The following is a 72,089-nucleotide window of genomic DNA, read 5'->3' on the forward strand; positions in this document are numbered from 1 at the left end:
ACAATGTCCAGTACATCGGGTAGTCCATTTACTCTTGGTATGTAGGTCGGTATATCAGGTCCTATCACAACTGCATTAAGTTTTTCAGCATAAATCTTCAGTCTTCTCCCATTGGTATTTTCCACCCTACTGTTCCATTCCTGCGATTTGCAGTTAAGATCACCAATTATGATTTTCGGGTGTCTTCCTACTAGTAGCATTTTTAGATCCTCTTCCAGCATGTCCTTATCCGGTGATTTATAAGTCGAAATAATCTTCACTTGTCCTCGATTGGTATTCACAATAATCGATATTGCTTCTACTTCTTGACCATTGAATATTTGGTCGAAATGGTGATCCATATTCCTTCTAGCCAGTATAGCAACGCCACCTGTGCTGTTAGGTCTATCATTTCTGTAGATATCGTAATTGGGAAATGCTATCCGAACGTTGGGGTTAAGTCTTGTTTCTTGGAGAGCTATGACATCCGGTTTCTTCTCTTCAATCAGTTCTTCGAATTCTGGTCTGCGGGCTCTCAATCCTTCGACGTTCCAAGAGACGATTATGAGATTGTTCTTTATCGTCGTATCAGCCATTAAATATTCTTAATAATTTGCTGCATCTTCTTTTCAATCTCTTTCTCCAGATTCTGCATCATCGTGCTGAGGAGGTTTTTCGTGAACTTATCCAGTTCCTCAGTGATTCCAGAAATTCCTTTTCTGGTTTCGGCTTTTTTGACGGTTTTTGCCTTTTCCGTCTTTTTCTCTGGTTTCTTCGTCTCTTTGACTGCTTTGGTTGCAGTTTCCTGGGGTTTCTTCACTTCCGAAGAGTTTTGGGATGGCCTCGGTGTATTTTGTGTTGGCCTCGAGCTGGTCTGGTTCGATCTTGGCGATCTCTTGGTCTTTTTAGTGACCAATTTCCATTCGCTACATCCCTTGTAGCTGGCTGGATGTCCTTGCTCTCCGCAGAGAACACAAGAGGCATTTCGCTCCTCGTTCTCCCTGGTAAGCGTACACTCCTTGGAGCTGTGATTACCGGAGCATTTCACGCACCTCCATGGAAAAGTGCACTTACTTTGGGCATGTCCATATCGCTGACAGCGGTAACATTGTCCAGGCCCAATCGTCCTTCTCTTAGGTTCAACAACACAGTTCATGTTGTAGAGCCTTTTCACCTCGAAGATATCCTTATTCTGGGTTTTAACCAGCAATAAGGGCATCGGCTGTTTTGTTTTATTTGAGGTCATCCTTATGACCTCAGCATCGACGATCCCTTGATCCTTGAGGTCGTCAAGGATCGTCGGGATATCTGCATCCAGCGGTAGGTATCTCACTACCGCGTATATTTTCTTTTCTTCCTCCCGTTGAAGAGTGTAAAACTCCCTATTTATTTTATGAAGGAAATCCGTCATCCTTCTATGATCATCGGCGCTTTGTGGGACGATTCTTATACCGTCCTTTACTGTCGTCGCTCTTTGGTATTTAATACCGTTTCGCATTAACGCGTTCGAAATTGAAGTCCATTCGGACGTACCTCTCAGGGTCACAGGGGGGATTTTTTCTTTTCTCTCCACTGGAGTGGTTTTCTTTTGGTCTGGGGTTTCCAAGACTCTTTTCTTGTTTGTATCTTCATTTGACGAGGAGCTATCCTTTCTCACTCTTTTGGCGGGTGGGGAAATTTTGGTTTGAGGGGTTTTGACCACCTCCATCTTCTGTTTTTGAACCGGTAAGTTCACTTCTTGGACATTTTTCAAAATAATGTTCTTCTTGAGTGCTTTGGAGTAACTTTCCTTATTTCCCTCCTGCAACTCGAGCCTCTCCCTGAGATTTTTAATCTCAGCAACTAAGCTAGATACGCATCTATCTAACTCATTCACCCTCGCTTTCAAACTTGCGTTCTCCTCTCTCAAAATATCGTGTTCGGACACGACATTAGCGATTTCTGGCGCGTCTTCTTCCATTACGGAATCGCAGTCCGAATGGTCAGACATTTTAGAATCTAATTAATAATTACTTTGCTACTCAAAGAAATTGGAAATAAAATTTTTCAAGACAAAAGAAAAATGGCTAAGTTATATATTTTCTATACTATGAGAAAAATAAATCGACTCACCAGTGATATCCGTGGAACCAGCGATCTTGGAGGTGATCTGGACTCTACACTGAACACACTGAATTTGTGTCACATAGGAATACATTCGTGCATAATATTCATGCTATTTTCATTCCGCCAATTAGCGGGCGCCATCAGATAGACGCTCTAGAAGGGGCGTGTTCCTCTATATTGTCGAGTAGCATCCATTCATACTCTTACCCTAGAAATTTTATGATACTTAATCGAACCGACCGCTGAAATCTTCATTTTACAAGAGATGTAGATGCTGGAGTACCCCAAGGATCAGTACTTGCTCCTTGGGCCACTGTTCAACATAGGCTGACCACATTATCCAATGTTCAATGCGGACGCACCTGATCTATATATACAGGGCGAGTCTTTGAATCGTAAAAATATTTCAGCCGTGGATTCTTTAGATCCAAAGAAACACTTTTTTCCTGTACCATTTTTTCCGATTCAGCCCTGATAAGAAGATATAGACTTTTTAGGTTTTCATAATGAGCTGTGCCACCCCAGGAAAAGCAAAATTACCTTCAGAATAAGTAAATGAATCAGTGACCTCTGTGGATCTTTCAGAAAGAGTAGCATTCGGTCAAAAGTACCCAAGTTTTCGAATTTCACAAATATCTTTTATTTTTGAACTTCAAATTACTCGAAAACTATATTCCGAAATTCATTTCATTCGATAAAACCGTTTGTGAGAACTAGAAATAACATTTTTTCATATTTTTCAACGACCTGTACCTTTTGAACCGAGCCGATTCGGCAAAAACGGTAAAGGAAAAAAGTGTTTCTTTTGACCTCAAGAATCTACTGTGAAATATTTGTACGAGTCTAAGACTCACTCTGTATATGATTCCAGCTACACAGTTTCCTACAACGTATGGCGATAAAAAAAATCTATTTATTGAAAATAGAGGAATAATTGAAGTTCATTACAACACAAAAACGAAAATTTAATAATATCAATATAATGGCTGTGCATTACACTGTGGAATGAGAAGAGGGCTTCAGGCGTTGCTAGAGAAGCTTCTTCATTCCCAAAATTTGAATGTCTCAAATATTTGGTCAGGGAGCTGCTGCATTAAACAATTTTTTATGTTCGTAGCTAGAAATATGCCGTACAATATTTTTCTTCCTCCAAATGCAATCTGAATTGACCCAAACACTTCGTACAGTGGACTGCAGAATCAAATTTTGGGTTTTAAAAATGGAAATTCTTTCGATCTCCCATAAATTTGCACTTTCTTTTTTTTTAATATCCATCTCAAATAATCTTGGGGTTTCGCGGCATAGAGCCATATCAAAAGAATTCAGACCACTGAAAACAAGCTGCTACCATGTGCAATAGATGCACCTTGGTTTAGGGAAGGCTGATCCAAACAATTTCATGGATCAGTTCCGACCTGATCCGGTCCAGAAAAATAACTAGTCCAAAGATCAGTTCCAGTCCAGTTTCTAGTCCGGACATATTCGATAACACCGATAACACACGGTGCCACGATAGAATAATTTGCTTTTTAGTATCGTGACTCGGTGTTGTTGAGGTCTTCTTCCACACCTTTCTGTGGAAACTTGCCATTGGCGTTGCCATTCGTACGATAATTATCGTTTTGATTTTATTTTGATAATTATTTACCCAGTACCTACCATTATTAGATTTCAATTAAGCTTGAATGTCCGTAGATACTGAAATTTCAATGAATCTGTTTAATTATCGTCGTGCTTGTAGACACCCTTTTTCACAAATTAATGTTTCATTCTGTAACACAGATACCATAAAACTAAAATCTACAACTTTGTCGGCATTCTTTATAACAGTTACGGTTCTTTTTATGGGACGGCTTCTTTGGAAAGAGCAAAACGCAGATATCCCACAAGCTAGGGTGAGAAAAAAAAATCTCCTCCAAAAACTCGTTAAGTATGAACGAACGGACTGATGAGAAAAACGAGGGCTTTCGATCGAAACCATTATCGGAAAGATCCGTTGAGGTGCCATGCTAGTGTAATATTTTTAACTTTTGATTATCTAATCTCGGTAACGGTAAGTAATAGAGAAAAACTAATTGTAGAATTGAAGAGAGCAAAACGCAGATATCCCACAAGCTAAGGTAAGAAATAATTTTTTCTTCTCTCAAAACTCGTAAAGTGTAAATGAACAAAACGAGAGCTTTAGGATGACACCAATATTGGAAAGATCCGTTGAGGTGCCCTGCTGGTGTAATATTACACCAGCAGGGCACTTTGAATTGTCTATTGATCATTGTATATAGTTGAGCAAAATAAACTAAGTGCTGAGCAAAACGAGGGCATAAAAATCGTTAAAGTTCTTTGAGGTGCTCTGCTAGTTTAATGCCGCACAGCGAGCTGACTCTGGGGGTCGCGATCCGAACCGAAGGGACTGGTACTCGTACCTGATTAACCCTTTTTTTAGATTCGATCGTAACCCGTGCGGGAGTGATCGAGTCGCCGATCTCGAAATGACCCAATCATTTCGATCATTCGGTCATATTCGAGTTCGACCCGCCTCCGTCTTCTGGATACGAACATTACTACAGAATTCGACTGACTGACAACATTAAATGTCTATTTTCTCAATAGATTGTTTATTTGACAAAAGATGGCAACTTTCATTTTCGCCCTATAGATGGATTGGTTGTTTTGGCATTGGTTGTAGGGTGTATCGCGTATCGCTGGTTGTCTATTCAAGAATAGGTATTGTAGCCTGTCGTGTCGAGATCGAAAGATATCATTAAGCGGAATTGAAGAGAAACTTTTCGAAAGAAATAAAATTCTACTAATTTAATGATAACAGAAACCTCTTGATGTAGGACGACGCAATTTTTGGCTACATTCAGTCTGAAAATGCTGGACCATTTTAACGATCGATTTCTTTTGTTCGATTTCAAATATGAACTCGGTTGGATTTCTTCAACAGTCAAAACTCAGATTCTGTGTCTGTTTCGTATTAAAGCTTGACACAGGATATGAGATGAAAATTCCGTAGTTGTTATATCTTACATCTAGCTCGAAACTTTGACGATATTTCTTCATTTCGGTTTCTTTTATGCGTGACCAATCTGTTTAAATATGATAAACAATAGATATCTTAGATTATGTATATAACACACATGATAGCAAAAAAAATTTCATGTGATTAGAAAATTTATATACTCACTAAAAATGAAATGATATTACCAAAAAGGGATAATAATAATACGTTATAATATTGAAGATTCATTCAAATCGTCATTGAATATCGAATGCATTCACATCATAATTGAACAAGTAACATTGTACGGAGCAACTGAAATTCAATTTTCAAGAATTCCAATGCAATATCTATGAACGAAAACGTGTCTGACAGAAAAAGGCAGCCACCTTCATGGCACACTAATCTAACAAAAAAATGCAATTTTTAAATTCAGAGAAAAAATTCGTATTTTGAAAATTGCCAGAATGGAGGTAAGCATCGGAATACCTGCGAAAAATATTCTAACTCTAAGTGCCTCATTATGAAGAAAGCACATGCCGACAAGATCCTTATTAATCTTATTGGCTAATTTTGGATAATTTATCACCTGCAATACAAACCAGACTAGGTAGGTGAAAGCACACAGGCACAAGCTGTACCTGCACGGACAAACCCTCTTGAGCTCATTATTAAGTGTCAATGATGATAATCTTTGTATTCAACATTTTACTTTAAGACGCATTTTGACAATGAAAATCTGTAACTACTGAGAACCCATTCATTCTATTCTCAACGATTTATTTAGATGCTCGGCCAGAATCACGATAAATTGAATGAATGAAAAAAAATTTCATGTCTACCATTATGAATAAGCTTCAAGACAAAATTTTTCTTTACGTTAATAATTCTTAATATATATGAAAATAGCCCAAGAAACTCGAAATATACATGTCACATTTGCCGATAGTAAACCTCGCCACTAAACCATTATAGATAGAATTTATAATTTCAAAGATTCAAAATTCCCAAAAATATTCCAGCCGGTTCAAAATATTTTTTAGGTTTCATAAAAATGTACCTATAGCTATAGCTATAGGTACATTAAGACCATTTCTTACACAACTACTCTGAAAATAAATCTCAAACATCTGGCAAAATAGAAAAATATTGCCACTGAGCGGGTTTGTAAAAACCCAAACGAAGTTTCAGCACCATCCCTTTTTTATGATTTTTGCCGAACATTCCAGTTGACGAATTTTGGCACCATCTGGAAGACATTTTGGGAAAAAAATTTTCGGTCCTTGCATCACAGATACAGATGAAGATCAGTTGCATCGTTATCTTCGACCTGTGAACTGATCTTCCGAGCCCTATTTTTTGGTTCGACGTTTTTGAAGTGATTTTTTTTTATTCTCGCTCTACTGAACCGTGCTTGTGTCATTGGAACTATATTGACTGTTAATATTTACACTGACATTCTGGTAGTGATAAGTTTGGAAGTGGTGGACAAATTATTTATTAATTTTTTTTTCTGCAAAAATTTCTCCTCCAAAAACTCGTAAAGTATAAATGAGCAAAACGAACGGGCTGATGAGCAAAACTTTCGATCGAAACCAATATCGGAAAGATCCGTTAAGGTGCCATGCTAGTGTAATATTACACCAGCAGGGCACGTAACGGTAAGTGGTAGAGAAAAACTAATTGCAGAATTGAGAGGAGCAAAACGCAGATATCCCACAAGCTGAGGTAAGAAAAAAAAATTTTTTTCTTCTCTGAAAACTCGTAAGGTGTAAATGAACAAAACGAACGGACTGGTGAGCAAAACGATAAACTAAGTTCTGAGCAAAACGAGGGCATAAAAATCGTAATATGTAGTTCTTTGAGGTGCTCTGCTAGTGTAATGCCGCTCAGCGAGCTGACTCTGGGGGTCGCGATCCGATTATTTAACCCTCAACTCCGGTCAAAATGGATCGTATCGTAACTATCGTATCGTATGTTTCTCTGTTTTCGCGGGACGAAGTAGTCTTCTTATTTCCGCCGTCTTGTATAGTCTCTCTTTGTTTGTATCGCTTTACTTCTGTTCATTCCATTATTTCTCTCATAATCAGTGGATTATTGTGTATTTTCATTTTTTCTTCCAGTTTTTCGTTCATTTTTTGTAGGTGCTCTTTGATTGTGGGATATTCTATATCTTTGTGGAGTTGTTCATTCGTGTGATACCACGGTGCGTTTAGTGTCAGCCTTATCGATATGTTTTGAACTCTCCGAAGTGTTCTCATGTTCCTTTCTGTTGTGTTCTTCCAGCTTGTGGCTGCGTATGTCATCGGTCGAAGTATCTAATATATAAAATTCTCGTGTCATAGTTTCCGTTACCATACTCCTCCGAAACGGCTTGACCGATTTTGATGAAATTTTTTGTGCTTATCCGGTATCTATGAGAATCGGCCAACATCTATTTTTCATCCCCCTAAATTTTTTATTTCATTTTTTGGACAAAATTTTTAATCTCTATTTTTTTATGATACAACATACAAAAATACATACAATCCTCAATTTTCACCCTTCTACGATCAACCCTTATTTTTTAATAGCCATTTTAGTAATTTAATAATTTTTTTTTAGAAATTACTAGGAAATTATTTATATGGCAAAACAACGTTTGCCGGGTCAGCTAGTTGTATTATATATCTTAGGCTGACCTAAGTTCAATGACGGACGGACCTGGTTAATGTGTATATATTTATATAAAGGGCGAGTCATTGAATCGTAAAAATATTTTACAGTAGATTATTGAGGTCAAAACATGTACCATTTTTCCGATTTAGCCTTGATAAAAAGATTGACATCGGGTTTCATAAAACTTTGATTGTCCGATCAACGATTTGATAGTCACTCGATCACTCAACCGAAATCACTGAGACCTTTCATTTCTTAATATAGCAATTGAGAATAATTAAATGGATGTATGAACATCATAATTCGATGCGGGAATAATATTCTGATGATAATCATGACTGAATTATCGATAGAAAACAAATTGACGTCTATTCGTTCATCAAGCGTTGATTCCCTGATCAAGCTTTATGAAACCCGGGGATAGATTTTAAAAGAGTTGCATGCGGTCAAAGTAGGTACCCAATTTTTCGAATTTCATAGATAATTTTTATTTATGAACGCCAAATTACTCGAAATTCATTTCATTCGGTAAAACCGTTTGTGAGAACTGAAAATAATATTTTTTCATGTTTTTCAACAACCTCACCCTGTATATGCCTCCAGCTACTCAGCTTTCTACCCCGTATAGTGTTAAATAAAAATGATTTATTGGAAACAGAAGAATAATACAAGTGTATCACAACACAAAAACGAAAATATAATAATCTTAATACAATGGTTGTGCATTACACTGTGGAATGAGAACAGGTCTTCAGGCTTTGCTAGAGAAGTTTCTTCACCCCCAAAATTTGAATGTCTGAAATATTTGGTCAGGGAGGAAGACGCTGCTGCATTAATCATATTTTTATGTTTGTAACTTGAAACATGCCGTATAATATACCTTCTTTCTCCAAATACAATGCCGAATTGAACCTTCGTACATTGGACCATTGGATCAAGTTTTGTTTTTTTAAGGAATGGAAATTCTTTTGAAAGATTTTTGCACTTAATTTCTTTATTATCCATCTCAAATTAATGATCTTGAGAAAAATACTGAATTAAATTCAAGATTTTGACGGACGTTTTCCAGTGACGGACTTCTTGGACGATTGACGGACTGTCCATCACAATGACGGACGTCTGGTCACCCTAATATATCTTCATTTTGTTTGTTTTATCTAGTTTGCTCTTTCTGTTCAGTAATGGGTACATGAAACCTTTGATTGTTCTTGCTTTAACTTCGACGTTCCTGACGTGTTTGTTGAAATTCAATTTTTCGTCTAGGGTTATTCCTAGGTAGTTCACGCTTCTGGTCCATGGAATTGGTACATTGTTTATTTTTACGTTATTCGAGGGTCCTCTTGTAGTAGAAAATGATTCCGGATTTGCTCTGATTTTCCATTTGCTCATCCATTCCTCTATCCTGTGGCAATGTTTCTGCAGTTCCTTCTCTATTTTAGAGGTTACTCTTGAGCTAGTCAATATAGCCGTGTCATCTGCGTATGATGTAATGATTGCGTTCTCGAATTGAGACGTTTTTGTTTAATGTCAGATAGTGTTAGACCGAAGGAAATCAACTTACATACAGCGGAGCATTTTCCCGACCAAATCTAAGGAAAATAGCAACAGACCAGTTACTAATTATCAGGATGTACTAATTAGTGGTTCTGAAAAGAACCTATTGGGTTAGAACGTATGTGGTGTTCCACCTCATTTTGAACTAGTGTACTTGGTGACTGCTTTGGTACCTTCGCTGACTGCGTGCTTAGCCAGCTCGCCAGGTAAGAGAAGCCGTACCGCAGTCTGAATTTCCCTGCTGGTAATCGTAGAACGTTTATTGTAGTGAGCCAGTCTGCTCGCTTCAGCAGCGATACGTTCGAAGATATCATTCACGAAACTGTTCATGATACTCATAGCTTTGCTAGAAATACCGGTATCGGGATGCACTTGTTTCAATACCTTGTAAATGTAGATGGCGTAACTTTCCTTCCTCTTCCGTTTCTTCTTCTTATCAGTCTTGGAAATATTTTTCTGGGCCTTGCCCGCCTTTTTAGACGCTTTTCCGCTAGTTTTCGGAGGCATCGTAATGTGGAAAAATTATATCGAAAATATGGTCCTCTTACCGACACAAAATATGAGATAGGAAAATCTCACATTTTTGGCTCCGCCCATGAGTTATATACATTTTTTATATTTGATAATTTTTTATTCAGTACCTACCATTTGAAAATTCGAGTAACCTAAAATGTCCGTAAATATTAAAATTTTAATGAATCTTTTTTAAAATGATATTCAATTAACAGATTTCTGCAGAATACAGAGTATTTTCTGAGAATTCAGTAATAACAGTACCTAATATAAACTGGACCTGTACTTAATTACCCTCGTGCTTATAGGCACCCTTTTCACAAATGTTTCATTCTGTAACAGAGATGCCATAAATCTAAAATATACAACTTTGTCGGCATTCTCTATAAGTTACGTTTCTTTTTATGGGGCGGCTTCTTTCAGAGCGGTCAATCTTTGCTTCTTTCAAGCCCCCTGCCGAATATCTGGAATATAGTTGGGGTTTATTGATTCTTAACACATGATAATTGTTATTTTTCATATTCAGTTTCTTCATAACTAAACAAACAGAAATTATGAATAAGTTGAAATTTCCAAAATGACCTTCATAAATATCAAAATGCAATTAAAATTAGCTTAACCCAAATGTTTTGTCCTGTCATTTGTAAACATGCTTCGGAGTTGGTTTATAGTACCACGGTCTCTAGAAATTTTATGAATGCAAAAATCCGGAAACCACCCCAGTTCAATATTCCAACAATTTTGGCTTTTCCAAACTAGTTGGTTTATAAGTACCAAGGTTTCTAGAAATCTTATAAAAGCAAAAAGTTTCATTTTTGGTTTCATTTGTAAGTTGAGACTCAACGATTAGTGTATGTGTTACTTCACAGTAAAGGTGCTTGAAATTTTTTTACTTTTTTTCATAACTTCGCCAGTTCAATAGTTCCAGTAGAGTTGAGTCGATACGTGAAACAGGTACCTTGTACCGTGAACAATGCTATCAGGATATACCTTCGAGCGCGTGTTTCGATCTTTCTGCTAAGATGTCGAATAAGAGAAGCCCGATACGGCTTTATTTTTCTATCGTAGACCTTGAAAAAATAATGTGTTCCTGCGACATCTGTAAACAACAACTGTCTTACAAACATTCAGTGTCCAATTTAAAAAACATTTCAAGCGAAAACCTGCCTTTGTGGATATTTTTCCCAGAAATTCAAGCGATGAAAATAATCCTTCTACCAGTGCTTCGAAACGTCCATTACCCAGTGATGAGGATAATGAGAAAAATAAGGATACTTCCGAAGAACCTAGTTCTAAAATAACTAAATTGGACGGTGTTGTGATTGTAAATACCTAGTGATAATAATTAACCGAAAAAAAAAGTTCAAGATGAAATCGTCACTTTTCTACATGAAAAAATTACAGGACAAGAAGCAGTTAAGGGTTTTTAGTGGGTCTCGAGCTCAAGAGAGTGAGAATCCCCAGAGGGTGGTTCGTCTGACTTGCAGATTTTCCCCCTGCTACACAAAAAAAAAGAATTCCGTGCATTTGCCTATAAACCTTTCATCTTTTAGTCTGTTTTCTTCTCACACACTATATTGCTGGGATTTATGTGTTTATCCTCTATTGGATATCACTTTATTCGATTTTCAATAAGTTTCTGTTAGTATATTAAAATCTTTTTAATTGATCTCTTGGTCTCCTTCGGTAAATTCGCATTCTCCTTTTGTCTTCATTTGGGTCGTAGTTCACTAGTCTGCTGAGTTCTTGATTCGGATGGTTTTTCGCTGTTTCGAATAATTTCTCTGCTTTTTTGTTCATGAATTCCGTTATGGTTTCCCATTTTAGGTCCCTATAAATCTGTCTATTCATGACAAACCAAGGTGCATCTATTGCACATGGTAGCAGCTTGTTTTGATTTTAATGGTCAATTAGTCAAATAACGAGTTCAATTTCGAAAGAACTGAACTTAAACTCGTAATGAAACGTAGTTTTTCAATTGCGATGACTATGTTGAGTACCTCGGAAAAGATATTAAATTTCTGCCGTATATTAATTTTCATGATTTTTTGATCAAGATCGCTATCATTCGATAGCTAGAGTGAAATTCTGAATATTCTGCACCTGAAATTATTCGGCTAAATTCCTGACCGTCAAGTGATTTTCAGAATTCGGGACTTATGTGATAGCATTTTCAAAAATATTTACATTTTCCGAAAAAAATTACCTACCGTGTTCGATGGAAACATCTTTTCTGACATCGTTTCTCTAGCGAGTGAAAATCTATAAAAGTAATATTTGATAGAAAATTGTAGAGGCCCTGAAAAGGGCCGGTTTAAAATGTTTATCCTTCCAAAATTATATACGTTTTACTTTTTCTTTTTGGGAGACGTTACTTTCTTCGGAGCCGTTACTGATTTGACCGTTTTTGGTTTCGGTGCTTTGGGCTTCTTCGTCGGCGATTTGATTGCCTTCTTAGCTTTCGAGGGAGATTTCGTTAATTTTGGCTTCTTTTTTTCTGTAGCAATTGCCGCTCTCTTTTTCGACTTACTCACTGTAGTTGTAGACCTGGCAGGGGATTTGTTCTTCTTCTCGGCTGCCGTTGTAGATGACGCATTCTTATTTGCTCCATCGGCCGACTTGACCAATTTTTTCGTAACCTTCTTCGACGCGTTTGTTGTAGATCCGCCAGCGGCCAATTTGAAAGAACCAGACGCTCCTTATCCTTTGGTCTGAATCAGGGAACCGGACTGTACAGCGGACTTCAGATATTTTCTTATGAACGGTGCAAGTTTTTCAGAATCGACCTTGTAATTCGAACCGATGTATTTCTTGATAGCTTGCAACGAGGACCCGCTCCTTTCTTTCAATCCTTTGATGGCACTGTTAACCATATCGGAAGTTGGAGGATGGCTGGGTTTGACATGTTTAGACTTTGCTGAGGTTTTTTTCTCGGCTTTTTTAAGCGTCTTACCAACAGCACTAGCAGGCGTAGTTGCCTGTCGCACTTCAGACTCGGAGGTTGATAATGACATTGTGTTAAGCACTTCGGGTTTGGATTACTTCCGATAGTGGGATCCATATTACCGAAGTTGACGGAAATTTGACGGGCGATTGGCTCGTAAATTATTGCTAAGGACTTGAAATTGCAAGTTTACTGCGTAATCTCACGGAATTTAAAGCTTTTTATTTGTACCAATTATTGGGTTCATCATTGCATCGTATTTCGGACGAATGCGATATGGGAAATAGGCCGATATATCATTTTTGACGGACCGAAATGATTCTTCCCAGACTTGCCAAAGTCGCTCTTGTCATGGTTCCTGGATATTCTTATCATTAGTTATTATTTCGAAATTTGATTCTCCTTGATCGAACAGCTCATGATGAATAGAACTTATTCTTTTATTCATTGACCATCAGAATCGACCATCAAAATCCGCATTTTTACTGGAAGTAGCGAAATTTTCTAATACTTTGTCGAATCGACCACTGAAAACTGAATTTCTATCATAGTATCGACTGAAATTCAACGTATGTGTCTCAATTCCAAAACTTCGTATAGTTTCAAGATTTGGCTCGAATTGATCTAACAGTTCCTCGGAAATTGATCTCATACTTTGTCTAATCGGCCACTGAATTTCTATCGAGAGTATTGAACTGAATTCGAAAACTATAAATATGAGATTCTAGGATTGAACGCCCACACTAAACCTCTCCGAAACCAGCCCTAAACAAAACTTCAGGAAATTTCAACAAAAGATGCCAAAGAAATCAAGGTTGGAAAGAAGATATAAAAGGTGGAAACCATCAAGAGAATTTCATTAAAGGTGAATATTGGCACAAGGAACAAATCAAAACAACTATTCTCTCAGCGACGTTTCGGAAATTTTATTTCCTTCATCAGGCTACAACAAAAGGTAATCATTACATTCAGATGGACTCAAAAAACAAAGAAAAGGTTGTGAAAAAAGTGGTCAAAAATATATAAACTAATATATGAATATATATTTATATATATTTAGACTGATTCAAAAAAATCGACTTTCTTTTTTTTCGGCAAACACACCCCTTATTATCTTCAGGGCATCGAAAAAAAACGTCTGTGAAGATATTAGCCAAAAATCTTATTATTTAGAGGTCGCTCTTCGAGGATTTCTATTTTCCCTACTAATAGCAGGGGAAAATAATTTATTTCTAGTTAAAAAATTCCAGTTCGCAAACCAATGGACGGATACCATTGAGCGATATATTTTTATGTAGGGAGTTTAGTGGTCTACAAAAACTGCCCCATAAAATTTTTGCATAAAACGGCTTTTCGAAAAGTTATTAGAGCTTGAAATTAAATTTTTGTCGAAGTAGCTGTTTTTACTCGGATATCGGGAAGCAGTTATTGGAATTTACTTTGAAAATCAGGAAATCGTTCTCGAAAGTTACAATTGATATGATTTTATTCAGATTTAAATCATTCATGACATCCCCAAATTGTCAACCTCAACAATTGTTAGGGTGTTTCATACTCTTCAGAATCAAATTATTTAGCATCTCTTTTTTCTCATTCACTTGGGTCAGAAAGAATGATTGGTTTTGTGCTTGTGATTAGTGTTTGATCTTAAACTCGGTACTTGTCTTCAGTTTCATCCATAATACAATTTTGTGTATTCATTATTTTTGCAAACCCAAAATGGCCGCATTTGCAAAATTCTCGCTATATGATTTCATTGGAGAAGACATTACGTAGTGAAAGTAACATATAGATGATAGGATCTTTCTGTTGTTAACGATTTAACGGAGCGAGTTATTGGTTTAATTGAAGAATGTAATAACTACTAAAAGAAGAATGAAGAATTAACAGTTACAGTTTCTTTTACAATTGATCAACGAACATCGTCATCGTTTTCCGGATTGCAACAAAAAAAAATTGAAATTATCTGTTTAGAACATATTATCTATTATAGATGTTGAATATACCAACACCAATATTATTTCCCACAACCGAATGAATGCTTTCTATATGCGACTTATTTCTAATATCATTAAACCTACCAATTCCACAAATATCGAGATATTTGTTGAAAAATTGTTGAAGTTCACTCTTTTGTGACAGCGGCCATTTTGGGTTTATAAAAATAATGAATACAAAAAATTGTATTATGACTGAAACTGAAGTACCGGGTTTAAGAACAACACTAATCTGAAAGAGAGCATAAAACCATTCATTCTTTCTGACCCAAATGAATGAGAAATAAGAGATGCTGAATAATTTGATTCTGAAGAGTATAAATTTCTAACTCTCTAACAATTGTTGAGGTTGACTATTTGAGGATGTCATAAATTATTTGAATCTACATAGAATCATATTAATTGTATCTTTCCAGAACTATTTTCTGATTTTCAAAGTAAATTCCAATAATTTCTCCCCGATATCCGAGTAAAAACAGCTACTTCGATGTATGGGACAGTTTTTGTAGAGCACCTGATTCCCTACATAAAAATATATCGCTCAACGAAATCCGTCCATTGTTTTGCGAACTGGAATTTTTTAACTAGAAACAAATTTTTTTCCCCTGCTATTAGTAGGGAAAATAGAAATCCTCGATGAGCGACCTCTAAATATTTTCGGATAATATTTTCAAAAACGTCATTTTTCAATGTCCTGAAGATAATAAGGAGTGTGTTTCTCGAAAAAAAAGAATGTCGATTTTTTTGAATCAGTCTAAGACATATTTTATCTTTTGAATGTCAGCAATACATTTTTAGCTATCAAACAATATAGCATATGTACGAGTTTTAGCAAAGGTTAGTGCAACGGGGTACCATACAATTTGGAGTATGATACAAGAGCTTAGGGAAAAACCTCAGTAAAAAAACCCTGTCTCTCCGTGAGTAGTGTAGTGATGTCAAATATATGAATAAAATGTGAATAACCGAATGACTGAAAAGGAGGAATCAAAATTTTTTTTTGATAAATTATGTAAAAGCGAAACATCGAATAAAAACTGACATACATTCATTCGTCCTAAAAATATCATCTCTTCAATAGATCTTACAAGATTTTGTTCTCTACATAGCAGAGCATTATTTTCATAGTGCTGTAAAAGTGAAAGTAGAAGTGAAAGTGCCCACTAGCACAGCTGCTACGGAATTTTTGATTCCGTCTGTGAAGTTTGTGTAGATTCTATACGCGTATGTATTATCGGAATTTTAATTCGTTAAAATTTTCGAAGTTGCTGTTCATCTGCCAGTCCAGTCCAGGTCTAGTGAAATAGGCCAAGAGGTGAAACTACATTGTTTAAGTCTGATCAACTGGGTGAGATAAATACATTAAATGTGAGCTGACCAATAGTTATGATGCGAGTAGGAGCAGTGAATGAATCGTACAAGTTAAAATGAGAAAAGAATAGTATTATTAATATACATGATATTTATCATTGAGCAACATTTACAGAGACGAACTGCTTACAAGTGAGCACGATTAGAACGTCCATCGGAAAAACAGAAGATACAATTGATGAATTATGAGAAGTGCAAAACGAGAGTACTGCGATAACCACTAAACGTTGGTTTCAAGAGGTGCAGAAGGCTGAGAGCCAACATGTATATCGAGTAAGATGAATGAACGTGAGAATGTATCATGAGAGCACAAATTTATAGTGAGTAGATTGTCAGGAATAGACAGATTTATAGGGACCTAAAATGGGAAACCATTTCAACACGAATTGATCAAACAGTTGGTGGTTTTATAATTTGCCGAATCGGCAAACTACAATTCGGAAAATTTTTAAGAATTCGTCTGATGAAGGATTCTGATGTGACTACGCAACATTAAGAAATCTTACCAAAAATTCCCTTTTCCGTTCAGTGTCAGTTTCGTACCGAACTGTATAACCGTGGCGATCGAAGTATCGTACGAGTAAAAAAGTCATCTAGAATTTTGTGGTTCTGAAAAGAACCGATATGCAAGATTCCCGAATCGAAATTTAGGCACGTTCACCCCTGATACGTCTAGCAAGTTGAATGTCCTTCGGCATGATAGTTACTCTTTTGGCGTGGATCGCACACAAGTTTGTATCCTCGAAGAGTCCAACCAAATAAGCTTCGCTAGCTTCTTGAAGTGCCATTACGGCGGAACTTTGAAATCTGAGATCAGTTTTGAAATCCTGAGCGATCTCACGTACCAACCTCTGGAAAGGCAACTTACGGATCAACAACTCGGTACTCTTCTGATAACGTCGTATTTCACGTAAAGCAACGGTACCCGGACGGTAACGGTGAGGTTTCTTCACACCGCCTGTGGCTGGAGCACTTTTACGTGCAGCCTTGGTGGCTAATTGTTTTCGCGGAGCCTTACCCCCGGTCGACTTTCTAGCAGTCTGCTTAGTACGAGCCATAATGAATGTTAGTGAATTCCTCTACACGAACAGGTCCGCGACGCAATCTGAACAATTCTATCCGTCCCCACCACCGTCGGCCCATATTTATAGACTACGTTGCCGTTCCAATGCGTATCTGAAAATCTATTGGATGCTACGGAATTACTGTGGTGGGGCGGCTGTAGTTTATAAATACTGGTCAGAGACTACGTTGCTCTTATTCAAACATTCCGAGTCATTCACTTGACAGGAGAAGACGTGCTACAGTGCTCCTAGTGCTATAAAAGAGAAAGCGGACGAGAAAGTCGAAGTGTCACAGTGCCGTAAAAGAGAAAGCGGAGGTGAAAGTGCCCACTAACCAAGCTACGGAATATTTGATTCCGTCTGCGAAGTTTTTGTAGGTTCTATATTTGTTATCGGAATTTTAATTCGTTAAAATTCTCAAAGTTGGTGTTCATCCTAAGTGTCCAGAGAATTTCTCGTTGGTACTGCAGAAAACATCAGGTGAGCTTATTTTTCGTATCTCTTTTCTGATTTTTATCATAGCGTATAAAACATTCGACTTTATACCATAGTTTTATATTAGACTATTTTAGTGAAGATTTCTGAATATTTTATTATTTTGAGATTTTTGATTATAAAACCATGTCGGAAACCTCAGATAATGAGGGCTCCTACATGGAAGCGACCGATGCTGAAGAGTTCAGCGAAGGCGAACACGAGGAGCTTGTAAAGCTCAGAGAAGAAAATGGGCAGTTGAAAGCTCAAATAGTCAAACTGACTGAAACTGTGTCACAGTTGGTCGGTGGGATGCGCCTATTGAGGGAGGAAATGACCCGCAACAATATGACGAAACCTCCCACGTACGCCGCAATCACAAAGCCGGTACAGGGTTCCAAGAATAATTCCCTTATAGGAACTGATTCACAACCCGAAACAAGGAAAAATGATACAACCCAAGTCGCGAAGGCCCCAAACGCGCCCCCAACTAAACGCGCGCGAAAAGAAAGCTCCTCTTCTGATGAGGAGACTGTCAAGAAGGCAATGGAAGTGCCTAAAAAAGATAAAATTCCACCCATCACGATGATGGGCACCTCAGATTGGGTAGAGATATCTAAAGCTCTCTACACAAAAAGGATAAATTACAACCGTGCAACTACAGTTAAAGACGGTATAAAAATCATCGCGTCAACCGTAGATGATTTTAGAAAAATCACGAAATTCTTCGAGCAGCGTGGTAAAGAATTTTTTACCTACCAAATGGAGGAGGAGAAGAAGATATATGCCGTTATTAGGCATTTACCAATCGACGCTGATCTTGCGTTGATTAAGGACGACCTGATATTCCAGGGAATAACAGACGCTGAGGTGTCCAGAATGACATCGAACAAGACAAAGAAACAAATACCTCTCTACCTGGTTAAAACCCAGAAAAAGGAAATATTCGAAGTGAAGCGACTCTACAACCTCTGTATTGTGGTTGAGCATAAAAAGAGGTCTGAAGGTCCAAGCCAGTGCTTTAGGTGCCAAAGGTACGGGCATGCACAAAACAAATGCTCCTTCCCGTGGAGATGCGTAAAGTGCTCAGGAAGCCACAGCAGCAATGACTGCACACTCACCAGAAAAGGTGAAGAGAGAAATGCCACATGCGTCTTATGTGGAGAAGAGGGCCATCCAGCTAGCTACAAAGGATGTAGCGAGTTCAAGTTGGTGACCAGAAAGAAAAATTCCCGAAAATCAGTTGAACAGAAAAAGAAGGTAACAAAAACAACAACTTCTGAACAAAAAATTCAGGAAGTAGCGAAGACCCAACCTACAGAGCAGGAAAAGAAGAGGGAGACTCCGAAACCCGTCCAGAAAAAAGAAGGACAGAAAAAGCTTACAATGAAACAAGCTGTGAACAGTCAACAAGATAAGAAAAAGATATCTGAATCAGCCGATGATTTAGATATCTTCACAGAAAAAATTTTCAACAAGATAATGTTGAAAATTGAGAGGGAAATGGAGAAAAAACTCCAAGCATTATTCAGTAAACTGAATTAATGGACCTTACGGATATTAGGAAGAAATGCCTCAAGATAATCTCGTGGAACATAAACGGGATCAACACTCGGAAAGCCGAGATAGAACAAATAATATCAGAAAGACAACCTGATATTATAGCCCTACAGGAAACAAGAATAAACCGGAACAGAAGACTGAATTTCATGAATTATGAAACATATAGATGTGACAGAATTACAAACACCGGAGGAGGAGTAGCAATATTGGTGAGAACAGATCTGAAACACTACTTTAAAAGTAGATCCGACGAAACACAAGGAAAAACAGAAAAAGTGACGATTGTTGCCGAATTAAATCGGCAAAGAGTCGAAATAACCTCGGCGTATAAGCCACCACAAAACAATCTATTGGAAGAAGAGATAAACAACATGTTGGAAGGATCAAACCCGAAAATCTCCATCGGAGATTTCAACTGTAAATCCCCATTATGGAATAGCATAACAGAGAATAGAAATGGCAAAAAACTCAAGGATTTCGCCGAAAAACAAAATGCCATAGTTATTGGACCAGAGCTACCGACATATCTTGCTTTTGGAAGAGGAATACCAGATGTAATAGATATCGCGATATTGAAAAATATAAGTCAAGAATTCTCGATTGAAACTTTGGAAGATGGAACCTCAAACCACAATCCCGTGGAATTGACAATTGGAGAAGAACCAAGAGAAAAACTGTTGGAAATAAGAGAATATACCAATTGGACTAAATACAGCCATTTAATACAATCGGAAATAACAGAAATTCCAACAATAAACACTCCAGACGATCTGGAATGTGCGGTTGATAAACTGGAAGAGATTATATTGAAAGCTTACGAAAAAAGCACGAGAAGAGTGAAGAGACCAGCTCCAAGTCATCCGCATGGCGATACGCCTAAAGAAGTAAAAGATCTTATACAAGAAAATCGAAGACTAAGAAGAATATATAGGATGAACAAAAATGATCTGAATAGAAGGAACCTCAACCGACATAGCCAAGTTCTGAAAAATGCCCTGAAAGATCTAAGAACAAGTAGATGGAACAAAAGGGTGCAAGAACTGAATACAATCGATCATTCTGCATGGAGAATGCAAAAAAGCCTACGAGGAGAAAAGACTAAAATTCCACCCCTACACGGAGAAAGGGGAATGGCTTATACCAATACTGATAAGGCAGATGCATTGGCGGACTCGATCGAACGAGAATCGAGAATAAATTACAGGATAGACGACGATAATGAAGATTTGGAAGAACTGGTTGAAGAAAATGATGAAGAAATGGATGAATTACCAGCGACTGCTGAAATAGACAAGCCAACATCGCCAAATGAAATCAGGGAAATAATAAGAAGTTTGAAGAAGAGGAAAGCTCCCGGAAGCGATAAAATAACGAATGTTATGTTAAAGAAATTACCTAGAAAAGGTATAGCCGCTCTAACAAATATCGCGAATGGAATTATGAGGACAGAACACTACCCAGAAAAATGGAAAACAGCAGAAGTCATAGTATTCAATAAACCATTCAAAGAGAAGAAGTTTCCACAAAACTACAGACCGATAAGTCTACTGTCGGCTTTAGGAAAAGTAGTAGAAAGAATTATCGCCACGAGGCTAAATGAGGAAACCGAAAATCTGGAACTAATTCCACCAGAACAGTTCGGATTCAGAAGAGAGCATTCAACAGAACAACAATTATTGAGGCTCACAGAGTACATAACAGAGGGATTCCAAAATAAACAAGCTACAGGTCTTGTTTTACTAGACGTCGCCAGAGCATTCGACAGAGTATGGCATGAAGGATTAATATATAAGATGAGATGTGCTGGATATTCGATCAAAATATGCAAGTTGATACGGAATTATCTCAAAAATAGAAGATTTTACGTGAAAGTGGGAGGAGAATGCTCCTCAACAAGAGATATAGAGGCTGGAGTACCCCAAGGATCAGTACTTGGGCCACTTCTGTACAACATATACATCCACGATATTCCGAAAAATCCAAGAACCATGCTAACGTTATATGCTGACGACACAGGCATAGCAACTCGACACCGAAACCCTGAAATAATAGAACGAGTTCTACAAGAGTCGATTGACGAAACAAATGACTGGTGCATAAAGTGGAAAATCAAGCTCAATGGACAAAAGAGCCAAGCAATATTACTACAGAAGAGAAGACTGCGACCCACAACGAAACTGGATGTTGACGGCGAAGAAATCGACTGGAACAATGAGGCCAAATATTTAGGAATAACGCTTGACAAAGGACTTACTTGGAAAAGTCATATCAAACAAGCAATCGACAAAACGAAAGCAGCGATGAATAGACTCTATCCTCTGATAGGAAGAAGAAGCCACATGTCGAAAGAGACAAAATTGAAGATAATCAAAGCCGTTGCTAGGCCTCAACTGACTTATGGATCAGTTGCCTGGGGTTTCGCGGCAAAGAGCCATATCAAAAAAATTCAGGCCACTGAAAACAAGCTGCTACGATGTGCAATAGATGCACCTTGGTTTGTCAGGAATAGACAGATTTATAAGGACCTGAAATGGGAAACCATAACGGAATTCATGAACAGAAAAGCAGAGAAATTATTCGAAACAGCGAAAAACCATCCGAATCAAGAACTCAGGAGACTAGTGGACTACGACCCAGAGGAAGACAAAAGGAGAATGCGAATTTACCGAAGGAGACCAAGAGATCAATTAAAAAGAGATTAAAATAACAACAGAAACTTATTGAAAAATTCAATAAAGTGTTAATCCAATAGAGGATAAACACATAAATCCCAGCACGATAGTGTGCGAGAAGAAAACCGATCAAGAGATGAACGGTTTATAGGCAAATGCCCGGAACCAAAATTCAAGAAGCAGTAGGGTTTTTAGTGGGTCTCGAGCTCAGGAGAGTGAGAAACCCCACACTGTTCCCCCTCAGGAGATGAGGGTGGTTCGTCTGTCTTGCAGATTTTCCCCCTGCTACATCAAAAAAAAAAAAAAAAAAAAGTTGCTCTTATTCTGTTTTCGCTTACGTATCGACTTTCTACTTCGACCCTTTCTAACGTTCTACAGACATGACCGGACGAGGTAAAGGTGGTAAAGGTTTGGGCAAAGGTGGAGCCAAGCGTCATAGGAAAGTACTCCGAGATAATATCCAAGGTATCACCAAACCCGCTATCAGGAGATTGGCTAGGCGTGGAGGTGTCAAGCGTATTTCTGGTCTCATTTACGAAGAAACTCGTGGAGTGTTGAAGGTGTTCCTGGAAAATGTAATCAGGGACGCTGTCACATATACCGAACATGCAAAGAGAAAAACTGTTACCGCCATGGACGTTGTATATGCCCTCAAACGTCAAGGACGTACATTGTACGGTTTCGGCGGTTGAATGAGTCATTATTCAGGTTGTAGTATAAACGGTCCTTCTCAGGACCACAACCATTTAATGTTTGTTTTATCCAATATCAATGTCGATTGCTAATAAATACTTCGTACTAAATTCTTGAGGATATGTACGTATTATTTCACTATGATCACTAAGCCCGGATATAAAGAGAATCCTTCTTGGATTCTGTGGCCAAACCCTCCGTCCATCCTCAAGATGAAATTTTTTTAAGTAGTTCCGATCTGAGACTCGAGGACTTGAAACCTCGGTGACCGCCGAGGTAATCCTTTCCTGAGAAAAGGTGTTTGCCGGACGATTCCAAAGTGTGCTTGGACTCGCTCATTCATGTTCGGTGATAATAACCTCTATAGAAGATCTACAAATCCACAAAGTTCGTGTGCTGAATGATATTTAATACAAATAATATAGTGCAGAAAACCCTCATTTTTTTGGTTAATTGAATTATTTGGCGTGTGTCCAGCGCCTTCTTTAATGGTCCTTCGTGGCCGAATTAAAAATTCTATTTGATATCTCATTTGTGCGCTTTGTTCCACCACTAAAATATAGCATATATGAACCGAACAAATTCGTAAACGAGATTGTTACCTGCAGTGTCGAAGTTCATTTTCTGTAAGCGGTACTGAGCCAACCCTTATCTCAACAACCTTCTGCGAAAATAGTCGTTTTTCGCTATGAATTGTCTGTATATCAAAATGTATTTCCTCAATCTTCGCCTGCAGTTTATTTTCGGTTTCTAGGGACTAATTGCTCCGCTCCGCATAATTGGTTGGCAATCTTGAATTGTATACTATCGAAGGCTTTGAAGGTAGACTCCAGGGTTTTTGTTCGATCACTTTCTGCAATGATCGCCGCATTTAGAATGCACCCAATTCGTTCAATGTAAACCTTTCGTTGTTTTTTACTAAGCAAAAGTCGTTTCTCTTCACTACTCAGAGACATTTTAACTCAGTGAATGAATTCTGCGAAAGGTAGATATTGAAAAACGACTATTTTCGCCGAAGGTTGTTAAGATAAGGGTTGGCTCTTGGCTCAGTACCGCCTACAGAAAATGAACTTCGACACTTCAGGTAACAATCTCGTTTACGAATTTATTCGGTTCGAAAATAATATATGCTATATTTTAGTGGTGGAACGAAGCGCAAAAATGTGAGAGAATTATTAATAGACGAAAAAAATGAGGGTTTTCTGCACTATATTATTTGTATTAAATATCATTCAGCAGACGAACTTTGTGGATTTGTAGATCTTCTATAGAGGTTATTATCACCGAACATGAATGGGCGAGTCCAAGCACACTTTGGAATCGTCCGGCTAACACCTTTTCTCAGAAAAGGACTACCTCGGCGGGTACCGAGGTTTCAATTGTTTTATAGGTTTCTCGTCCTGGAGTCTCAGATCGGAACTATTTCAAAAAATTTTATCTTGAGGATGGACGAAGGGTTTGGCCACAGAATCCAAGAAGGATTCTCTTCTTAACCGGGCTTAGTGATCATAGTAAAATAATACGTACATATCCTCAAGAACTTAGTCCGAAGTATTTATTAGCAATCGACATTGATATTGGACAAAACGAACATTATATCGTTGTGGTCCTGAGAAGGACCGTTTATACTACAACCTGAATAATGACTCATTCAACCGCCGAAACCGTACAATGTACGTCCTTGACGTTTGAGGGCATATACAACGTCCATGGCGGTAACAGTTTTTCTCTTTGCATGTTCGGTATATGTGACAGCGTCCCTGATTACATTTTCCAGGAACACCTTCAACACTCCACGAGTTTCTTCGTAAATGAGACCAGAAATACGCTTGACACCTCCAGGCCTAGCCAATCTCCTGATAGCGGGTTTGGTGATACCTTGGATGTTGTCTCGTAGTACTTTCCTATGACGCTTGGCTCCACCTTTGCCGCCCAAACCTTTACCAACTTTACCTCGTTTTTTTTTTCTTTTTTTTTTGGTGTAGCAGGGGGAAAATCTGCAAGACAGTCGAACCACCCTCATCTCCTGAGGGGGAACAGTGTGGGGTTTCTCACTCTCCTGAGTTCGAGACCCACTAAAAACCCTCAACTGCTTCTTGAATTTTGGTTCCGGGCATTTGCCTATAAACCGTTCATCTCTTGATCGGTTTTCTTCTCGCACACTATCGTGCTGGGATTTATGTGTTTAACCTCTATTGGATTAACACTTTATTGAATTTTTCAATAAGTTTCTGTTGTTATTTTAATCTCTTTTTAATTGATCTCTTGGTCTCCTTCGGTAAATTCGCATTCTCCTTTTGTCTTCCTCTGGGTCGTAGTCCACTAGTCTCCTGAGTTCTTGATTCGGATGGTTTTTCGCTGTTTCGAATAATTTCTCTGCTTTTCTGTTCATGAATTCCGTTATGGTTTCCCATTTCAGGTCCTTATAAATCTGTCTATTCCTGACAAACCAAGGTGCATCTATTGCACATCGTAGCAGCTTGTTTTCAGTGGCCTGAATTCTTTTGATATGGCTCTTTGCCGCGAAACCCCAGGCAACTGATCCATAAGTCAGTTGAGGCCCAGCAACGGCTTTGATTATCTTCAATTTTGTCTCTTTCGACATGTGGCTTCTTCTTCCTATTAGAGGATAGAGTCTATTCATCGCTGCTTTCGTTTTGTCGATTGCTTGTTTGATATGACTATTCCAAGTAAGTCCTTTGTCAAGCGTTATTCCTAAATATTTGGCTTCATTTTTCCAGTCGATTTCTTCGCCGTCAACATTCAGTTTCGTTGTGGGTCGCAGTCTTCTCTTCTGTAGTAATATTGCTTGGCTCTTTTGTCCATTGAGCTTGATTTTCCACTTTATGCACCAGTCATTTGTTTCGTCAATCGTCTCTTGTAGAACTCGTTCTATTACTTCTGGGTTGCGGTGTCGAGTTGCTATGCCTGTGTCGTCAGCATATAACGTTAGCATGGTTCTTGGATTTTTCGGAATATCGTGGATGTATATGTTGTACAGAAGTGGACCAAGTACTGATCCTTGGGGTACTCCAGCCTCTATATCTCTTGTTGAGGAGCATTCTTATGCATATTTTGATCGAATATCCAGCACATCTCATCTTATATATTAATCCTTCATGCCATACAAGACCTGTAGCTTGTTTATTTTGGAATCCCTCTGTTATGTACTCTGTGAGCCTTAATAATTGTTGTTCAGTTGAATGCTCTCTTCTGAATCCGAACTGTTCTGGTGGTATTAGTTTCAGATTTTCGGTTTCCTCATTTAGCCTCGTGGCGATAATTCTTTCTACTACTTTTCCTAACGCCGACAGTAGACTTATCGGTCTGTAGTTTTGTGGAAACTTCTCCTCTTTGAATGGTTTACTGAATACTATGACTTCTGCTGTTTTCCATTTTTCTGGGTAGTGTTCTGTCCTCATAATTCCATTCGCGATATTTGTTAGAGCGGCTATACCTTTTCTAGGTAATTTCTTTAACATAACATTCGTTATTTTATCGCTTCCGGGAGCTTTCCTCTTCTTCAAACTTCTAATTATTTCCCTGATTTCATTTGGCGATGTTGGCTTGTCTATTTCAGCAGTCGCTGGTAATTCATCCATTTCTTCATCATTTTCTTCAACCAGTTCTTCCAAATCTTCATTATCGTCGTCTATCCTGTAATTTATTCTCGATTCTCGTTCGATCGAGTCCGCCAATGCATCTGCCTTATCAGTATTGGTATACTCCATTCCCCTTTCTCCGTGTAGGGGTGGAATTTTAGTGTTTTCTCCTCGTAGGCTTTTTTGCATTCTCCATGCAGAATGATCGATTGTATTCAGTTCTTGAACCCTTTTGTTCCATCTGCTTGTTCTTAGATCTTTCAGGGCATTTTTCAGAACTTGGCTATGTCGGTTGAGGTTCCTTCTATTCAGATCATTTTTATTCATCCTATATATTCTTCTGAGTTTTCGATTTTCTTGTATAAGATCTTTTACTTCTTTAGGCGTATCGCCATGCGGATGACTTGGTGCTGGTCTCTTCACTCTTCTCGTGCTTTTTTCGTAAGCTTTCAATATAATCTCTTCCAGTTTATCAACCGCACATTCCAGATCGTCTGGAGTGCTTATTGTTGGAATTTCTGTTATTTCCGATTGTATTTAATGGCTGTATTTAGCCCAATTGATGTATTCTCTTATTTCCATCAGTTTTTCTCTTTGTTCTTCTCCAATTGTCAATTCGACGGGATTGTGGTTTGAGGTTCCATCTTCCAAAGTTTCAATCGAGAATTCTTGAGTTATATTTTTCAATATCGCGATATCTATTACATATGGTATTCCTCTACCAAAAGCAAGATATGTCGGTAGCTCTGGTCCAATCACTATGGCATTTTGTTTTTCGGCGAAATCCTTGAGTTTTTTGCCATTTCTATTCTCTGTTATGCTGTTCCATAATGGGGATTTACAGTTGAAATCTCCGATGGAGATTTTCGGGTTTGATCCTTCCAACATGTTGTTATCTCTTCTTCCAATAGATTATTTTGTGGTGGCTTATACGCCGAGGTTATTTCGACTCTTTGCCGATTTAATTCGGCAACATTGGTCACTTTTTCTGTTTTTCCTTGTGTTTCGTCGGATCTACTTTTAAAGTAGTGTTTCAGATCTGTTCTCACCAATATTGCTACTCCTCTTCCGGTGTTTGTAATTCTGTCACATCTATATGTTTCATAATTCATGAAATTCAGTCGTCTGTTCCGGTTTATTCTTGTTTCCTGTAGGGCTATAATATCAGGTTGTCTTTCTGATATTATTTGTTCTATCTCGGCCTTCCGTGTGTTGATCCCGTTTATGTTCCACGAGATTATCTTGAGGGATTTCTTCCTAATATCAGGAGGTGAGGTCCATTAATTCAGTTTACTAAATAATGCTTGGAGTTTTTTCTCCATTTCCCTCTCAATTTTCAACATTATCTTGTTGAAAATTTTCTCCGTGAAGATATCTAAATCATCGGCTGATTCAGATATCTTTTTCTTCTCTTGTTGACTGTTCACAGCCTGTTTCATTGTAAGCTTCTTCTGTCCTTCTTTTTTCTGAACGGGTTTTGGAGTCTCCCTCTTCTTTTCCTGCTCTGTAGGTTGGGTCTTCGCTACTTCCTGAATTTTTTGTTCAGAAGTTGTTGTTTTTGTTACCTTCTTTTTCTGTTCAGCTGATTTTCGGGAATTCTTCTTTCTGGTCACCAACTTGAACTCGCTACATCCTTTGTAGCTAGCTGGATGGCCCTCTTCTCCACATAAGACACATGTGGCATTTCTCTCTTCACCTTTTCTGGTGAGTGTGCAGTCATTGCTGCTAGTGCTATGACTTCCTGAGCACTTCACGCATCTCCACGGGAAGGAGCATTTGTTCTGTGCATGTCCGTACGTTTGACACCTAAAGCACTGGCTTGGACTTTCAGGCCTCTTTTTGTGTTCAACCACAATACAGAGGTTGTAGAGTCGCTTCACTTCGAAGATTCCTTTTTTCTGGGTTTTAACCAGGTAGAGAGGTATGGGCTTCTTCGTCTTGTTCGATGTCATTCTGGACACCTCAGCGTCTGATATTCCCTGGAATATCAGGTCGTCCTTAATCAACGCAAGATCAGCGTCGATTGGTAAATGCCTAATGACGGCATATATCTTCTTCTCCTCCTCCATTCGGTAGGTAAAAAATTCTTTAACACGCTGCTCGCAGAATTTCGTAATTTTTCTAAAATCATCTACGGTTGACGCGAAGGTTTTTATACCGTCTTTAACTACAGTTGCGCGGTTGTAGTCTATCCTTTTTGTGTAGAGAGCTTTAGATGTCTCTACCCAATCTGAGGTGCCCATCATTGTGATGGGTGGAATTTTATCTCTTTTAGGCACTTCCGTTGCCTTCTTGCCAGTCTCCTCATCAGAAGATGAGCTTTCTTTTCGCGCGCGTTTAGTTGGGGGCGCGTTTGGGGCCTTCGCAACCTGCGTTGAATCATTTTTCCTTGTTTCGGGTTGTGAAACAATTCCTTTAAGGGAATTATTTTTGGAACCCGCTACCGGCTTTGTGATTGCGGCGTAAGTGGGAGATTTCGGCATATTATTGCGGGTCATTTCCTCCCTCGAGAGGCGCATCTCACCGACCAACTGTGACACAGTTTCAGTCAGTTTGACTATTTGAGCTTTCAACTGCTCATTTTCTTCTCTGAGCTTTACAAGCTCCTCGTGTTCGCCTTCGCTGAATTCTTCAGCATCGGTCGCTTCCATGTAGGAACCCTCATTATCTGAGGTTTCCGACATGGTTTTATACTCGAAAATCTCAAAATATCAAACAATTGGAAGAATAGCTGGCGTTTGAGATTAAACTCTTTTGTGAACTAAACCCGTTACAAAGTTGCCGTTCCAATGCGTATCTAAAAATCTATTGGATGCTACGGAATTACTGTGGGGGCGGCTGTAGTTTATAAATACTGGTCGGAGAGTAAGTTCCCGTCACCAGTGTCCAGAATTTGTTTTTCGTTGGTACTGCAGAAAACATCAGGTGAGCTTATTTTTCGTATCTTTTTTTTTCTGATTTTTCTCATAGCTTAGGAAACTGTTGGCTTTATACCATAGTTTTATATTAGACTATTTCATTGAAGATTCCTGAATATTTTATTATTTTCAAATTGCTTGATATTTTGAGAAATCTGAGTATAAAACCATGTCGGAAACCCCAGATAATGAGGGTTCCTATATGGAAGCGACCGATGCTGAAGAATTCAGCGACGGTGAACACGAAAGCAGTTGAAAGCTCAAATTGTCAAACTGACCGAAACTGTGTCACAGTTGGTCGGTGAGATGAGCCTCTTGAGAGAGGAAATGACCCGAAAGAATATGCCGAAATCCCCCACTTATACCACAATTACAAAACCGGTAGCGGGTTCCAAAAATAATTCCCTTAAAGGAATTGTTTCACAACAAGGAAATATGATACAATGTTGGATGCGAAGGCCCCAAGCGTGCCCCCAACTAAACGCGCGCGAGAAGAAAGCTCCTCTTCTGATGAGGAGACCGTCAAGTCTATTCCTGACAAACCAAGGTTCATCTATTGCACATGGAAGCAGCTTGTTTTCAGTGGCCTGAATTCGTTTGATATGGCTCTTTGCCGCGAAACCCCAGGCAACTGATCCATCAGTCAGTTGAGGCCTAGCAACGGCTTTGATTATTATCTTCAATTTTGTCTCGTTAGACATGTGGCTTCTTCCTATCAGAGGATAGAGTCTATTCATCGCTGCTTTCGTTTTGTCGATTGCTTGTTTGATATGACTTTTCCAAGTAAGTCCTTTGTCAAGCGTTATTCCTTAACATTTGGCTTCATTTTTCCAGTCGATTTCTTCGCCGTCAACTTCCAGTTTCGTTGTGGGTCGCAGTCTTCTCTTCTGTAGTAATATTGCTTGGCTCTTTTGTCCATTGAGCTTGATTTTCCACTTTATGCACCAGTCATTTGTTTCGTCAAAAAGAAGAACAGAAGAAGCCTCCAATAAAACGGGCTGTAAACAGTCAACAGGAGAAGAAAAAGATATCTGAATCAGCCGATGATTAAGATATCTTCACGGAGAAAATTTTCAACAAGATAATGTTGAAAATTGAGAGGAAAATGGAAAAGAAACTCCAAGCATTATTCAGTTAACTGAATTAATGGACATTACGGATATTAGGAAGAAATCCCTCGAGATAATCTCGTGGAACATAAACGGGATCAACACTCGGAAAACCGAGATAGAAGAAATAATATCAGAGAGACAACCTGTTATTATAGCCCTATAGGAAACAAGAATAAATCGGAACAGACGACTGAATTTCATGAATTATGAAACATATAGATGTGACAGAATTACAAACACCGGAGGAGGAGTAGCAATATTGGTGAGAACAGATCTGAAACACTACTTCAAAAGTAGATCCGACGAAACACAAGGAAAAACAGAAAAAGTGACGATTGTTGCCGAATTAAATCGTCAAAGAGTCGAAATTACCTCGGCATATAAGCCATCACAAAACAATTTATTGGAAGAAAAGATAAACAACATGTTGGAAGGAACAAACCCGGAAATCTGCATCGCAGATTTCAACTGTAAATTCCCATCATAACAGAGAATAGAAATGGCAAAAAACTCAAGGATTTCGCCGAAAAACAAAATGCCATAGTGAAATTGAAAACATTCATATTAAATTCTAAAAATTAACGAATTATATTTTTCTTCAAACCATATAGGGCCCAAAAGTATTCCCTGGACCCTCTGAGTTTTGAAGATATTACGAATATAAAATATTGAATACATAAATGAGGATTTTCTATAAATTTTTATCCTGTTACCCGGTGCCGAAACAATGCTTGAAAAATACCGAGTTACAGAACTTTTCAAATTGATAACTTATTTTGCACAAGCAATAAATAATATAATTGATTGATTCAGGAATGAACTCTGAACTTTTCGTTTCTTTTCGTACGAATACTGAATATTCATATGTAAATAAAATACTTCCTGAAGTCTTTCACACTCCACCCCGGAATCAACTTTCTGTATTCTGATTGGAGAATTGAAAATGAAAATAATTTCGGAAATGTGAATGAAGCCGCCCCAAAAACCCAACAGTAGTCGGCCATATTTATCAAAGCGAAGCCGAAAACTTCGATAAGTTATATTATAACATAAATAACTCTTAAAAGTGGCCACTACAGTGCGGACCGTATAGGCTGTCTGGGATATTTATGAGAAGAATGCGAATGCGGCACCTTTGATGGTTTTTTTATTACCCCTGCATATTGCGTTCACCAATGAGTCCGCGCCTAAATATATTTCTTGGTATTCCTGTTGTTGCTGACTGAACTGCATTTATTTTCATTCGGTACATAAGTTGATTTTTTTCATGTCTAAGCTCAAAATGCCGCCCCTAAATCCTAGCGCCTTAGGCGGCCGCCTACCCTGCCTACCCCCTAGCGACGGCCCTGCCAATTCGGCATCATTCGGATAGCTTCGGAAAAAACGATTCCTTCAACCAATCGTTGCATTTGGTTCATTGTTTTGGTTTTGATCAAAATATAAATGAAATATAATATAAGCTATCTTTTTTCGAGGACGTTTCCTCCATAGATTAAGGTGGTGTAGATAGGAAACTCTCACAATATTTTGAAACATTGTTCACCGCGACCTCTGGTGGACTGGGGTGAAGCTTGAGTAGATCTGGTTTCGAAAAAAAAGCTGTGTGTTGTCAAACAAAAAGAACGAGTATAATTTCTGTGTTTTCAGTATATTCTCCATACATTGCAGGAAATTCGAGTTGTCCATGTGAACGCAAGAAAACTACTTGACAATTTATTCGTATCAAATAATATAAACACCAATGTACTGGTATTTAGTTCAGATGAAATATCAGTAGTTCAGTATTTTTATGATACGAATAAATCACCGCAGTAGTATTCTTTCATTCGCATAATTTTCAAAGTAAAAAACCGATTAATGCAAAGGAAAAAATAAGGATAATATGGCATTCTTTATTGTATTATTTTATTAATTGCATGGATCAACAAGTAATAAAATATACTCTATAAAGGTTTATTTTTTCGTTTATACCAGGAGTCCAGTCTTAAATTTGAACCATTTTAGTAGGTATAGGAAAGTTTTTCATGATAAGCTATTTCACAGTCGCCACAATCGTAACTTTCACGTAGAATTACGCCTTCTCCAGCACGGGAATGAATTTTTCTTTCTAATCGGATATCCGGAAATGCAGTTTGATATTTTCCCTTTTGATATTTACTCTTTCCGATACCTTATATAATAGTTGAAAAATATTAAAATTGAGTCATTTCATAAGTGAGTAAAATTGGTAGTATCGTTCGTTGAACTTCAATGTATCGAATGTTCAACAAGTCCATTTGAAAATGCATAATTCAATAGGTAAAAATAAAACAGTTAACTAAAAATGTTCTTCGCATTACCTGAAGGGGATGAAAAAAACCTCACAAAATTATAGGAATAATAACTCGCTGCCTAAACTAGGATATATAAAGTATTTTCAAACATTTCAATTCAAAAAGATTAATCTTCAAAATTTCAAATGACAGAACACAAATCTCTCCTTGTCCTGTGAATGAAGTTGAAGGAAATCTACTTTTTTCCAGCGTCATCTATTAATTGTATTTTGAAAGAAACACCCATTAATTCACCCCAGCTTAAGAGAGGGCGCAAAAAAAAGGTTTCGTCTCGTAGTATGGAAGTTTCCAATCTACATAACTCTAATCTATGGTTTCCTCTCTCACTATGCTCTATCTTGGTGTGTAATATCTTTTGTTTCTAGTCGCTCCTGGTTAACTTGGCAGTGAAATCTGTCCCATTTTAAGGAATTCGTGCATCTCTCTCTCTTGTGTTATCTTCCCATAGACATAGAGACATGGACTGTGCCTTCCCTTTATATCTATGCATGAAATACGGTCAAAAAAAGTGACAGAGAGAAAAACACGTCGGGAATGCAGTTGTCTTTTTCTAGAATTTTGATTGGTCTACACTCACCTCTATGTGAACAAAAAAGAGAAAGGTATGTCCCGACGAGCTTTTCTCTCTTTCTAATAAATAGCCAATTTCATGCTGGCATTGCTCAGTCCATGTCTCTATGTCTATGTATCTTCCATAAGTCTCTCTTCGTTCAATTATGGGAAAGCATTTGTAGCAAAGATATTACACACCAAGATACAGCATAGTGAGAGAGAAAACGGTGTGTATTATCTTTGATTTGTAGAGCTCGCCCCAGTAGGAAACATTTCGTAGTTGTCACATGCGTCATTTGATAATTTTGACATGACATGTGTAAATTTGCATGATTTTCAATTCTTTTCTGTTTATTCCAAGTTTCGGGGTTGACTTAGTTATCTGTTAGTTAGTTCTGGAGTTATTTTGACAATTTGAAGACAATATTCCATGATAGCAAAATGCCAAGCTTGCTTTGTTTACTTTGTGGTGGTGATGAGACAAATGTTCAAAAATTGCATAATTATCCCCGTAATCTAGGAAGGTGAGTTAATATGTAATTATTGCTAAGGTTTCTATGTTTCTTAAATCAAAGAACTAATAATGTCGGAGTTCGGTGCGGAGAGCGGATCGGTGCGGACCTAACCAATTTCGATTCTTCCTGGTGGCGTGTTATTTCCCCTATTGCAAGGTGGTGAGATAGTTCAAAAACAGGTGTCGAATTATTACTTTTTGATTTAAGGTTTCATTGGGATACTTTAAGTTATTTTTCATTTGTTTTTGGGGTTTTTCTTGTATATTTTTTTCATTCTTATATACCTATTTAAAACTGTACGTGAAGTACACTTCTTTTTGAGAGTTGATGAAAAAGGAAAAAACATCAGTAGAAAGGGATAAAAATGGCAAATAATAGTCCGGGGATTTATCCCCGGATAAAAACGGCAATTACTCCGAAATCGATAAAAACATTGGAGAATATACAGGAAAATAGTGAGCAATTTTCTTTCGCAGATTTAATAATACTTAAAAATGAATTAGATGAACTGAAAAAACAGGCAATTTTGAACGAAGACAGCGAGTTGAATACTCAAGTCGACATATTATCACAATCTTTAACATTGAAAAAAGATGCGAACGAAAATAAACACATATTCAAATACGGAGTTAATGAAGGGACCATATGTTGTTTTTGTAGAAAGTAAGATTGGTAACGTGGGAAATCTAAACCCATTGACTAAAGGAAAAATTTTTTTCGAAAATAACAACTTTGAATTAAGAATAAATAAAATATCCAAAAAAGGTAGAAATAGAATAGGAATAGAGTTTTCCACGGCCGAAGATGCAAACAAGTTTGTATCAAATAATACTTTTCCAGCTTATAATGTATACATCCCTACAGTATATTTAACAGTCAGGGGTATCATTTCGGGAATAGATGTAGATATAGATGAACAAGAAATTATAGATTTTGGAAAATCCGATTACGAAATAATTAATGTTCGAAGACTAAAGAAAAGAATTATAATCGATGGCGAAGTACAATACAAAAAGACTAAATCTTGCGTAATTACGTTTAGAAGTACTACATTACCTAAATATATAACATTATACCATAATTTTTTAGAAGTCTCGCAATACGTGTATCCTGTTATACAATGCTTTAATTGCCTACGTTTCGGACATACGGCACATTTATGTAAAAGTAGTAGGAGATGCAGAAATTGTGGTGAGGATCATGAATATGTAAACTGCCCTAATGAAACAAAATGTATATTTTGTGGAGAAGGGCATACGGCGATGGAACGAACCTGCCCGGAATACGAACATCAAAAATTGATTAAAGAAGCTATGGCAGTATATAAATATACCTTTTATGAAGCGAACCTCATGCTTCGAAAACGAAAAAATTTCAATATAGGTACGAGTGCATGCAGGAAAATAACATCAAAACACTCCCGGTAACAGTTAACAGAATATCATATGCGGACGAAACAAAGGCATCAAAAAAACATTCAGATAATAAAACAAATGAACCCCACAGAATTACCACCTTTTCTCCTAGGAAAAGAATAGCTCCTCAAAAACCAGCATATGACAGAGATGAAATTAAAAAATGCCTGATCGAATATGAACCAAATTACAACATGAATAATAGAGAAAAAATTTATAATACCCAAAACTCAGAAATGGATATATCTATAAACTCAGATGATATTAATCCAACAAATGAAATAGAAACTCAATCGAACTATTCAAATTTCGAAGAGAATATTATAAATAATGAGAGAAAAATAATTATTCACGATGTACAAATACATAAACCTCCAGAGTATAAAATAGAAATAGATGATACATCTATGGATGAAATTGGAGAATATTAACCCTTCATTATATCATGCCCACCGACAAATATATGTGTATATGTAAACCGCTTTATTATTTTATTTACCTAACTAGTCTCAAATATATTCAATATGTTTATTATACAATGGAATATAAGATCAATAATAGCTAATTATAACGAACTTATGGGCAAGCTGACAATGTCTATGCCGGATATGATAGCCTTGACTGAAACCCTTCTTGATAAAGATAAAATAATTAAAATAAAAAATTATAAAATCATCAGAAATGACAGATATGACCGTTGGGGAGGAATAGCCCTCTTGATCAAGGAAAATATAAAGTTCAAAATTATAAACATAAATGTCCAAAATATGCCAAAAAAATTCCAATTTCAGATAGTAGAAGTAAACAAGGTCTGGTTTATTAACATATATAACCCACCAGATACCAAATTAGACAAGAAAATATTGATTAAAATAATAGATTCAAGCCCAGGTCCTTTTGTGATCATGGGAGACCTGAATGCGCAAAACTTCATGTGGGGGTCTGAGTCCATAAACCCCAATGGTAGGATTATTCAAGAGCTAACTGAAGATCGGGATATAATTATACTAAATGATGGATCTGCGACAAGACTGACGAAACCAAATGAAAAGAAAAGTGCACCAGACCTGACTATTGTACCGACTAATCTCGCCAACAAGTTTTCGTGGATGGTAAATCATGATACAGGACAAAGCGACCACTTCCCAATTCACATACATTTTTCAGAAGAACCAAATATAAAAACGACAAAATTTTATTCTACAAGAAAATTTAAAACTTCCAAAGCTGATTGGCCTAAATTCCAAACGAATATAAACAATTTCATGAGTGAGAATGAAATAAACAACTTAAGTGAATTCGATGATATGATTAAGATATGTGCGGAAAGAAGCATCCCCATCAAAATGGATAGAAAAACCAATAACCATAAGATTGCGATATGGTGGACTGATGAACTGACGAAGGCAATACTCCAGCGAAAAGATGCCTTTGCGGAATATATAAGAGAACCCAATTTGGAAAATTATATCAGAATAAAGGAATTGAAAGCCAGAACCAAACGTATGATCAAAACCGAAAAAAGGAATAGTTTCAGAAAATTTACTGAGAGTATAAATTTCAACAATAGCAAGAAAGCATGGAATACCATAAAAAAAAATTCAAAGGTAGTAAAGACGGACATACCTGCAATAACCAACCCGAGGTTGAAACCGTGGAAAAATTAATGATCAAACTAACAGAAAATAAATCACCCCTGATATCTTTTAACCTAGAGAACAACCTTTCCCCTATGATCACCCCATTGGAAATTCGTAAACTTATACCGGAAAAAGACTCTGCTCCTGGAATGAATTCGCTGACATATCCAATGTACAGAAATCTACCTATAATGGCTTGGGAAAAATTAGCGGAAATATTCAACAAGCTACTTGTAAATCCACAAACTATAAATACCTCAATGAAATTTTTGATACTCCCTTTCGGCAAACCAGATAAAGACGTCAACAATGTAGACAATTTACGACCCATCTCGTTGGCACCCTGCTCAGTGAAAATATTGGAGTCAATAGTAAAACACAGGATAGAAAAAATAACAGAGGAAAATATAGAAAAAAATAATCCCTACAGTTTCGGTTTTAGACGAGGAAAATCTATTTACGACAATCTCTTGGTGGCATGCTCCAGCATCTATGAATCCTTTATACGGAGAAAATTCACTATCATTATTTTGCTGGATATAAAAGCAGCTTATGATAATGTGAACCTACATATTCTTAAGGATGATTTATATGATATCGGCATACCAGTAGACATCGCAAATCTGATTATAGCTTTAATGAATTATCGGGAATTACATTTTCATGATAAAGATGCAGACAGCATAAAGGGACCCTGGATAGCGCATGAAGGATTAATACAGGGATCATTACTTAGCCCTACATTATTTAATGTATATCTCTTGAAAGTTGGGGTGTGCGCAGCGGGAAATGTTAAGATTTTTCAGTATGCTGATGATCTGTTTTTAGAATGTACAGGATGGGACATAGGAGAGATATGGGAAAATCTAGATAAAACCTTAAAAAATCTAGGAGAATGGCTGGGAAAGAGAAACCTCAAAATGTGTGCAGAAAAATGTGCTGCAATGTTATTTGCACGTAGACCCATACCTGAACAAATACCAAAGTTCTCCATCGAAGAAACAGAAATCCCCTGGAAACAAGAGATAAAATATCTAGGAGTAACATTAGATCAAAAACTCAATTGGACAAAACAAATAGATGAGGTCTGCGGTAAAGCAATGAAGAACTGTAACATACTGAGAACATTATGTGGAACCTGGTGGGGTGCCCAACCTGGAGTACTGTTGGGGATATATAAATCGCTGATCCGACCACAGTTGGATTTTGGGGCTCTATTGTATGGAACATGCTCTGTGACCTCTCTGAGGAAGTTAGACAGGGTACAATATCATGCACTAAGAATAAGCTTGGGACTTATGCGATCTACGCCAATAAACATTATCCTTTCAGAAAGTGGAGAAATGAAACTGGAAAAAAGAAGAATATTACTATCGTCAAAATATATACTAAAAAGAATGAGATGCAGAAATGACCCAATACTGCAAAACATTGAAGAATTAACACTTTTCAAAGGTTTTTGGAACAATAATAGAAAACCACCCTTTGTAGAAGCGTATGAAAGAGTAAAGCCCAGAATTAAACTCATGGAGAGATCACAAAAACTTCCAGTCTACAACTTAAATATTGATATGCACATCAGGGACCATGATATAGTGGTAGCTCCAATAGAAAAAAATAGCATCGACGCACCTTTGAAGTTCCAATCCTTTTGCGAGAGGCATATTAAATCCCCATATCAGGCTATTTATACCGATGCATCAAAACAGGACAATCCTCGGACCGTTGGAGCTGGAATATACTCTGAAAATATATCGGCATCTTTCAGATTACCAGATCATTGGGCTATATACACAGCAGAAATGTTCGCAATTGGATATGCCTTAGAGTGGTCCCTGAAGAACAACCCTAGAACAAATATCATCATTTTCACGGATTCACGAAGCGCAATTATGAAACTTGAAAACTGGAAAATAAAAACTGACATACATGCTATAGAAATTAGGGTTAAAACACTGCTAATAAGAGCAGAGGAGATGGGAATTAATGTTAAGTGTGTGTGGATCCCCAGCCATTCTGGCATAGCTGGGAACGAGGAGGTAGATAGGCTGGCTAACAGAGGGAGAGAAAAAGAGGTAACAAAATACGAGGGTAGCTACCAGGATGTTTACAACATGATTAGACAAGAAGTCAAGAATGGAAGGAAATGGGCAGAAGTAAGGGAAAAACCAAAACCTACGTCAATATGGTGGGAGTTAAGGATAACATTACGGGAAACAAGTTAATAGGAACAAATATTTCAAGAAAAACATTAACAACAATGATTAGATTGAGATCTGGACATGTGCTATCACCCCAACACCTATACAAAATAAAAATCAAAGATGAGGAAAAATGCCATTGTGGCGAACGCGGTGATATTGACACATATTTTTCGAATGCTCATTGAATCAGGAAAATTGTTCACTATTTTATACAAGATTAGAAGCATTCTCCTTTCAACACCCAATTAATCTGAATGAGGTCATTTTCAGCTCCTCTCCTGATTTTGCAAAACTCATATCTGAGTTCCTCAGGGCCTCAAACATCAAGCTGTAATTTCGATTTGACTCCTGTTAAAAGACCTAATAACATATCATGTTTGTTTGACAGTAACAAGTTGTTGTTTTCCTATGTCAGTGATGTCAACCTGTTCCTGTGTAAACACCGAACCCGAGACCGAACGTTTTGACACATGATACTGGGTGCATGTCCAATGGACGAGCCCAAGGTTTCCCAACGTGACAGCTTGGGAAACAAGGAAGAAGAAGAAGAAGAAGAACTAATAATGTCTTCCGTGAATGTTATAGAATGATATGTAAAATAGTCATAAGCACAGTCGATCTATGAATGGAATTAGCAATGTGCTAATATTGTTAAACTTTCAGATCTAAGGAATGGCAAGAAATACTAGGAATGGAATTCACGGGTGAATCTCTATATTCATTCAAGATCTGCAATAAGCATTTTTCACCAGATTCATATATGGATCTAAACAGATTTAAGCTTCACAGATCCGCAGTTCCTATTCCTCGGCAAACCTCTGCAAGAACTATTAAGACACATGAAGTAAATATGGAATTTCATCTGTAGAATCTGAAAAAGGTATTTGAAAATTGCGATTTTGTGCATACGCCCTTCTGGCACGAAACCCTTCATATGATAACACATAACATCTCAACTCATTTTGCAAAAGTTTTGTTTTTTGTAGTTGTTGAAAAATAGTTATAAATTGTTTCAGAAATTATGACTAAAGTGACTAAGGCAGCTTTGGATGATCCAAGCCCTAGCTCAAAAATCCCACATTTGGCCACACCGAATATCAAGGACGAAAATATTCAGAAATTTTGATGAACTTTCAATAATGGACAGTAGGTACACCAAGAAAAAAGCAATTGATGAAAATCATTCATAGAAGGGAGAATAATATGAGGAAGATTAAAACCTTATGTAGGGAAAATCCCAAGATTTAAAAGCTCTCACAAATGTATGTGAAACTAGTGTGGTATGTAAAATTATGAAATTAATGAAATTAGAAAAGGGAAAAGACAGTGAAAAGAAAAATAAATATAATTCAACATTGAAAAATTTCAAATTCATTAATTTCAATTTTTTTTTTCTCCAAGTTCCATTTATTTTGTATTTCATTTGTAAAATAAAATTTAGCTATTGTATATACATAAACCTATACTATACATACATATACATACATACCTATACCTATATTTGTTAATTATTGAATTGTTTCTTACTTAAATTGTGCTGGGACTTTTTTGGAGTTGAAATATAGCTATGAATCTTACTGATGTAGTTTTACATTTCCTATTTCCTCAGTGAATAAATGAGAAACTTTGCATTTTTGAAATCTGAAAATATTCCTTGATGAAAATTTGTCAATAAAGGCAATATTTATCAGATAGGACATTTTCCGTTCGTCAAAAATGCAAAATTTCTCATAAAACAATGTTGGCTCTTCGAACTGAATAAAATCGGCAATGCGCAGTTCAAATTTCCCGCGCTTTTGCGAGAAACTGCATGCAGCGCCTCTACAAATGCTTTCCGAAAAAATTAGGGAGATGGAGAACTAGGATCTGACTTCATTTTAGCAGGTAGTTGACCATCTCGTTTGTCTCTGGTCAAAATCAATTCAGTATATTTCTCAAGAATATTCGACTATTCGAGATGGATAATGAAAAAAGAAAGTGCAAATTTACGAAAGATCTTCCAAAAGAATTTCCATTCCTTATAAAACAAAACTTGATTCTGAAGTCCAATGTAAGAAGTGTTTGGGTCAATTAAGCACTGCATTTGGAGATAGAAGGGATATTGTAAGCTATGTTTCAAGTTACAAACGTAAAAAAAATGGTTAATGCAGCAGCGTTTTTCTCTCTGATCAAATATTTCAGACATTCAAATTTTGTTGGTTTATGAGTACCATGGTCTCTTGAAATCTCATAAAAGCAAAAAGTTTCATTTTTGCTTTTTTGAATAAGAGAAGCCCGATGATATGGCTTTATTTTTCAATCGTAGACGTTAAAAAAATAATGTGTTCCTGCGACACATTTCGGACGTCCCGAGAATTGTTCTAGAACTGCGCAAAACTGTTGCGCCCTAGTATCGAATACTCTGCGCAGTTCTAGAACCATTCTCGGACTGTCCGAAATTCGAACCCGAATACAGCTATTCTATTGATGAATAAATTGGTAATGGTAATACCATTGTATGAAGATAATTCTGGTGCAGTTGCCATTGCTAAATACGGCAACTCCACAAAAAACTCTAAACATACTGAAGTGTAGTATCATTTAATTAATGAGAATTATGAGAAGGGTGTGATTGATATTGTAAAGATGAAGTCTAAATTTAATTTAGCAGACATGTTGAATGAAAGTTTATATAAGAATTCCCAATTAGTATGAACCCAAAAATAAGAATAAGTTTTTAAAAAACAGAGTGGAGTTAGGATTGGTTTAATTTTCTTGAAATGTGTTTTAAAATTTCATGTAAAGGATCTATATTATAGATTTAAGGAGGCGTGTTGTAAGTGTCCGGATATGTATCTCATAAATACTATAATATTGACCTTATCAAAGTGTTTCGTGGCGCCACCAGTCATACTATATTCCAGTTTGGCAACTCTGTGTTTAAGTCATTTTGAGTGACACATGTGATGATATTGACATATTTATAGGAAAAATCAGTCAGCCAGCCAGTTTTTGTAAAACGTTCTTCGAATAGAGATTGCAGATTTGATATGAATCTATAATTCAGTTATGAGCAATTATGACCTATTTTCGAATAAGGAAATTGTTGACTGGAAATCGCATAACTGAAAAAAAATTGAAGAGAAATTCAAGGTTTTTTGATACCCTCTCAAAATTTGGAAATCGTCCGCAACTAAGCTTTTGCGTGCCTATTTTTATATGAAATTTTTTAAATAAAATTATTCAGGAAACATACTTAAAGTTTTGGACCTATCAAATTGTTCAACACCCCGTATATGGTCAACACTGTGTTTTGTACAATTAATTCAAGACAAAAAATCTTACTCCGAAGCAAATTAAGGTTATTTTCGTGACAAAAATTCTACGCTTTATTTACTAACAATATTCGAAATCACAATTATACTTTTTTCAGAGTGTTCATCAGAAATTTCAATTGATATCTATTTCAGGATCATAAGATAATTTCATTCGAAGCTTTGAGTATTCGATTAATACACTCAATGTTCAGAAGTACATATACTAAACTAAAGCTGTCTTTCTATATAGAATTTTTGTGTTCAAAGTTTCTCCGAAGAGAATGAGAACTATCGTATATTCCAACGGATTAAAAAACAATCATATAACCTTGAATATTGAATCACTTCATATAAGACATCAAGCAATTAAAACAGAATTATTCTTCACCTCTAACAAGAACAATCAAATAAGGCAACATCAAGATATCATCAGATCGATCGTTACCGGACCGTTTTGAACAGGGGGGGCCATAAAGTGTCATAAAACATAAAAGTTGAAAGTTTATTGCTTCTATTGTCGAGAAGGCCGTAATCACCATTCCAAATATTCTGTTACAAGAATAACGTGCCTGGCAAGTCTTGCTTTTTTGAACGAAACAATATCTTTGAGTATTCTCAATGATAATATGTATCGAAATTCTCCAGAAAAATTTTTCTTCGGAATACAAAAAATGAAGAATTATGAGAAAGAGAATTTTTGAATGATCTTCCTTACAAAATACTTATTGCAGAAAAATCACGTGGTGAATAAGAATATCGTTAATGGAGATGAGGGGTTGAAAAAAATATGCGAAAAACAACTACATAGTGCTTCACATTATGTACAGAGTTAAATCGTCAACACTTTCTAATAGTGTTTTGGAAGGGTGGCAATTTCGAAAAAATATTATATGATGTACCCTTAGTTATGTATTTTCATCGAAAAAGCGAGTCTGCCATTTATTCCCAGACGTACTTAAGAAGACTCTCGTTTTCTACAATTTGTCTTCTTTCCTTGGAATAATATGAATTTCTCAAGAAAATACAACAGAAATAAACCAGAATAGTCTGATTCAGAGTAGTTCGGAAATATTCACGTAAAATACATGTCATCAACTCTGTTGTTATGAAAGGCCTATTTTATGCAAATATTCTTCTAAAATTGTGCTTCGCCGGCCTTATTTGAGCCATATATAAAGCAATAAAAATTTCCGTTGTTCAATATAATTGAATTCTTGGAAATTATACCTACACCTATAAACCAGGAATTACACAGTTGTACTCCTTACCCTCTCAAAATTTCAGGTAATGATGATGAAAAAAGGGGGGTGTATTTAAATAAAAGGAGGATTCGATAAATACGAGTTTCATTTTGAACCCTACCGTTGAGTATTGTGTGTCTTGTGAAAAATTATCAAGAAATCTTCAGTATATCTATTTATTTGTGTTCTGTGATATCTATCGATAATAAGGTGAGTGAACATCAACATTAATTGTTTAAAACTTAAAAGCTCACTTCCTCTCAACCTCATGTAAGTGTACGTTTATGGGAATCAGGACGGTGAAAAAAATCAGCAAATCTTAGCTAATTCCAACGTTTCGCAACATATATTGTCGCTTCTTCAGGGCTAAAATATGTACCATCTATTTTTTGAAAGCATAATTTGACTTTGGTAAGTGTGTCTCAGTGCGTATCGTGACTCTGCAATTGTCTGTTTTATTATATTCATGTTGATTTGTTTTTTTTTCTGTGTGTGTTGTCGTTTTTCGTTTCTATTCACGATGATCTGTATTTTTTTCACCTTCCTAATTCCCATTAACGTACACTTAGATTAATTGTTTAACATGCTACACTTAATTGTTTAAATTGGTCCGGACATCCGGAAGAGTTGCCTACAAACTTTTTCACTAGTTCCGTACAATTAGTATAATTTTTCTCATTTCAAAAAACGAATGTGGAAATATGACTAGCTTGCGTGTTTATCCTGGATTTAGAAATTGGATTCTGCGAATTTAATTGTTTTTTTAGGGAAAATGTCTACAGTAATGTGCACATATGTTGGATGTTCTAAGAAAATATCCACCGAGAAATCCATCACATATTTCAGATTTCCAGTGAAAGATGAAGAACGTTGTCGAAAGTGGATTCAGCATTCTGGAAATACCGAGCTTTTAGGTAGGTAATCGTTTTATTCATAAACATTGTTTTCACTCCGGGTAATTACTGACGTGATAAACTTTTTGATTAATTTACTGCTGTCATATCGAATCAAAAACTAATATTCATCATATTTTCAGATATGGATGAAAAACAATTGATATACAGAAAAATTTGCGAAGGGCATTTCGAACAGAATGCCTTCACTAACCATCTCCGTCAAAGATTGGTGAAGACAGCTGTCGCTATACACTGAGGAGTTCCAGGATTTTTCGGTAAGTTTGCGATTGATATGTTTGGTGTCAGGCAAGGATTATTTTTAGTGAGGCATTTCGTGTGAATCAGTTATTTAATCAACTAGGCTATTAATGAAAGCGATTAATGATTGAGATATTTTAATTTTAATGTTCGAGATTATTCATCGCTCAATTAATGATCGAGTTGATTACAAGATTTTTCCGTCGACCACATTTTGAATTGAATGTGAATTCCTGATTGCAAAAATTTTCTATCGATACCTATCATAGAAATCATTTTATATATTATTACTCTAGAATGCAAATCCAGTAGTAAAAAATTCGGCGAAAAATTGACAGTGGTCGTTAATACGAATGCGCATAATTAGTTTATGCAAGAAGGGTGTGATTGATATTGTAAAGATGAAGTCTAAATTTAATTTAGCAGACATGTTGAATAAAAGTTTAGATAAGAATGAGCATAAGTAAAACTATTATCAGGTATTTGGATTATCCATTTCACCACTCCCTATTCATATGAACCCAAAAATAAGAATAAGTTTTTAAAAAACAGAGTGGAGTTAGGATTGGTTCAATTTTCTTGAAATGTGTTTTAAAATTTCATGTAAAGGATCAATATTATAGATTTAAGGAGGCGTGTTGTAAGTGTCCGGATATGTATCTCATAAATACTATAATATTGACCTTATCAAAGTGTTTCGTGGCGCCACCAGTCATACTATATTCCAGTTTGGCAACTCTGTGTTTAAGTCATTTTGAGTGACACATGTGATGATATTGACATATTTATAGGAAAAATCAGTCAGCCAGCCAGTTTTTGTAAAACGTTTTTCGAATAGAGTTTGCAGATTTGATATGAATCTATAATTCAGTTATGAGCAATTATGACCTATTTTCGAATAAGGAGAATTTTGACTGGAAATCGTATAACTGAAAAACAATTGAAGAGAAATTCAAGGTTTTTTGATACCCTCTCAAAATTTGGAAATCGTCCGCAACTAAGCTTTTGCGTGCCTATTTTTATATGAAAATTTTTAACTAAAATTATTCAGGAAATATACCCCTAAAAGTTCTGGACCTATCAAATTGTTCAACACCCCGTATATGTTCAACACTGTGTTTTGTACAATTAATTCAAGACAAAAAATCTTACTCTGAAGCAAATTAAGGTTATTTTCGTGACAAAAATTCTACTCTTTATTTCGAAATCACAATTATACTTTTTTCAGAGTGTTGATCAGAAATTTCAATTGATATCTATTTCAGGATCATAAGATAATTTCATTCGAAGCTTTGAGTATTCGATTAATACACTCAATGTTCAGAAGTACATATACTAAACTAAAGCTGTCTTTCTATATAGAATTTTTGTGTTCAAAGTTTCTCCGAAGAGAATGAGAACAATCGTAAATTCCAACGGATTAAAAAACAATCATATAACCTTTAATATTGAATCACTTCATATAAGACATCAAGCAATTAAAACAGAATTATTCTTCACCTCTAACAAGAACAAACAAATAAGGCAAAATCAAGATATTCCAATCTGCTCGATCGTTACCGGACCGTCTTGAACAGGGGGGGCCATAAAGTGTCATAAAACATAAAAGTTGAAAGTTTATTGCTTCTATTGTCGAGAAGGCCCTTATCACCATTCCAAATATTCTGTTACAAGAATAACGTCCCTGGCAACTCCTGCTTTTTTAAACGAAATAATATCTTTAAGTATTCTCAATGATAATATGTATCGAAATTTTCCTGAAAAAATTTTCTTCAGAATTAAAAAAATTAAGAATTATGAGAAAGAGAATTTTTGAAATATCTTCCTTACGAAAAATCACGTCGTGAATAAGAATATCGTTAATGGAGATGAGGGGTTCAAAAAATATGCGAAAAACAACTACATAGTGCTTCACATTATGTACAGAGTTAAATCGTCATCACTTTCTAATAGTGTTTTGGAAGGCTGGCGATTTCGAAAAAATATTATATGATGTACCATTAGTTATTTTCATCGAGGAAGCGAGTCTCAAAGTTTCTGCCATTTATTCACAGAAGTACTTTAAGAAGACTCTCGTCTTTTACAATTTGTTTCTTTCCTTCGAATAATATGAATTTCTCAAGAAAATACAACAGAAATAACCCAGAATAGTCTGGTTCAGAGTAGTTCGGAAATATTCAGGTAAAATACATGTCATCAACTCTGTCGTTATGAAAGGCCTATTTTATGCTAACATTCTTCTAAAATTGTGTTTCGCCGGCCTTATTTGAGCCATGTATAAAGCAATAAAAATTTCCGTTGTTCAATATAATTGAATTCTTGGAAATTATACCTACACCTATAAACCAGGAATTAGACAGTTGTACTCCTTACCCCCTCAAAATTTCAGGTAATGATGATGAAAAAAGAGGGGTGTATTTAAATAAAAGGAGAATTCGATAAAATATGAGTTTCATTTTGAACCCTATCGTTGAATAGTGTGTGTCTTGTGAAAAATTATCAAGAAATCTTCTGTATATCTATCATTTGTGTTCTGTGATATCTATCGAAAATGAGGTGAGTGAACATCAACATTAATTGTTTAAAACTTAAAAGCTCACTTCCTCTCAACCTCATGTAAGTGTACGTTTATGGGAATTAGGAAGATGAAAAAAATCAGCAAATCTTAGCTAATTCCAACGTTTCGCAACATATATTGTCGCTTCTTCAGGGCTAAAAGATGTACCATCTATTTTTTGAAAGCATAATTTGACTTTGGTAAGTGTGTCTCAGTGCGTATCGTGACTCTGCAATTGTCTGTTTTATTATATTCATGTTGATTTGTGTTTTTTTCTGTGTGTGTTGTCGTTTTTCGTTTTTATTCACGATGATCTGTATTTTTTCACCTTCCTAATTCCCATCAAGGTACACTCACATTAATTGTTTAACATGCTACACTTAATTGTTTAAATTGGTCCGGAAATCCGGAAGAGTTGCCCACAAACTTTTTCACTAGTTCCGTACAATTAGTATAATTTTTCTCATTTCAAAAAACGAATGTGGAAATATGACTAGCTTGCGGGTTTATCCTGGATTTAGAAATTGGATTCTGCGAATTTAACTTTTTTTTTAGGGAAAATGTCTACAGTAATGTGCACATATGTTGGATGTTCTAAGAAAATATCCACCGAGAAATCCATCACATATTTCAGATTTCCAGTGAAAGATGAACAACGTTGTCGAAAGTGGATTCTGCATTCTGGAAATACCGAGCTTTTAGGTAGGTAATCGTTTCATTCATAAACATTGTGTTCACTCCGGGTAATTACTGACGTGATAAACTTTTTGATTGATTTACTGCTGTCATATCGAATCAAAAACCAATATTCATCATATTTTCAGATATGGATGAAAAACAATTGATATACAGAACAGAATGCCTTCACTAACCATCTCCGTCAAAGATTGGTGAAGACAGCTGTCGCTATACACTGAAGAGTTCCAGGATTTTTCGGTAAGTTTGCGATTGATATGTTTGGTGTCAGGCAAGGATTATTTTTAGTGAGGCATTTCGTGTGAATTAGTTATTTAATCAACAAGGCTATTAATGAAAGCGATTAATGATTGAGATATTTTAATTTTAATGTTCGAGATTATTCATCGCTCAATTAATGATCGAGTTGATTACAAGATTTTTCCGTCGACCACATTTTGAATTGAATGTGAATTCCTGATTGCAAAAATTTTCTATCGATACCTATCATAGAAATCATTTTATATATTATTACTCTAGAATGCAAATCCAGTAGTAAAAAATTCGGCGAAAAATTGACAGTGGTCGTTAATACGAATGCGCATAATTAGTTTAATTTCTAGTAGAACGTTGCCGAATTTCTGAATATTCTGTCGATCGCATCCTATGCAGAGGGACCGGTGTTAACTTAGCAGCCACTTCAGATCTAGCGGCCGTTTGACCAGTGGCGTCGGGTACTTTTTTTTCGCGTACTGTGCATACTGAAATCGTTATTAGGTCTCGGAAATGAATGAATTCTTTCAAACTCAGAGTGCTCATTCATTAGAATATCATAAATACTATTTCAAAGATTTTGTATTCTTAGAATGTTGAAGTGTGAGTTCCAGCCGTGAAATGGATATTCGAAATATAATCGAAAATAGGTCTAAAAAATGAATAAATGGTTTGAAATTCAGTGTACGTAATAAAAAAACACTATTGAACGATATTCCGACAGCTTTTTGATTTGCAAGACTTGGAAGGGTGACTTTCAACCCCTCATCTCAGAGTCCACAAAATATTTCGAAAATCGGTCTAAAAAATGGATAAAGGGTTTGAAATTCGGTTTGCATATTTATAAGGCACTATATAACGATATTCCAAGAGGTTTTTTTTATTTGCAGGACTTGGAAGGGTGAATTTCACCCCCTATTCTCAGAGTCCGCATAATAAATCGAAAATAGGTCTAAAAAATGAATAAAGGCTTTGGAATTCGGTAGAATATGTATTTATAAACCCTCAAGAAACGATATTCCAATAGCTTTTTCATTTGCAGGACTTGGAAAGGTGAATTTCACCCCCCCCTTCTCAGAGTCCACAAAATATTTTCGATTTATTCTGTGGACTAGGAATATCGTTCTTTGAAGGTTTATAAATACATACACGTAATTTCAAACCCTTTATTCATTTTTGAGACCCATTTTCGATGTTTTTTTTATTATGAGTAATAGGGGTGAAACCCATACAGCACATGACGTCCAATGGACGTCCATTTTATATCCAAATGAAGTACAAACGTCCACGGACCTTATATGGAAGTCCAATGGATGTACATTTCTGGACATTTACTGTACGTTCATGAATGGACGTTTTATGGATGTCCATTGTTCTTTAAATAAGGGATGTTGTACAAACATCCATATACGTCCCTTATTGGACATCCTGTGGATATACAAATCTGGATCTTAATTGTACTATCAGAAATTGTACGTTAGTGTACGTTCATTCAACGTACATTTTTGGATCAACGTGAATTATCCAGGAATCTTTTGGATGTTCGGATCTGGATATAAATATATACTGTTTTGGTATGAGTTTTCCCAAAATAATATTGTTTCGTTTAGTTTGTTCAATGAGTATTGGAACCTAGAAGAAATTTTTGTTAATTCATAAGAAATTCATTCATCATAGATGCTGCGTTAGGATGGCATGAAAAAAAAAATATGGAACGTTGTCAGTCGGGAATTTTAGAAAAGTCAGTCGAAATAGTTTTGAGAAAAGTCACTTATTTAATTGAATGAATTGTTATCTGTTTCATAAGTTACGATTTCGATGATTGTTAAAACTAATTAATTTATAAAATAAATTCTTCCGTTTATTACACCCTTATTTATTTTGTACATAAACTTGTTATTCAAATCAACGGAATCGCAACTTATCGAAAACATTTAATTCTCAACTGACTTTTCTAAAATTCCCGACTGACAACTTTCTATATTTTTTTATGTTTCCATGCCATCCTAACACAGCATCTATGATGAATGAATTTCTTATGAATTAACAAAAATTTCTTCTAGGTTCTAATACTCATTGAACAAACTAAACTAAACAATATTCCTTTGGGAAAACTCAAACCATAACAAAATCCGCAAAATTAAAATATTTATTCCCTAAATTGAAAATTTTGGAAATAAGCATTTTAAATTTAACAACTTTTCTGTACGACAACTGGATGTGTCATTTTCGTGTATCCATAATTATTCATTTCTCAACATTTTATGGAAGTCCATTGTACTTTAAATAAGGGATGTTGGAAATAACAGGAAGGTATATGCAAAGATATACCCTTGTATTGCTGCCATGTCGGTCTCGGCTCTCATTGAGAGTAGGTACTTAGGTACTGAGTGTGACAAACCCAGATGTTCCGCCCTCTCATAATTATTCCTTTTTTTACTCTGGAAATTTCGTCCCGAAGACCGAAACATTCATTTTTTGAGTTGCATTTGAGTGACACACAGTGAAATATAAAATCAGAACAGAATATCTAAGAGAAACTCATTAATCTGTAATCAGTGGATTTAGAAGTGGACTCGACATATTTTGTAAATTTGTGAATATTTTGGCTTTAGCTTGTTGAACTACTTTTGAAACATAGTGTCTAGTTCTAGTTCCAGTGTGTGGTGGATATATTTGATAGTAATGAGGTGAGTCGAAGTTTTTATTCTTGAGGGAAGTGGCAAATTTACGTGTGTAGATAGAAAAATATAATGTAATAATTCACCCTTCCATATCCTGCAAATAAAAAAGCTCTTGGAATATCGTTCCTTGAGGGTTTATGAATACATACATCGAATTTCAAACCCTTTATTCAATTTTCAGACCTATTTTCGAATTATTATGTGGACTCTGAGGAGAGGGGGAGAAATTCACCCTTTCAAGTCCTGCAAATGAAAAAGCTCTTGGAATATCGTTCCTTGAAGGTTCATTAATACATACACCGAATTTCAAACCCTTAATCATTTTTTAAACCTATTTTCGAAATATTTTGTGGACTCTGAGAAGAGGGAGTGAAATTCACCCTTCCAAGTCCTGCAAATGAAAAAGCTCTCGAAATATCGTTTCTTGAGGGTTTATGAATACATACACCGAATTTCAAACCCTTCATTCATTTTTTCAGACCTATTTTCGATTTATTCTGTGGACTCCCAGAGAAAGGGGTGAAATTCACCTTTTCAAGTCCTGCAAATGAAAAAGCCCCTTGAATATCGCTCCTTGAGGGTTTATAAATACATACACCGAGTTTCAAACCCTTTATTCATTTTGTAGACCTATTTTCAATTTATTTTGTGGACTCTGACAATGGGGGTTGAAATTCACCCTTCCAAGTCTTGCAAATAAAAAAGCTCTCGGAATATCGTTCCATGAAGGTTTATAAATACATACACCGAATTTCAAACCCTTTATTCATTTTCGAGACCTATTTTCGATGTTTCTTTTATTATGAGTAATAGGGGTTAAATTCACCCTTTCAAGTTCTGCAAATGAAAAAGCTCTTTGAATATCGTTCCTTGAGAGTTCGTTAATACATACACCGAATTTCAAACCCTTTATTCATTTTTGAGACCTATTTTCGACTCGATTTTCGATGTTTTTTTATTATGAGAAATAGGAGTTAAATTCACCCTTCCAAGTTTTGCAACTAAAAAAAGCTCTTGGAATATCGTTCCTTGAGGGTTCTTCAATACATAAACGGAATTTCAAACCCTTTATTCATTTTTTAGACCTATTTTCGATTCACTCTGTGGACTCCCAGAGGAGGGGGTAAAATCAACCCTTCCAAGTCTTGCAAATGGAAAATCTCTCGGAATGTCGTTTAATAGTGCTTTATAAATATGTAAACCGAATTTCAAGCCCTTAATTCATTTTTTAGACCTATTTTCGAATCATTTTGTGGACTCTGAGAAGAGGGAGTGAAATTCACCCTTCCAAGAGCTGCAAATGAAAAAGCTCTCGGAATATCGTTCAATAATGCTTTTTAATTACGTACACTGAATTTCAAACCCTTCATTTATTTTTTAGACCTATTTTCGATTATATTTCGAATATCCATTTTACGGCTGGAACTCACAACTCAACATTCTAGAAATAAGAAATCTTTGAAATAGTATTCATCATCTTCTAATGAATAAACACCCCGAGTTTGAAAGAATTCATTCATTTCCGAGACCTAATAACGATTTCAGTATGCAGAGTACGCGAAAAAAAAGTACCCGCTAGATTATCAGAATCAGAAATGGCCAAATGAATTCAATATTTATAGATAATTAATAAACATATTGAGATTCTTACTGTGATTTATTCATATGACTGAATTAGCTAGAACCTTTTTACATAAAAAACATAATAACCCTATCAATTCAAAATTCATGTCTCTTACATATGAAAATAGTGGACGCTTAAAATTTTATGAAGAATTTTTTTAACCTCCTCAGATTGCTTGGATTCTTGTCATCTTACTCAATGAAAGAAATGCTTTTCGCACGTTGGGTGAAATTTACAAGAAACCTTTTCTAAAAAGTGCCTTTCCACTTTCCGTACAAAATTACGATATATAGGTTAAGGTCAACATTGTTTACATTTTGGGAAGATGAAGTAATTCAAGGAAGGACATACGTTCAGCCACCGAACATCAACCTTCTAAATTTCATAGCCTACTTGACGACGGATTTTTTTGAACGCACGTTTTATATTATGATTTCTATGATACCTATATAGTCAAATTTGAAACCTTATAAATTTTCTATGTTCATATCGGAATGTTGATATTTATGCGGCAGATCGAACAATTCGAGAAGTTCATAGAGGGCATATTCGAGTTGTGACATTTTGATTAAATCACATTGATATCGTTCCCTACAATATCTGTTAAAGAATGTGAGGAGCTGGTGGAGGCTGGAGTTGTAGTACATAGATATATTGATTACTCTCTAACCATCATAATTTTTCTGCAATCTCCACAATTCATATCTTCTCAATTCACCCGCTAGGTACTACAGAAATCAATGCGACATACAAATAAAAAAATAATTTGGGAAGCTGCTGAATACTTCTATGTTCGACTACCCATGACAATAATGCATTAATAGGAAACTAGTATGACCAGGAGATCTACCTTTATTGGTAGATTAGTATAGCCAGGAGATCCTTTTTTTTTTTTTTTTGGTGTAGCAGGGGGAAAATCTGCAAACAGACGAACACACCCTCTCCTGAGGGGGAACAGTGGATATCGATTTTAAATTATATTGAACGAAGATTATTTTTTTATCTCCCCTAATTGAAATTATTTTTTGTAGTTACTGGATAACCTAAATAGATGTAAATTAAAACAATTGTTTCTTCTATATAATTTATATTACTCAGAATGAACCCCCTCTATAGAGGTGATAATATGAAAGAAAAACGCTATCCTTAATCACAAATTGGCCTTGTGATTGAAAAAAATAGTTCGAAAATCGGCAACTTTAGGTTAGGTTTTTTTCAGAAACGGTACATTTTCGCTGAACTAATGTTGGTGTCATTCGATAGTATTTGATCTACTCTATCGTTATGTGACGTTTGATTCACTAGTTTCGGACACCTTGTATGTACAGGTCAAATCTCTCAAGAAAAACAGTAGACTCTCGAAATAGTGAACAATGCTTATAATGAACTACTCCAAATAGTGAACAAATAAATATTTGCATTAGTACTCTATAAAATGAACAACCGAAGCCTATAATTAGTGAACCTGGATAATTTGACAAATCATAACAAGAAAACGATTGTTAAACGTTTTCCTGTTTTCGAGTAAGCATAAATATGGCATGATTATTCATTTAAAGCTGAGTAAAAAAGGAGAAATTGTTGAAAAATTATATAAAGGTGGTCGTAATTCAATGTTAGAAGGAAGAATTCTTGTTAATCCTGGGGTGGAATCCAGTCCTGATTGCGAAACAAAAGGCATCGGAAATCGCACAAAATTATTTAGTATGTTTTATTCGACATGTTTTTTTCTCCTAAAACTAACTGAAATAACATTTTACAGAGGCCGTAGTGCTGATGTGGGTACATCTGATTGAAGCAATCTAAAAATATAGGAATAGACCATTATATTTATTTAAAGAGGTGTGCTCAATGTATATACCTAAATTTTGAAAACTACTATTTTATTATTTTCTGAATAAATTGGTTTGAGACCTAAATAGTTTAAAATTTAGTTTTCCTAAAATCCGATTGACACTACGTTATGTCTTATTCGAAACTATGAAAAGGATAAGTATGGAAAAGGGTAAGACTGTTATAATAAATGTTGAAGATTGACTATATTCAGAACAGTAATATCTAACAACAAATAAGCCTAAGGTTCATTCATACGATATTCGACAGTATGAACGATGATCAGAAAGTGCATTTATTGTTCGTTTAATTTATTATATTCGAAATCATCGATCGACACATATTAATGCAATTTCGGATCATCGTATCGTCGGATATTGTATACATGAACAGTAGGTCTAACGTTGTTCAGAGACGTCTATTACTGATACTTAATTGTAGTATGAAATACGATTATTAAACGTCTATTTTTGGTACATTGAAGTCGTTGAAATATAGTCTATAATATATGAGTTGTGAACGTTTATAGACGACTGGTTTTCGACGTAATTTCTGAATTACTTAAGTAGTCTAAAAGACGTATATGAAATACGAGTATCAGACGTATATAAAATACGAATAGGAGACGTATATCCAGGATTGATTTTATACGTCTACCACGCGGACATTTGTCCTTCTTATTTTGGTCTAATGAAACCGTAATAAGTTGACTTATATATGTTTAATAAACGAAAGGTGGTTTCCTGGGGCAGAGCTGATAACCTCTGCAATTTTATTTGAGTTTTATAATATATCCTAATTTTTATTTCGGGATAAAAGATATTCGATGTCAATATGTTCTGATCTCCTATGGTTTGCAGTACCTACTATTCCCAAAACTAATACAAGCTAAAACAACCATTATTTCTATCTTCATAATAATAATGATAGACATCATAATAGTCAAATTAAAACCTTTTTTTTATAGTCTTAACTTACGTATTATGACGGCTTTTTATAGAACCATATTGTATATAACCTTTTTCTGTGGATGAGGCAGCGATTAAAGTTTGCATTTTTTTTTTTTAATAAATTGTACTTATTATTTTCGAAAAATTAGAATTCAAATAATTCGAACATATTTTATAATCTTAAATTAATTGATAACTCCGTGAGAACATCCAAAGTTCTTTTGTTCTTCTTTAATTAAAAAATCTACTTAAAATATATAGATCCATTTTAATTATACTATGAGATTTTTTTACACAGTGCTTCATAATCTACCTATAAGATATGCATCGATGAGTATGAATTTCGAAAACCGAAATCATTTTAGATCCTTTTCGAATTTTTGTTTGTTTGAACTCCTACGTATAGGGCTTTACTCAATTGACGAAATTGACAATCGTTTCCTCACGGGACCTTCCTAATAATTTCTTGCTCTAAGAAAACTATTTAACTAATCAGCTATTTGAAGGGAAAGTTTAGACATCTATATATTATATGATGTATCAATGAATTAAATCGATTGCAAGAGTTACTATGTATCTGAAGCTTGAAATTCTGACGACCGATTCAAAAGTTTGAGCATTATCTAATCAACTATCGCTGCTTGAAGCCCCGGAAAACAAAACGCGTTTCTATTTCAATGGATTTCCAAAAATTGCATCATTTTTAATTCTTTTTATCGATTTGCAATTAACAATATTTTCATTCTCTTCAATAAAGACCATGATTTATTCATCAACAATAACGTTATTGCTTCATATCCTTCAGCATTTCATTCATTTACTAGAAATATTTAGGAATGCTATATTATATTAAGCACATATAACTTAATAATTTTCATGATCGATACTCTGGACATTCTTTCACTTTGTCCTTATTTTGGGTAAATTCAACCCAATTCACTCTTGTGAGATTCATATTAACCTGTACCTTAAATTGCCAATTCATAACAATCACTTTGTTCTCATATACTAACTGTACCAATTTCATTTCATAAATTTTCACGTGCTTTCGCTTTCGACAAAGTGTTGATATCAGATCTACTTACTGGTTTTGGTTCACCAGTTTCTTTCACCATTATTATCGATTCATTCACCTGATTTACCATTATCAGATTTACCTACTGGTTTTGATACAAAATCAGATTCACCAGTTTCATTATCAGTTACCTTTGAGTTACCTGATTTATCGTTATCAGATTTACTTACTGGATTTGATACAAAATCAAACTCACTAGTTTCATTCTCAATTGTCTTTGAGTTACCTGATTTATCGTTATCAGATTTACCTACTGGTTTTGATACGAAATCAAACTCACCAGTTTCATTCTAAATTATCTTTGAGTTATCTGATTTAACGTTATCAGATTTACCTACTGGTTTTGATACGAAATCAAACTCACCAGTTTCATTCTCAATTACCTTCGAGTAACCTGATTTATCGTTATCAGGTTTACCTACTGGTTTTGATACAAAATCAAATACACCAGTTTCTCACTTCACCGAATATCTGATTTTCAATCACTATCAGATTTCTACATGAAGCCATGCTATCAACTCAATAAAGTCCGTACCTGCGTCTTATTGCATCAACTATATGACTTTCCATGACTGCTGTAAATTTTCTTTTAAACCACCTACTGGTTTCAATTCAATAGAGTTCATACTCGAGTTCATACCAGTTTGTTATTGCATTATATTTTGGATTTCAGTTCACATCAGATTTTTTTTTATCTCATTCTTCAGAAAGGTAGATAACTAATTTTTTTTTTAATCAGCTCTTGACTAGCAATTATTCAAAGTTTAATAAAATTCAAATTCAATAGAATATTAGAGAGAATCATTAATGTGAATATGATATTGTAATTTATAATCATCATATCTCTAATTTATATTTGGATACGAAATGAGTCATTCCACCTTTTTCATAAATTGAGTACTTATAATCATCATCACAATTTTATCAGCTGTGATTTAAGTTCATTCGAAAAGTACCTTTATCATTCAAATGTTTTTTTTTTCATTCAACTTCAACTTCATTATTCTTCAGGGTATTGAAATGATTAAAATTATTTCGAATCATAATCTAAGCAAGACTCTAAGACTCAATTGAATCCCTTTTTCGTAAGAAAAGCTTCTATCAAGATATGCAGTCGTTTAAAGTGATTTATGAAGTAATGAAATATAAATCAAAGTACTCAACAACCAATTTAGAAAACAGACATATTCAGGTATTTTGCTATTCCAGCACTCTGTAATATTTTCACCATTAAACAGATTGGTTTTCGAACTTCTACACTAGCATATCATAGTGTGAATAATATGAAGATTAAGTCATGAAAGTTATATATTTCAATTCTTATTCAGATAATAGAAGACTCAATTGAAATTTTTTTGAAGCCGTTGAAGCAGGTAGATGTGTTGAATGATACCAGTGCGATACGTCATCTCTCGTGTTGTAAAAGAGAAAGTGGAAGAGAAAGTCGAAGTGAAAGTGTACACTAGCGAAGCTACGGAATTTTTGATTCCGTCTACGAAACTTCCGAAGTTTTTTGTAAGTTCTATAAGTGTATGTGTTATAGAGCGGAAATTCGTTCAAATTCAGTGTATTCAGTGTCGAGTCCAGATCCATTGATCGATGGTTCCACGGATATCACTGGTGAGTCGATTTATTTTTCTTATAGTATAGAAAATATATAACTTAGCCACATAGCTTAGTAGTAACATATTAGTGAGTATTTCCAATATTCATTATTACACAGAAATACCTCATATAGTTCAATACGTACAAAAAGCCATGTCGGAGGTCTCAGACAATGAGAGCTCCTACATGGAAGCTACGGACACCGAAGAATTCATCGATAGAGAAGCAGAGGAGCTTGTAAGGCTCAAAGAAGAGAATGAGCAATTGAAGGCTCAAATAAATAAATTAACTGAAACCGTAGCTCAGTTGGTCGGGGAGATACGCCTCTTGAGAGAGGAAGTTAATAAGAATAAAGCGCCTCAATCCCCTAGTTTTGCGGAAATTGCAAAACACATTACGGCACAGAAATCCCCCACATTTGCAGAAATTGCAAAGCCGGTAGCGGTCCCCAAAAATTCCTCCAAACAGGAAGTAGCTCCAGAACCGGAAAAGAAGAAAAATTTTGCAACTCAAGTTGCAAAAACCCAGAACGCGCCACCCACAAAACGCGCGCGTAAAGAAAGTGCATCTTCAGACGAAGAGACCGCAAAAAAAGCAACGGAGATACCTAAAAAAGGTAAAATTCCACCCATCACGACGATGGGTACAGCCTCAGCTCAACAGAAAACCACTCCAGTGGAGGAGAGGAAAGAAAAAATCCCCCCAGTCACCCTGAGAGGTACGTCAGAATGGACGTCAATTTCCAACGCGTTAATGCGAAACGGAATTAAATATAGCAGAGCGACAACTGTGAAGGACGGAATTAGGGTCGTTCCACAAACCGCGGAAGACCACAGAAGGATGACGGACTCCCTTCATAAAATAAATAGGGAGTTTTATACTCTTCAACGGGAGGAAGAGAAGAAAATCTACGCGGTAGTGAGATATCTACCGCTGGATGCAGATATCCCGACGATCCTTGACGACCTCAAGGATCAAGGGATCGTCGATGCTGAGGTCATAAGAATGACCTCAAATATAACTAAGAGGCCGATGCCCTTATTGCTGGTTAAAACCCAGAATAAGGGTATCTTCGAGGTGAGAAGGCTCTACAACATGAACTGTGTTGTTGAACCTAAGAGAAGGACGACCGGGCCTGGACAATGTTATCGCTGTCAGCGATATGAACATGCCCAAAGTAGGTGCACTTTTCCATGGAGGTGCGTGAAATGCTCTGGTAATCACAGCTCCAAGGAGTGTACGCTTACCAGGGAGAACGAGGAGCGAAATGCCTCTTGTGTTCTCTGTGGAGAGCAAGGACATCCAGCCAGCTACAAGGGATGTAGCGAATGGAAGTTGGTCACTAAAAAGACCAAGAGATCGCCAAGATCGAACCAGACCAGCTCGAGGCCAACACAAAATACACCGAAGCAATCCCAAAACTCTTCGGAAGTGAAGAAACCCCAGGAAACTGCAACCAAAGTGGTCAAAGAGACGAAGAATCCAGAGAAAAAGACGGAAAAGGCAAAAACCGTCAAAAAAGCCGAAACCAGGAAAGGAATTTCTGGAATCACTGAGGAACTGGATAAGTTCACGAAAACCCTCCTCAGCACGATGATGCAGAATCTGGAGAAAGAGATTGAGAAGAAGATGCAGCAAATTATTAAGAATATTTATTGGCTGATACGACGATAAAGAACAATCTCTTAATCGTCTCTTGGAACGTCGAAGGATTGAGAGCCCGCAGACCAGAATTCGAAGAACTGATTGAAGAGAAGAGACCGGATGTCATAGCTCTCCAAGAAACAAGACTTAACCCCAACGTTCGGATAGCATTTCCCAATTACGATATCTACAGAAATGATAGACCTAACAGCACAGGTGGCGTTGCTATACTGGCTAGAAGGAATATGGATCACCATTTCGACCAAATATTCAATGGACAAGAAGTAGAAGCAATATCGATTATTGTGAATACTAATCGAGGACAAGTGAAGATTATTTCAACTTATAAATCACCGGATAAGGACATGCTGGAAGAGGATCTAAAAATGCTACTAGAAGGAAGACACCCTAAAATCATAATTGGTGATCTCAACTGCAAATCGCAGGAATGGAATAGTAGAGTGGAAAATACCAACGGGAGAAGACTGAAGATTTATGCTGAAAAACTTAATGCAGTTGTGATAGGACCTGATATACCGACCTACATACCAAGAGTAAATGGACTATCCGATGTACTGGACATTGTCGTAATGAAAGACATCACTGAAGAAATCAGCATTGATACAATAGAAGACGGAACTTCAGACCACAATCCCATAGAATTCATAGTGGGACATGGCCCAAGAAACGAAGAAGAGACACAAACCAAGGATCGCACAGACTGGGAGAAATATAAGAATTTACTTCAGGAAAAAATCACGGAAATTCCCCAAATAAACACCCGGGATGAATTAGATGAAGCAGTTGAAAAATTGGAAAATCAAATAAAAGAAGCCTATGAAGAAGGCACCAAGAGAATAAGGAAACCAATTCCGAAACATTCACATGGAGATACGCCAAGGGATATAAAGGAACTTATAAAAAAGAACAGAAGACTCAGAAAAATTTACAGAACAACAAAAAGAGAAGAAGACAAGAAGAAACTGAATAAGCATAGCCAGATATTGAAAAATGCTTTAACAGAACTGCGTAATAACAGATGGCACCAGAGATTAAGGGAACTGAATACAATAGATCACTCGGAAAGCGCCGGGAGAAGATAGGATAACGAATTATATGTTGAAGAAATTGCCTAGAAAAGGCATAACAGCCTTGACGAATATAACAAACGGAGTGATGAGGACCGAATACTACCCAAAGAGATGGAGAACTGCAGAAATGATAGTTTTCAACAAGCCTGGAAAGGAACGGAAATTTCCTCAAAATTATAGACCAATCAGCCTACTATCAGCACTAGGAAAAATCGTCGAGAGGGTTATCGCTAAAAGGCTGAATGAGGAAACAGAAATGTTGAAGATAATTCCACCCGAACAATTTGGATTTCGACGAGAACATTCGACTGAACTCCAATTACTACGGCTCATAGAATACGTCACCGAAGGAATGCAGACCAAACAGGCCACAGGATTAGTTCTGATGGATATCGAGAGAGCTTTTGATAGAGTATGGCACGAAGGCCTAATCTACAAGATGAAAAAAGCAGGATATTCGACCAAGCTATGCAAGATTATAAGGAACTATCTGAGGAATAGAAACTTTTATGTGAAAATAGATGGAGCAACTTCTCAAACCAGACAATTGGAAGCGGGAGTGCCTCAAGGATCGGTACTTGGACCTCTGCTTTACGTAATATACGTCTATGATATCCCGAAGAATGCTAGAAATATGCTCACCTTGTACGCAGATGACACAGGAATAGCGTTCAGACATCGACGCCCAGAGATCATACACCGGAGACTGCAGGAAGCCATAGATGAATTACTCAAATGGTGCATCAAATGGAAAATCCAAATCAATGGAAGAAAGACTCAAGCAATATTACTGCAAAAGAGAAGATTGAGGCTGGAAGAAAACCTTGAAGTTGATGGAGAAGAGGTTGAATGGAAAAATGAAGCAACATACCTAGGAGTGACGCTTGACAGAGGACTTACATGGAAAAACCACATCAAATGTGCAGTTGATAAAACAAAAGCCTCAATGAGTAAACTTTATCCACTCATAGGCAGAAGAAGTCATATGAATAAGAACATCAAGTTGACGATGATTAAAACAATTGCGCGACCACAACTCACATATGGATCGGCGGCATGGGGCTTCGCAGCCAAGACCCACATCAAGAAAATACAGGCCCTGGTTTGTTAGGAACAAACAAATCTACAAGGACTTGGAATGGGAACCAGTTACAGAATTTATGAAGAGAAAGGCGGAAAGGATATTCGACAAAGCCAAACAACATCCAAATGAGGAACTACGAAGATTAGTCGACTATGATCCAACAGAAGAAGCTAGAAGGTCAAAAACCTACCACCGAAGACCGAGAGATCAATTAAGGATTTTAAGTAACCAAAGAAGAGCTTAACCTATAAAAGCTATAGGCAGCATACAAATATCAACACGACTATGATCGTGTGAGAGTCCAGAAACCATAAGAGTCAACTGGTTAATAGGCAAAATGCCGGAACCTATGAAGAAGCAGTTAAGGGTTTTTAGTGGGTCTCGAGCTCAGAGAGTGAGAATCCCCACACTGTTCCCCCTCAGGAGAGGGTGTGTTCGTCTGTTTTGCAGATTTTCCCCCTGCTACAGCAAAAAAAAAAAAACCCGCCGAGGTAGTCATATTCTGAGAAAAAGTGTTTGCCGGACGATTCCAAAGTTTGCGTGGACTCGCTCATTCATGTTCGGTGATAACCCCTATAGAAGATCTACAAATCCTAAAGTTCGTGTGCTGAATTAAGCCAGGTAGTTAATATTTAGTACAATTAATATAGTGCAGATAATCCTCATTTTTTTGGTTAAGTTATTCATTTCCAAACGCGACCTGTTCTGGATTACTAAATTATTTGGCGTATGTACAGCGCCTTCATTGTCTAGTCGTATCATTTATTATAAAGGAGCAGGTACTTTTGTTTCGGATTTTGTATTCGAAGTATCTCCTGGAAAAACTCACAGTTGAAGAATTTATCGATGTCCGATACGAGTTCAGGATAATAGAAATGTATTTTTCAGTTTTAATTTTGTCACGATTTTTACTGAGCAAAAATTGAGACATTTAATGTATATTCATTACCTGTTGATATTTATAATCAAACCCGTAAAAATAAAAGTGCAACAGTAAGCCTCATACTTCGATACTTCCGATAGAAATTTAGTTTTCAGTGGTCGATTCGACAAAGTATTATATCAATTTCTCAGAAACCAAACCTTAAAATTTCATAGTTTTCGAATTGGGATGCTTCTGTTGAATTCCAGTTCGAAAGTTTCGATAGAAGTGGAGACTTCAGTGGTCGATTGGACAAAGTATCAAACCAATTTCTAAAAACATTTCTGAATTTTCACTCACAGTCTGAACCATAATCAATTAAAAAATTGAAATAAGCGATTTGCTCCTGGCTAAATTTTTTGCACTAATGTATCAGGAGCCAATCAGATGGAAGATTTTGTTGACCTACTGACAATGAACGAAAAATTGAACTTTTTGGTAAAATTTCGTTTTTTCTGGAATCTATATCAGAATCCTTCATCTGACGAATTCTTGAAAATCTTCAGAGTCTAGTGTATCTCTTGACATTTGTCGCTTAGACAAAGTATGAAACCAATTTCCCAGAAACTGATGGATCCATTCGAACCAAATCTTGAAATCGGACATAGTTTCCGAATTGGAATGCGTTTGTTGAATTTCTGTTCGACACTATCATTTCGAATGTACTTTTGAATGGTCGATCCGACAAAGTAGCAGATCAATTACTCAAATATTGTATGATCAATTCGAACCAAATCTCATAATCCCACATAGTTTTCGAGGTGAACCGAAAGTTTTGGGCAATTGATAACCTACTGTGTAGAATGCATTTGTACCTACAGAAAGTAGGAATTTGAATCTACCGGAGGGGACTGAGATCGAGTTACCTCATCGTCGTTCAAATATCATAGCGAACTTCTTTAGCGATAGTAAGTTGTGGCCCTGAAAAGGACCTTTCGATAGATCGTGCTGCGAATTATTTACGATTTCTTTTCGGTTTTTTTCGGCAAAAGTACCGCTTGGATATTTGGTAAAACTCCACCCTGGGCGATAGTTACTCCAGAGAGTAACTTGTTCAATTCTTCGTCGTTTCTAATGGCCAACTGAAGATGGCGTGGAATGATCCTAGTCTTCTTGTTGTCTCTAGCGGCGTTACCGGCCAATTCCAATACTTCAGCAGCGAGATATTCCATCACGGCTGCCAGATAAACGGGTGCTCCCGCTCCTACTCGTTCGGCGTAATTTCCCTTTCGCAACAAACGATGGATACGTCCAACGGGAAACTGCAATCCCGCTCTATTTGAACGAGACTTCGCCTTGCCCTTAACTTTACCACCTTTACCACGACCCGACATGATCAATGTATTAATCAACAGATACTAGACGTTGCTCGATTAATTTCCGTGACGATTCTGGTAGTCACATAGGAATACATTCGTGCATAATATTCATGCTATTTTCATTCCGCCAATTAGCGGGCGCCATCAGATAGACGCTCTAGAAGGGGCGTGTTCCTCTATATTGTCGAGTAGCATCCATTCATACTCTTACCCTAGAAATTTTATGATACTTAATCGAATCGACCGCTGAAATCTTCATTTTACAAGAGATGTAGATGCTGGAGTACCCCAAGGATCAGTACTTGCTCCTTGGGCCACTGTTCAACATAGGCTGACCACATTATCCAATGTTCAATGCGGACGCACCTGATCTATATATACAGGGCGAGTCTTTGAATCGTAAAAATATTTCAGCCGTGGATTCTTTAGATCCAAAGAAACACTTTTTTCCTGTACCATTTTTTCCGATTCAGCCCTGATAAGAAGATATAGACATTTTAGGTTTTCATAATGAGCTGTGCCACCCCAGGAAAAGCAAAATTACCTTCAGAATAAGTAAATGAATCAGTGACCTCTGTGGATCTTTCAGAAAGAGTAGCATTCGGTCAAAAGTACCCAAGTTTTCGAATTTCACAAATATCTTTTATTTTTGAACTTCAAATTACTCGAAAACTATATTCCGAAATTCATTTCATTCGATAAAACCGTTTGTGAGAACTAGAAATAACATTTTTTCATATTTTTCAACGACCTGTACCTTTTGAACCGAGCTGATTCGGCAAAAACGGTAAAGGAAAAAAGTGTTTCTTTTGACCTCAAGAATCTACTGTAAAATATTCGTACGAGTCTAAGACTCACTCTGTATATGATTCCAGCTACACAGTTTCCTACAACGTATGGCGATAAAAAAAAATCTATTTATTGATATTAGAGGAATAATTGAAGTTCATTACAACACAAAAACGAAAATTTAATAATATCAATATAATGGCTGTGCATTACACTGTGGAATGAGAAGAGGGCTTCAGGCGTTGCTAGAGAAGCTTCTTCATTCCCAAAATTTGAATGTCTCAAATATTTGGTCAGGGAGCTGCTGCATTAAACAATTTTTTATGTTCGTAGCTAGAAATATGCCGTACAATATTTTTCTTCCTCCAAATGCAATCTGAATTGACCCAAACACTTCGTACAGTGGACTGCAGAATCAAATTTTGGGTTTTAAAAATGGAAATTCTTTCGATCTCCCATAAATTTGCACTTTCTTTTTTTTTAATATCCATCTCAAATAATCTTGGGGTTTCGCGGCATAGAGCCATATCAAAAGAATTCAGACCACTGAAAACAAGCTGCTACCATGTGCAATAGATGCACCTTGGTTTAGGGAAGGCTGATCCAAACAATTTCATGGATCAGTTCCGACCTGATCCGGTCCAGAAAAATAACTAGTCCAAAGATCAGTTCCAGTCCAGTTTCTAGTCCGGACATATTCGATAACACCGATAACACACGGTGCCACGATAGAATAATTTGCTTTTTAGTATCGTGACTCGGTGTTGTTGAGGTCTTCTTCCACACCTTTCTGTGGAAACTTGCCATTGGCGTTGCCATTCGTACGATAATTATCGTTTTGATTTTATTTTGATAATTATTTACCCAGTACCTACCATTATTAGATTTCAATTAAGCTTGAATGTCCGTAGATACTGAAATTTCAATGAATCTGTTTAATTATCGTCGTGCTTGTAGGCACCCTTTTTCACAAATTAATGTTTCATTCTGTAACACAGATACCATAAAACTAAAATCTACAACTTTGTCGGCATTCTTTATAACAGTTACGGTTCTTTTTATGGGACGGCTTCTTTGGAAAGAGCAAAACGCAGATATCCCACAAGCTAGGGTGAGAAAAAAAAATCTCCTCCAAAAACTCGTTAAGTATGAACGAACGGACTGATGAGAAAAACGAGGGCTTTCGATCGAAACCATTATCGGAAAGATCCGTTGAGGTGCCATGCTAGTGTAATATTTTTAACTTTTGATTATCTAATCTCGGTAACGGTAAGTAATAGAGAAAAACTAATTGTAGAATTGAAGAGAGCAAAACGCAGATATCCCACAAGCTAAGGTAAGAAATAATTTTTTCTTCTCTCAAAACTCGTAAAGTGTAAATGAACAAAACGAGAGCTTTAGGATGACACCAATATTGGAAAGATCCGTTGAGGTGCCCTGCTGGTGTAATATTACACCAGCAGGGCACTTTGAATTGTCTATTGATCATTGTATATAGTTGAGCAAAATAAACTAAGTGCTGAGCAAAACGAGGGCATAAAAATCGTTAAAGTTCTTTGAGGTGCTCTGCTAGTTTAATGCCGCACAGCGAGCTGACTCTGGGGGTCGCGATCCGAACCGAAGGGACTGGTACTCGTACCTGATTAACCCTTTTTTTAGATTCGATCGTAACCCGTGCGGGAGTGATCGAGTCGCCGATCTCGAAATGACCCAATCATTTCGATCATTCGGTCATATTCGAGTTCGACCCGCCTCCGTCTTCTGGATACGAACATTACTACAGAATTCGACTGACTGACAACATTAAATGTCTATTTTCTCAATAGATTGTTTATTTGACAAAAGATGGCAACTTTCATTTTCGCCCTATAGATGGATTGGTTGTTTTGGCATTGGTTGTAGGGTGTATCGCGTATCGCTGGTTGTCTATTCAAGAATAGGTATTGTAGCCTGTCGTGTCGAGATCGAAAGATATCATTAAGCGGAATTGAAGAGAAACTTTTCGAACGAAATAAAATTCTACTAATTTAATGATAACAGAAACCTCTTGATGTAGGACGACGCAATTTTTGGCTACATTCAGTCTGAAAATGCTGGACCATTTTAACGATCGAATTCTTTTGTTCGATTTCAAATATGAACTCGGTTGGATTTCTTCAACAGTCAAAACTCAGATTCTGTGTCTGTTTCGTATTAAAGCTTGACACAGGATATGAGATGAAAATTCCGTAGTTGTTATATCTTACATCTAGCTCGAAACTTTGACGATATTTCTTCATTTCGGTTTCTTTTATGCGTGACCAATCTGTTTAAATATGATAAACAATAGATATCTTAGATTATGTATATAACACACATGATAGCAAAAAAAATTTCATGTGATTAGAAAATTTATATACTCACTAAAAATGAAATGATATTACCAAAAAGGGATAATAATAATACGTTATAATATTGAAGATTCATTCAAATCGTCATTGAATATCGAATGCATTCACATCATAATTGAACAAGTAACATTGTACGGAGCAACTGAAATTCAATTTTCAAGAATTCCAATGCAATATCTATGAACGAAAACGTGTCTGACAGAAAAAGGCAGCCACCTTCATGGCACACTAATCTAACAAAAAAATGCAATTTTTAAATTCAGAGAAAAAATTCGTATTTTGAAAATTGCCAGAATGGAGGTAAGCATCGGAATACCTGCGAAAAATATTCTAACTCTAAGTGCCTCATTATGAAGAAAGCACATGCCGACAAGATCCTTATTAATCTTATTGGCTAATTTTGGATAATTTATCACCTGCAATACAAACCAGACTAGGTAGGTGAAAGCACACAGGCACAAGCTGTACCTGCACGGACAAACCCTCTTGAGCTCATTATTAAGTGTCAATGATGATAATCTTTGTATTCAACATTTTACTTTAAGACGCATTTTGACAATGAAAATCTGTAACTACTGAGAACCCATTCATTCTATTCTCAACGATTTATTTAGATGCTCGGCCAGAATCACGATAAATTGAATGAATGAAAAAAAATTTCATGTCTACCATTATGAATAAGCTTCAAGACAAAATTTTTCTTTACGTTAATAATTCTTAATATATATGAAAATAGCCCAAGAAACTCGAAATATACATGTCACATTTGCCGATAGTAAACCTCGCCACTAAACCATTATAGATAGAATTTATAATTTCAAAGATTCAAAATTCCCAAAAATATTCCAGCCGGTTCAAAATATTTTTTAGGTTTCATAAAAATGTACCTATAGCTATAGCTATAGGTACATTAAGACCATTTCTTACACAACTACTCTGAAAATAAATCTCAAACATCTGGCAAAATAGAAAAATATTGCCACTGAGCGGGTTTGTAAAAACCCAAACGAAGTTTCAGCACCATCCCTTTTTTATGATTTTTGCCGAACATTCCAGTTGACGAATTTTGGCACCATCTGGAAGACATTTTGGGAAAAAAATTTTCGGTCCTTGCATCACAGATACAGATGAAGATCAGTTGCATCGTTATCTTCGACCTGTGAACTGATCTTCCGAGCCCTATTTTTTCGTTCGACGTTTTTGAAGTGATTTTTTTTTATTCTCGCTCTACTGAACCGTGCTTGTGTCATTGGAACTATATTGACTGTTAATATTTACACTGACATTCTGGTAGTGATAAGTTTGGAAGTGGTGGACAAATTATTTATTAATTTTTTTTTCTGCAAAAATTTCTCCTCCAAGAACTCGTAAAGTATAAATGAGCAAAACGAACGGGCTGATGAGCAAAACTTTCGATCGAAACCAATATCGGAAAGATCCGTTAAGGTGCCATGCTAGTGTAATATTACACCAGCAGGGCACGTAACGGTAAGTGGTAGAGAAAAACTAATTGCAGAATTGAGAGGAGCAAAACGCAGATATCCCACAAGCTAAGGTAAGAAAAAAAAAATTTTTTCTTCTCTGAAAACTCGTAAGGTGTAAATGAACAAAACGAACGGACTGGTGAGCAAAACGATAAACTAAGTTCTGTGCAAAACGAGGGCATAAAAATCGTAATATGTAGTTCTTTGAGGTGCTCTGCTAGTGTAATGCCGCTCAGCGAGCTGACTCTGGGGGTCGCGATCCGATTATTTAACCCTCAACTCCGGTCAAAATGGATCGTATCGTAACTATCGTATCGTATGTTTCTCTGTTTTCGCGGGACGAAGTAGTCTTCTTATTTCCGCCGTCTTGTATAGTCCCTCTTTGTTTGTATCGCTTTACTTCTGTTCATTCCATTATTTCTCTCATAATCAGTGGATTATTGTGTATTTTCATTTTTTCTTCCAGTTTTTCGTTCATTTTTTGTAGGTGCTCTTTGATTGTGGGATATTCTATATCTTTGTGGAGTTGTTTATTCGTGTGATACCACGGTGCGTTTAGTGTCAGCCTTATCGATATGTTTTGAACTCTCCGAAGTGTTCTCATGTTCCTTTCTGTTGTGTTCTTCCAGCTTGTGGCTGTGTATGTCATCGGTCGAAGTATCTAATATATAAAATTCTCGTGTCATAGTTTCCGTTACCATACTCCTCCGAAACGGCTTGACCGATTTTGATGAAATTTTTTGTGCTTATCCGGTATCTATGAGAATCGGCCAACATCTATTTTTCATCCCCCTAAATTTTTTATTTCATTTTTTGGACAAAATTTTTAATCTCTATTTTTTTATGATACAACATACAAAAATACATACAATCCTCAATTTTCACCCTTCTACGATCAACCCTTATTTTTTAATAGCCATTTTAGTAATTTAATAATTTTTTTTTAGAAATTACTAGGAAATTATTTATATGGCAAAACAACGTTTGCCGGGTCAGCTAGTTGTATTATATATCTTAGGCTGACCTAAGTTCAATGACGGACGGACCTGGTTAATGTGTATATATTTATATAAAGGGCGAGTCATTGAATCGTAAAAATATTTTACAGTAGATTATTGAGGTCAAAACATGTACCATTTTTCCGATTTAGCCCTGATAAAAAGATTGACATCGGGTTTCATAAAACTTTGATTGTCCGATCAACGATTTGATAGTCACTCGATCACTCAACCGAAATCACTGAGACCTTTCATTTCTTAATATATTGAAAAAAATAGCAATTGAGAATAATTAAATGGATGTATGAACATCATAATTCGATGCGGGAATAATATTCTGATGATAATCATGACTGAATTATCGATAGAAAACAAATTGACGTCTATTCGTTCATCAAGCGTTGATTCCCTGATCAAGCTTTATGAAACCCGGGGATAGATTTTAAAAGAGTTGCATGCGGTCAAAGTAGGTACCCAATTTTTCGAATTTCATAGATAATTTTTATTTATGAACGCCAAATTACTCGAAATTCATTTCATTCGGTAAAACCGTTTGTGAGAACTGAAAATAATATTTTTTCATGTTTTTCAACAACCTCACCCTGTATATGCCTCCAGCTACTCAGCTTTCTACCCCGTATAGTGTTAAATAAAAATGATTTATTGGAAACAGAAGAATAATACAAGTGTATCACAACACAAAAACGAAAATATAATAATCTTAATACAATGGTTGTGCATTACACTGTGGAATGAGAACAGGTCTTCAGGCTTTGCTAGAGAAGTTTCTTCACCCCCAAAATTTGAATGTCTGAAATATTTGGTCAGGGAGGAAGACGCTGCTGCATTAATCATATTTTTATGTTTGTAACTTGAAACATGCCGTATAATATACCTTCTTTCTCCAAATACAATGCCGAATTGAACCTTCGTACATTGGACCATTGGATCAAGTTTTGTTTTTTTAAGGAATGGAAATTCTTTTGAAAGATTTTTGCACTTAATTTCTTTATTATCCATCTCAAATTAATGATCTTGAGAAAAATACTGAATTAAATTCAAGATTTTGACGGACGTTTTCCAGTGACGGACTGTCGTCCATCACAATGACGGACTGTCGTCCATCACAATGACGGACGTCTGGTCACCCTAATATATCTTCATTTTGTTTGTTTGCAAACTAGAGTTTGCTCTTTCTGTTCAGTAATGGGTACATGAAACCTTTGATTGTTCTTGCTTTAACTTCGACGTTCCTGACGTGTTTGTTGAAATTCAATTTTTCGTCTAGGGTTATTCCTAGGTAGTTCACGCTTCTGGTCCATGGAATTGGTACATTGTTTATTTTTACGTTATTCGAGGGTCCTCTTGTAGTAGAAAATGATTCCGGATTTGCTCTGATTTTCCATTTGCTCATCCATTCCTCTATCCTGTGGCAATGTTTCTGCAGTTCCTTCTCTATTTTAGAGGTTACTCTTGAGCTAGTCAATATAGCCGTGTCATCTGCGTATGATGTAATGATTGCGTTCTCGAATTGAGACGTTTTTGTTTAATGTCAGATAGTGTTAGACCGAAGGAAATCAACTTACATACAGCGGAGCATTTTCCCGACCAAATCTAAGGAAAATAGCAACAGACCAGTTACTAATTATCAGGATGTACTAATTAGTGGTTCTGAAAAGAACCTATTGGGTTAGAACGTATGTGGTGTTCCACCTCATTTTGAACTAGTGTACTTGGTGACTGCTTTGGTACCTTCGCTGACTGCGTGCTTAGCCAGCTCGCCAGGTAAGAGAAGCCGTACCGCAGTCTGAATTTCCCTGCTGGTAATCGTAGAACGTTTATTGTAGTGAGCCAGTCTGCTCGCTTCAGCAGCGATACGTTCGAAGATATCATTCACGAAACTGTTCATGATACTAGAGAGTTGAAGTGTGCACAATACGTTAGCCTGAACGTAAACGTTAACGTGAGAAATAACGTCAGATATAACGTTTACGTGTTGTGATCAAATTTGAGTTGAAGTGCTGCCATCATGAAACGTCAGACGTTAAACATAACCTATCAATTTGATTTTGCTTTCGTTTCGCGTGAACTCTCTTTTATCTAATATTGAGCTCCGACAGCTGGAATAACATTTGGAATATTGATGTTCTAATGATTTATATGCCTAATAAAGAGAATTTTATTATTTTATTATCAATGAAATGCTCAAGTGTTAGAGACATCAGAATTGCAGTGTAGTTTCAGCCATTTCCTTATGTACTGAATGTAATCTGATAACACAGTAATTTAACTTAATCCTTTTGATAACTTTCAAATCACTGCTGATTTCCTATAATTTTCGTTCATTATGAGAAAATACACAGGAAATGTAAACAATGACAGTTTGAGGTTATCGAGAATTGCATTTAACAATCAAAATTCGGCCATTCGCAAGTCATCGGTGCTACTCGTTTAACGTTCGGTTAACGTACGTCGATGTTTAAGGTATACGTGGGAGACCGCTAGTTTACGTAGGCCGTAA

General features: G+C 36.3%; 8 protein-coding genes across 8 annotated transcripts; 2 read left to right on the forward strand and 6 right to left on the reverse strand.

Moving 5' to 3' along the window:
- Positions 1-9,381: 9,381 nt before the first annotated feature.
- LOC123318975 (histone H2B-like) lies at positions 9,382-9,818 on the reverse strand. Its single transcript, XM_044905764.1, has one exon. The coding sequence runs from the start codon at positions 9,803-9,805 to the stop codon at positions 9,434-9,436; it is 372 nt and encodes a 123-aa protein (XP_044761699.1). The 5' UTR covers positions 9,806-9,818; the 3' UTR covers positions 9,382-9,433.
- A 2,279-nt stretch (positions 9,819-12,097) lies between these two features.
- Positions 12,098-12,831, reverse strand: LOC123318984 (histone H1.2-like). Its single transcript, XM_044905777.1, has one exon. The coding sequence runs from the start codon at positions 12,823-12,825 to the stop codon at positions 12,511-12,513; it is 315 nt and encodes a 104-aa protein (XP_044761712.1). The 5' UTR covers positions 12,826-12,831; the 3' UTR covers positions 12,098-12,510.
- Positions 12,832-16,722: 3,891 nt separating this feature from the next.
- LOC123318872 (histone H3) lies at positions 16,723-17,253 on the reverse strand. Its single transcript, XM_044905643.1, has one exon. The coding sequence runs from the start codon at positions 17,179-17,181 to the stop codon at positions 16,771-16,773; it is 411 nt and encodes a 136-aa protein (XP_044761578.1). The 5' UTR covers positions 17,182-17,253; the 3' UTR covers positions 16,723-16,770.
- A 4,980-nt stretch (positions 17,254-22,233) lies between these two features.
- On the forward strand, positions 22,234-22,638 carry LOC123319001 (histone H4). Its single transcript, XM_044905795.1, has one exon. The coding sequence runs from the start codon at positions 22,277-22,279 to the stop codon at positions 22,586-22,588; it is 312 nt and encodes a 103-aa protein (XP_044761730.1). The 5' UTR covers positions 22,234-22,276; the 3' UTR covers positions 22,589-22,638.
- Positions 22,639-24,190: 1,552 nt separating this feature from the next.
- On the reverse strand, positions 24,191-31,454 carry LOC123322891 (histone H4-like). Its single transcript, XM_044910964.1, has 2 exons — positions 31,376-31,454; positions 24,191-24,542 (listed from the first exon to the last, which is right to left on the reverse strand). The coding sequence occupies exons 1-2, from the start codon at positions 31,452-31,454 to the stop codon at positions 24,241-24,243; spliced, it is 381 nt and encodes a 126-aa protein (XP_044766899.1). The 3' UTR covers positions 24,191-24,240.
- A 12,735-nt stretch (positions 31,455-44,189) lies between these two features.
- On the forward strand, positions 44,190-44,569 carry LOC123322893 (THAP domain-containing protein 1-like). The gene is made up of 2 exons (XM_044910970.1): positions 44,190-44,331; positions 44,454-44,569. The coding sequence occupies exons 1-2, from the start codon at positions 44,190-44,192 to the stop codon at positions 44,567-44,569; spliced, it is 258 nt and encodes an 85-aa protein (XP_044766905.1).
- Positions 44,570-63,526: 18,957 nt separating this feature from the next.
- On the reverse strand, positions 63,527-63,965 carry LOC123318919 (histone H2A). Its single transcript, XM_044905704.1, has one exon. It carries the CDS (start codon positions 63,920-63,922, stop codon positions 63,548-63,550), a length of 375 nt encoding a protein of 124 aa, XP_044761639.1. The 5' UTR covers positions 63,923-63,965; the 3' UTR covers positions 63,527-63,547.
- A 7,265-nt stretch (positions 63,966-71,230) lies between these two features.
- Positions 71,231-71,477, reverse strand: LOC123319058 (histone H2B-like). The gene has a single exon (XM_044905909.1). The coding sequence runs from the start codon at positions 71,475-71,477 to the stop codon at positions 71,283-71,285; it is 195 nt and encodes a 64-aa protein (XP_044761844.1). The 3' UTR covers positions 71,231-71,282.
- Between the last annotated feature and the right edge of the window lie 612 nt (positions 71,478-72,089).

Source organism: Coccinella septempunctata, chromosome 1, assembly GCF_907165205.1.
Source record: "Coccinella septempunctata chromosome 1, icCocSept1.1, whole genome shotgun sequence".
Lineage (NCBI taxonomy): Eukaryota > Metazoa > Arthropoda > Insecta > Coleoptera > Coccinellidae > Coccinella > Coccinella septempunctata.

What these genes read in the sequence shown, in the direction of transcription:
- LOC123319058 (XM_044905909.1), bottom strand. Translation starts at nt 71,477, where the DNA reads ATGAACAGTTTCGTGAATGATATCTTCGAACGTATCGCTGCTGAAGCG.
- LOC123322891 (XM_044910964.1), bottom strand. Translation starts at nt 31,454, where the DNA reads ATGCAGTTCAGTCAGCAACAACAGGAATACCAAGAAATATATTTAGGC. An exon ending in GGTGAACGCAATATGCAGGG is followed by an intron (nt 24,543 to 31,375) that starts GTAATAAAAAAA and finishes AAAAAAAACGAG; the next exon opens with GTAAAGTTGGTAAAGGTTTG.
- LOC123318984 (XM_044905777.1), bottom strand. Translation starts at nt 12,825, where the DNA reads ATGTCATTATCAACCTCCGAGTCTGAAGTGCGACAGGCAACTACGCCT.
- LOC123319001 (XM_044905795.1), top strand. Translation starts at nt 22,277, where the DNA reads ATGACCGGACGAGGTAAAGGTGGTAAAGGTTTGGGCAAAGGTGGAGCC.
- LOC123322893 (XM_044910970.1), top strand. Translation starts at nt 44,190, where the DNA reads ATGTCTACAGTAATGTGCACATATGTTGGATGTTCTAAGAAAATATCC. An exon ending in TGGAAATACCGAGCTTTTAG is followed by an intron (nt 44,332 to 44,453) that starts GTAGGTAATCGT and finishes TCATATTTTCAG; the next exon opens with ATATGGATGAAAAACAATTG.
- LOC123318872 (XM_044905643.1), bottom strand. Translation starts at nt 17,181, where the DNA reads ATGGCTCGTACTAAGCAGACTGCTAGAAAGTCGACCGGGGGTAAGGCT.
- LOC123318919 (XM_044905704.1), bottom strand. Translation starts at nt 63,922, where the DNA reads ATGTCGGGTCGTGGTAAAGGTGGTAAAGTTAAGGGCAAGGCGAAGTCT.
- LOC123318975 (XM_044905764.1), bottom strand. Translation starts at nt 9,805, where the DNA reads ATGCCTCCGAAAACTAGCGGAAAAGCGTCTAAAAAGGCGGGCAAGGCC.